This window comes from Lolium perenne, chromosome 5 (genome assembly GCF_019359855.2).
Source record: "Lolium perenne isolate Kyuss_39 chromosome 5, Kyuss_2.0, whole genome shotgun sequence".
Lineage (NCBI taxonomy): Eukaryota > Viridiplantae > Streptophyta > Magnoliopsida > Poales > Poaceae > Lolium > Lolium perenne.
Genome location: NC_067248.2, coordinates 172,368,082 through 172,440,170, shown reverse-complemented (window position 1 = coordinate 172,440,170; position 72,089 = coordinate 172,368,082). Strand labels below are relative to the sequence as shown.

General features: G+C 42.7%; 1 protein-coding gene and 1 long non-coding RNA gene across 2 annotated transcripts in view; one reads left to right on the top strand and one right to left on the bottom strand.

Moving 5' to 3' along the window:
* The first annotated feature begins 62,242 nt into the window (after nt 1-62,242).
* On the top strand, nt 62,243-67,356 carry LOC127300622 (lipid phosphate phosphatase 2). Its single transcript, XM_051330761.2, has 8 exons — nt 62,243-62,470; nt 64,974-65,195; nt 65,295-65,382; nt 65,460-65,569; nt 65,697-65,790; nt 66,457-66,645; nt 66,750-66,809; nt 66,897-67,356. Exons 2-8 carry the CDS (start codon nt 64,980-64,982, stop codon nt 67,091-67,093), a joined length of 954 nt encoding a protein of 317 aa, XP_051186721.1. The 5' UTR covers nt 62,243-62,470; nt 64,974-64,979; the 3' UTR covers nt 67,094-67,356.
* A 4,596-nt stretch (nt 67,357-71,952) lies between these two features.
* LOC127298006 (uncharacterized) overlaps nt 71,953-72,089 on the bottom strand; it is a 630-nt gene continuing 493 nt past the window's right edge. The window contains exon 2 of the long non-coding RNA XR_007849558.2: nt 71,953-72,089. This exon is cut by the window's right edge and continues 81 nt beyond it. This is a non-coding gene — a long non-coding RNA (uncharacterized lncRNA).

Here is a 72,089-nt window from a genome sequence, read left to right as displayed (position 1 = left end):
CAAACCAAGGGGATGCCAATACCGATGATGAATTACTCCTGCGGCGATGGTGGTGATGAACTCCTCCCGAGCTTCTTAATAAGCTCCTTCGTCTTCAGTTTCTCAGCTTGACAATTCTGCACTAAGATTCGAAGAGATTCATTGTTATCTGAAGTTGGCGATGACGACCTTGTGATGCGAATCGAGTGGTATTCAATCATTCTTCGGAGACGGCAATTCTCCTCCTGGAGTATCTCCACTTCTCTTCTTAGAGCCCGATATTGATCACAAAACTCATCGGTAATCCGTAGAACTTCTTCCATCATGGGGAAGGAGTCGAGGCTAAGAGCGGGTGGTAAAGGTCCCTGCAGGTTATGAGAAAAAGAACATCGAGTGTCAACAGATCCCACCAAGATTTGCTTGCTCCCTCCGGCTTGCTGCTCTTGTCTTGATGGCACCTCCTTCACTTCTTCCTCCGAAAGCCCCTTGCCCTTGTTGTTAGAGGCCATGGTGCTTCTAGACCGAAAACAGATCCTGGCAGAAACAGCTCGAAACAAAACACGTCGAGAACACGATATACGGACCTCCAGAGGTCCGGGGGATTATATAGCAAAAATTTTCACGACAAACGGAAAGTACCAGATCGAACCAGAGTCGGAAAGGGGCGACGGGGCGGCCAAACCATAGGGCGGCGCGGCCCCAGGCTTGGCCGCGCCGGCCTATGGTGGCGCCCCCTCGTGCGTCCTTTCCACTCCGTTTCGAACTCGTAATTTCTCATATTTTCTAAAAACAGCGAAAATATTGTTCGGAAAGTAAATTGCGTAATTTTCATTACCAGTACTGTTACCTATTCAAAGTCGAGTTCTGGCGGACTGTCAATTTGCCCTTTGATGAAAGCTTCCGGTGTTTCCACTTGAATAATATCAACATCAACATTATAGGAGTCACCTGAGATATAATGCTTGAGTCTTTGTCCATTCACCACTTGCGTAGCATTGCCTTGGAGAGAGCTAATTTTGATTGCTCCTGAACGATACACCTCCTCGACAACGTACGGTCCTTCCCATTTCGAGAGTAATTTCCCTGCAAAGAATCTGAGACGAGACCGATACAATAGGACTTTATCCCCAATGTTAAATTCTCTTTTGATAATCCTTCTATCATGCCATTTTTTAACTTTCTCTTTAAAGAGTTTAGCATTTTCATAAGCTTCACTTCTCCATTCATCTAGAGAACTTAATTGCAACAACCTCTTATCACCGGCAAGTTTAGGATCTTTATTTAATTCTCTAACAGCCCAATAAGCTTTGTGCTCTAGTTCTAAAGGTAAATGACAAGCTTTCCCATAAACCATTTTATAAGGTGACATTCCCATGGGATTTTTATAAGCAGTTCTATAAGCCCATAGTGCATCCTTCAATTTACTAGCCCAATTCTTTCTAGTTTTATTAACGGTCTTTCCCAAAATAGATTTAATCTCTCTATTTGATAGTTCTACTTGACCACTAGTTTGAGGATGATAAGCGGAAGCAATTCTATGATTAATACCATACTTAGCAAGAGTTTTTCTAAAACCTCCATGAATAAAATGAGAACCTCCATCAGTCATAATATATCTAGGCACTCCAAATCTAGGAAAAATAATATCTAAAAGCATTCTTAAAGAGGTCTCACCATCAAGACTTTTTGTAGGTATAGCTTCCACCCATTTAGTAACATAATCAACAGCAACAAGTATGTGAGTGTTACCTTCCGAAGACGGAAAAGGTCCCATGAAGTCAAATCCCCAACAATCAAATGGTTCAATAACAAGAGTATAATTCATGGGCATTTCATTGCGTCTGGAGATATTACCAACCCTTTGGCATTCATCACAAGATAAAATAAACTTTCTCGCATCCTTGAAGAGAGTTGGCCAATAAAAACCTGATTGTAGAACCTTTTGCGCGGTTCTTTCTCCGGCGTGATGTCCTCCATAAGCACTACCATGACATTTACTCAATATCTCCTGTTGTTCATATTCGGGGACACATCTTCGCATAATACCATCCACTCCTTCTTTATATAAGTGTGGGTCATCCCAGAAATAATGCCTCAAATCATAAAAGAATTTCCTCCTTTGCTGAGCTGAAAAGGTTGGAGGCAAGTACTTGGAAACAATAAAGTTAGCATAATCAAGATACCACGGACTGTCTGGCGAGCGCACCTTTATTTGAGCCAATTGTTCATGTGGAAAACTATCATTAACAGAACAGGATCATAAGCAATATTTTCCAATCTAGACAAATTATCAAGCAACAGGATTATCAGCACCTTTCCTATCTACAATATGTAAATCAAATTCTTGCAAAAGAAGTACCCATCTAATAAGCCTCGGCTTAGCATCTTTCTTTGTCATTAGGTATCTAATTGCAGCATGATCAGTATGAATAGTAACTTTTGAATCAACAATATAAGATCTAAATTTATCACAAGCAAAGACTACAAAATAATTCTTTTTCAGTTGTAGCATAATTTCTTTGAGCAGCATCAAGAGTTTTACTAGCATAATGAATAACATTCAGTTTTTTATCTACTCGTTGTCCAAGAACAAATACTTCTACAAAGAAAATCACTAGCATCACACATAATCTCAAAGGGTAAGTTCCAATCAGAGGTTCAACTATAGGAGCAGCTTGTTAAGGCTTTCTTAAGAGTTTCAAAAGCTTCCTTACAATCATCATCAAAAACAAATGGTACATCTTTTTGAAGAAGATTAGTAAGAGGCTTTGAAATCTTGGAGAAATCTTTAATAAATCTCCTATAAAACCCAGCATGACCAAGAACACTACGAATACCTTTAACGTCCCTGATAGGGCATCTTCTCAATTGCTTCAACTTTAGCTCTATCAACTTCAATACCTCTCTCAGAAATTTTATGTCCCAATACAATTCCTTCATTAACCATAAAGTGGCATTTCTCCCAATTAAGAACAAGATTAGTTTCTTCACATCTCTGCAAAACTTTATCAAGGTTTCGCAAACAACTATCAAAAGAATTCCCATAGACTAAAAATCATCCATGAATACCTCTACAATACTTTCACAAAAACCATGAAAAATAGCAGACATGCATCTTTGAAAAGTAGCAGGAGCATTACATAAACCAAAAAGGCATGCGTCTATAAGCATAAGTTCCATAGGGACAAGTAAAAGTGGTTTTCTCTTGATCTTTAGCTTTAACAAAGCAATTTGTGAAAACCTAATAACCATCAAGAAAGCAAAAATGAGTATTTTTAGACAATCTTTCTAGCATTTGATCAATAAATGGTAAAGGGTAATGATCTTTCTTAGTAACTTTATTAACTTTTCGAAAATCAATGCACATTCTATACCCTACAACTACTCTTTGAGGGATGAGCTCATCATTATCATTAGGCACAACAGTCATTCCTCCTTTCTTGGGAACGCAATGCACAGGACTAACCCATCTACTATCAGCAATAGGATATATAATACCAGCTTCAAGAAGTCGTAATACCTCATTCCTTACCACTTCCTTCATCTTCGGAATTAGACGACGCTGATGTTCAACAACAGGCTTTGCATCATCTTCCATATTAATAGCATGTTGGCAAATAGAAGGAGAAATCCCTTTCAAATCATCAAGAGTGTAGCCAATAGCGCCTCGGTGCTTCTTCAATATTTCCAATAACCTTTCTTCCTCAATCTCTGAAAGCTTAGAGCTAATAATAACAGGATATATTTTCTTATCATCAATATGAGCATATTTAAGATTATCAGGCAAAGGCTTTAAATCAAAAACAGGATCTTCCTTTGGTGGCGGTGTTGTACCCAAATCTTCCACCGGTAAATCATGCTTGAGAATAGGTTGGCGAAGAAAAATTTCCTCAAGCTCATCTCTTTCTTTCCTAAAAACTTCACTCTCGCTATCCTCCAAATGTTGCTGCAAAGGATTGTTAGGAACAAGAACAATAGATGCACACTGCTCCATTTTAAAATCATTACTAGGCAAATCAGCTTTATAAGGAGTTTTAGTAAATTTAGAGAAGTTAAACTCATAAGATTCACCAGCAAATTTAGTCAAAATTTTCTCTTTCTTGCAATCTATAATAGCTCCACAAGTATTTAGAAAAGGTCTACCAAAAATAATAGGACAATAATCACTAGCAAGCAGAACCAAGTACCAAAAAGTCACAGGATATTTAATCTTACCGCATAAAACTTCCACATCTCGAACAATACCAATCGGAGAAATAGTTTCTCTATTAGCCAGCTGAATAACCACATCAATATCTTCAAGTTCACAAGAATCAATTTCGTGCATAATCTCCGTGTAAAGCTCATACGGAATAGCACTAACACTTGCACCAATATCACAAAATCCATAATAGCAATGATCACCAATTCTAACAGATAGCATAGGAACACTAGCTTGTTTGGGTTTATTAGGATGCGAAACAATATTAGAAGCATCTTCACAGAAAATAATATGACCATCCTCTACATTTTCAGTCACAAGATCTTTAACTATTGCAACAGCAGGTTCAACTTTTATTTGTTCTTCGTGTTCTACAGTTTCTTTTCACTTTTATGAACCGCACTATTTATAACAGAGTACTCCTTCATTTTAGCAGGGAAAGGAGTTTTTTCAATGTAAACTTCAGGAATAACATGATCAGCAGTTTCAACTACAACGCATTTATTAATAGATGAATCAATTTTATCTTTATACGGTTCATGATACTTATCAAAATTCTTCTTTGGCAATTCATAATGAGAGGCAAAAGCTTTATAAAGATTTGCAGCAACTTGAGAATCAAGACCATATGTAGCACTCATATTACGAAATTTATCAATATCCATTAATGCTTCAATGCATTTATAATCATAAATTATACCTGATTCTCTATCCTTGTCGTTCTCCCAACCTTCAAAGATTTTCTTGGATTCGATCAAGAAGGTCCCTTTTAAACTCTTCTTTGTTGCGTGTAAATGATCCAGAACAAGAAGTATCCAAAGCAAGGTCTTGTCTTGAAAAGAAAGTCTTGCATAGAAATTATCAATAATAACATTACCAGGAAGCTCATGAATGGGGCATTTGAGCATTAAAGACTTCAATCTCCCCCAAGCTTGGGCAATACTCTCTCCATCATGAGGCCAAAAATTATATATGCGATTCCGATCCTTATGAATTTCACTTGGAGGATAGAACTTAGAATAAAACCGGGGCACAATATCATTCCATTCAAGAGAATCCCCATTATCCAGTAATTTATACCAATGCGCCACCTTACCAGACAGCGATAAAGAGAATAGTTTCTTCCTCACTTCATCCATAGCAATACCTGCACATTTGAATAACCCGCATAATTCATGCAAAAACAGTAAATGATCACCGGGATGGACAGTTCCATCCCCTTCATAGCGGTTATCCATAACACGTTCAATAATTTTCATAGGTATTTTATATGGTATTACTTCCTCACCTGGCGCCTCATCCACTACCGTTGCAGTAGTAGTAGATTTCCCAAATAAAAATTGAAGAGAAGATCTCTCCATAATGACTTATAGCAGAAAGTAAATAAAATCAGCACAACAGTAAAGGTTTTCCTTACCAATTCCACTTACCAATAGCGCTTCACTCCCCGGCAACGGCGCCAGAAAATAGTCTTGATGACCCACAAGTATAGGGGGTGTATCGTAGTATCCTCGATAAGTAAGAATGTCGATCCCAACGAGGAGCAGAAGGTGTTGACAAGCAGTTTCGATGAAGGATAAACTGTAAATGCTCACAGACAAGTATTCAGGGGGTTTTGATGTAACAGTTGAATAAAGTACGAGTAAGTAAAGTGCGAGAGTAACAATTGCAGCGAGTGGCCCAATCCTTTTTAGCACAAAGGACAAGCCGGTTTGTTTACTTATAATTACCAAACGTTCTCGAGGACACACGGGATTTTAGTCTAGTGCTTTCACTACATACGGCTAAATAATCTTCATTGTTATGATAAGTGTTGTGTGGGTGAACCTATGCTAATGTACCGCCCTTCCTAGGACTAATACATACTTGTGATTATACCCCTTGCAAGCATCCGCAACTACAAGAAAGTAATTAAGAATAAATCTAACCACAGCCTTAAACTCTGAGATCCTGCTACCCCTCCTGCATCGATATACCAACGGGGGTTTAGGTTTCTGTCACTCCGGCAACCCCGCAATTAGCAACCGAATACAAGATGCATTCCCCTAGGCCCATAAATGGTGAAGTGTCATGTAGTCGACGTTCACATGACACCACTAGAAGAATAACACCACAACTTAAATATCACACCATTGAATATTACTCAACCATAGTTCACTACTAACATTTAGACTTCACCCATGTCCTCAAGAACTAAACGAACTACTCACGAGACATCATATGGAACATGATCAGAGGTGATATGATGATGAATAACAATCTGAACATAAACTTGGTTCAATGGTTTCACTCAATAGCATCAACAACAAGTAGAGATCGATACCGGGAGAGTTTCCCCTATCAAACAATCAAGATCAAACCCAAATTGCTACGGCGGTGACGGTGTCCAGCGGTGATGACGGCGGTGATGATGGTGGAGATGATGATGATGGTGATGGCGATGATGTCCAGCTCGATGACGGTGACGATGGCGTCGATTTCCCCCTCCCGGGGGGAATTTCCCCGGCGGATTCCTGCCCGCCGGAGAGCTCTTTTCTCTCTGGTGTTCTCCGCCCCGCAGAGGCGGCTGTAACTCTTCGCGAGGTACCCTCTGTGGCTTAGGTTTTCGGGACGAAGGATTTCGCAAAGAAAAGGAGGCGAAAGGGGTTGTGGGCCCCCCAGACCACATGGCGGCGCGGCCAGGGCATGGGCCGCGCCGCCCTAGGGTGTGGGCCCACCCTGGGTCCTCCTGGCCCCTCCTTCTGGCTTCCTTCGTCATCTTGAAAAATAGGATTTTTGGTATAATTTTCTTCCACAATTGATCTTCCGAAATATTGCGTTCTGACGGTGCTTTTTCCAGCAGAATCCTGGCTCCGGTGCTTGATCCTCCAATAATGATGAAACATGCAAAATAGATGAAATAACATAAGTATTGTGTCCCAATATGAAATATATCAATGAATAACAGCAAATTATGATATAAAATAGTGATGCAAATTGGACGTATCACGCATCGTCACTTCATCTTTCAGTAGTCTTCGTTTATTCTTTAGTTCCTGTTTCGAGTTACAAATATGAGCAACCGAACCAGTATCAAATACCCAGGTACTAGAACGAGAACCAGTGAGATAAACATCTATAACATGTATATTAGATATACCTTCTTTCTTCTTCTTGATAAGGCCGCTCTTCAGATCAGCCAGATACTTGGAGCAATTACGCTTCCAGTGTCCCTTCTCCTTGCAGTAATAGCACTCAGCATCAGGCTTAGGGCCGTTCTTAGGTTTCATAGGAGGCGTGGCAGCTTTCTTGCCACCCTTCTTGAATTTTCCCTTAGACTTGCCCTGTTTCTTGAAACTGGTGGTCTTGTTGACCATCAACACTTGGTGCTCTTTCTTGATCTCAATCTCAGCAGCTTTTAGCATGCCAAAGAGTTCAGGTAACTCCTTGTTCATGTTCTGCATATTGTAGTTCATCACAAAGTTCTTGTAACTTGGTGGCAGTGATTGAAGGACACGATTAATCCCCAGTCTGTTAGGAATCACTATTCCCAAGTCACTGAGTTTCTTCGCATGCCCGGTCATGGCGAGCATGTGCTCACTAACGGAGCTGCCTTCTTCCATCATGCAGCTGAAGAATTGTTTCGATGCTTCATAGCATTCCACGGTCGCATGAGTCTCAAAAATAGCTTTCAGCTCTTTCATCAACTCATGAGGATCGTGGTGCTCAAAACGTTTTTGAAGATCGGATTCCAGACTGCATAGGATGGCACACTGAACTTGAGAGTACCGTATTTTCTGAGTCTCGTAAACAGCTTTTACTTCATCGGTTTCGGTTTACTGCAGAGGGTCACCTAGCGGTGCATCAAGCACATATTGCAGATTTCCGCCAGAGGAAGATCCTCACATGACGGAACCAGTCGGTGAAGTTGCTACCGTTGCTCTTAAGTTTTTCTTTCTCTAGGAACTGGTTAAAATTGATTGGGGACGCCATCTCTACAACATATATTTGCAAAAGTTTAGACTAAGTTTATGACAAATTGAGTTCAAATTTTAATTCAACATAATTAAAAATCTAGGTGAACTCCCACTCAAAACAATATCCCTCGCATTGTCTTAGTGATCACACGAACCAAATCCACCGCACCTATGTCCGATCATCACGAGACAAGGTGTGATTTCAATGGCGAACACTCAAAGTGTTCATCATATCAACCATATGATTCATGCTCTACCTTTCGGTATCACGTGTTCCGAGACCATGTCTGTACATGCTAGGCTCGTCAATGCCACCTTAGTATCCGCATGTGCAAAATCTGCCTTGCACCCGTTGTATGCACTTGTTGATTCTATCACACCCGATCATCACGAGATGCTTCGAAACGACAAGTCTTGGCAACGGTGCTACTAAGGATGAACACTTTATTATCTTGAGATTTTAGTGAGGGATCATCTTATAATGCTACCGTCGCGATCTAAGCAAAATAAGATGCATAAAAGGATTAACATCACATGCAGTTCATATGTGATATGATATGGCCCTTTTGTCTTTGCGCCTTTGATCTTCATCTCCAAAGCACGGACATGATCTCCATCATCTTCGGGCATGATCTCCATCATCGTCGGCGTAGCGTCAAGGTCAATGGCGCCGTCTTCATGATTGTCCTCCATGTAGCAACTATTACAACTACTTTGAAATACTACTCAACATGAAATTTAAAGACAACCATAAGGCTCCTGCCGGTTGCCACAATACAATAATGATCATCTCATACATATTCATCATCACATTATGGCCATATCACATCACCAAACCCTGCAAAAACAAGTTAGACGTCTCTAATTTGGTTTGCATATTTTACGTGGTTTAGGGTTTTCGAGAGAGATCTAATCTACCTACGAACATGAACCACAACGTTGATACTAATGTTTTCAATAGAAGAGTAAATTGAATCTTCACTATAGTAGGAGAGACAGACACCCGCAAAGCCTCTTATGCAATACAAGTTGCATGTCGAACGAGGAACAAGTCTCATGAACGCGGTCATGTAAAGTTAGTCCGAGCCGCTTCATCCCACTATGCCACAAAGATGCAAAGTACTCAAAGTAAAGATAACAAGAGCATCAACGCCCACAAAACCATTGTGTTCTACTCGTGCAACCATCTATGCATAGACACGGCTCTGATACCACTGAAGGATAACGTTGCATAGAAAACAAAAAATTTCCTACCGCGAACATGCAATCCAAGCCAAGATGCAATCTAGAAGACGGTAGCAACGAGGGGTTTATCGAGTCTCACCCTTGAAGAGATTCCAAAGCCTACAAGAGGAGGCTCTTGTTGCTGCGGTAGACGTTCACTTGCCGCTTGCAAAAGCGCATAGAAGATCTTGATCACGATCGGTTCCGGCGCCACGAACGGGCAGCACCTCCGTACTCGGTCACACGTTCGGTTGTTGATGAAGACGACGTCCACCTCCCCGTTCCAGCGGGCAGCGGAAGTAGTAGCTCCTCTTGAATCCGACAGCACGACGGTGTGGTATCGGTGGTGGTGGAGAAGTCCGGCGGAGCTTCGCTAAGCGTGCGGGAAGTGGAGGAGCGGGCCGGCTAGGGTTTGGGGAGAGGGGGGGTGCCGGCCACTATGGGGTGCGGCCACCTTGGTGGTGTTTTAGGTGGCCGGCCCCCTCCCCCTTGGCCCTCATTATATAGGTGGAACCCCAAGAGTTGGTCTCCAAGTCTTCGAATAAAACCCGAACCAAAAACCTTCCATATGGAGGGGAAACCTAGCCAAGCTAGGACTCCCACTAGAGGTGGGAGTTCCACCTCCCATATGGGGGGTGGGGCCCCCTAAGGGGGAGTCCACTTGGGACTCCTCCCCCACTAGGGTTGGCCGGCCATGGAGGTGGAGTCCCATGTGGACTCCACCTTCCTTGGTGGTTTCTTCCGGACTTTTCTAGAACCTTCTAGAACCTTCCATAGAACCTTCCGCGTCATTTTAATTCACATAAAATGACATCCTATATATGAATCTTATTCTCCGACCATTCCTAACTCCTCGTGATGTCCGGATCTCATCCGGGACTCCGAACAAATATTCGAACTCCATTCCATATTCAAGTTCTACCATTTCAACATCCAACTTTAAGTGTGTCACCCTACGGTTCGTGAACTATGCGGACATGGTTGAGTACTCACTCCGACCAATAACCAATAGCGGGATCTGGAGATCCATAATGGCTCCCACATATTCAACGATGACTTTAGTGATCGAATGAACCATTCACATACAATACCACTTCCCTTTTTCACGCGATATTTTACTTGTCCGAGGTTTGATCTTCGGTATCACTCTATACCTTGTTCAACCTCGTCTCCTGACAAGTACTCTTTACTCGTACCGTGGTATGTGGTCTCTTATGAACTCATTCATATGCTTGCAAGACATTAGACGACATTCCACCGAGAGGGCCCAGAGTATATCTATCCGTCATCGGGATGGACAAATCCCACTGTTGATCCATATGCCTCAACTCATACTTTCCGGATACTTAATCCCACCTTTATAGCCACCCATTTACGCAGTGGTGTTTGGTGTAATCAAAGTACCTTTCCGGTTGATACGTCTCCGACGTATCGATAATTTCTTATGTTCCATGCGACATTATTGATGATATCTACATGTTTTATGCACACTTTATGTCATATTCGTGCATTTTCTGGAACTAACCTATTAACAAGATGCCGAAGTGCCAGTTCTTTGTTTTACTGCTGTTTTTGGTTTCAGAAATCCTAGTAAGGAAATATTCTCGGAATTGGACGAAATCAACGCCCAGGGTCCTATTTTGCCACGAAGCTTCCGTAAGACCGAAGAGGAGACGAAGTGGGGCCACGAGGTGGCCACACCCTAGGCGGCGCGGCCCAAGCCCCGGCCTCGCCGACCAGAGTGTGGGCCCTCGTGTGGCCCCCCGACCTGCCCTTGCGCCTACAAATAGCCTTCGTCGCGAAACCCCAGCACCGAGAGCCACGATACGGAAAACCTTCCGGAGACGCCGCCGCCGCCAATCCCATCTCGGGGATTCAGAGATCGCCTCCGGCACCCTGCCGGAGAGGGGAATCATCTCCCGGAGGACTCTACGCCGCCATGGTCGCCTCCGGAGTGATGTGTGAGTAGTCTACCCCTGGACTATGGGTCCATAGCAGTAGCTAGATGGTTGTCTTCTCCCCATTGTGCTTAATTGTCGGGTCTTGTGAGCCGCCGAACATGATCAAGATCATCTATCTGTAATTCTATATGTTGCGTTTGTTGGGATCCGATGAATAGAGAATACTTGTTATGTTGATTATCAATTTATATCTATGTGTTGTTTATGATCTTGCATGCTCTCCGTTACTAGTAGATGCTCTGGCCAAGTAGATGCTTGTAACTCCAAGAGGGGGTATTTATGCTCGATAGTGGGTTCATGTCTCCGTGAACTGGGAAGTGGCCAATCTCTAAGATTATGGATGTGCTGTTGCCACTAGGGATAAAACATTGGTGCTATGTTCGAGGATGTAGTTACTGATTACATTACGTGCAATACTTAATGCAATTGTCTGTTGTTAGCAACTTAATACTGGAGGGGGTGCAGATGCTAACCTGAAGGTGGACTTTTTAGGCATAGATGCATGCTGGATAGCGGTCTATGTACTTTGTCGTAATGCCCAATTAAATCTCACTATACTCATCATAATATGTATGTGCATGGTCATGCCCTCTTTATTTGTCAATTGCCCAACTGTAATTTGTTCACCCAACATGCTGTTTATCTTATGGGAGAGACACCTCTAGTGAACTGTGGACCCCGGTCCAATTCTCTATACTGCAATACTGTTCTACTGTTTTCTGCAAACAATCATCATCCACACTATACATCTAATCCTTTGTTACAGCAAGCCGGTGAGATTGACAACCTCACTGTTTCGTTGGGGCAAAGTACTTGGTTTGTGTTGTGCAGGTTCCACGTTGGCGCCGGAATCCCTGGTGTTGCGCCGCACTACATCTCGCCGCCATCAACCTTCAACGTGCTTCTTGGCTCCTACTGGTTCGATAAACCTTGGTTTCATACTGAGGGAAAACTTGCCGCTGTACGCATCACACCTTCCTCTTGGGGTTCCCAACGGACGCGTGCTGTACGCGTATCAAGCACTTTTTCTGGCGCCGTTGCCGGGGAGATCAAGACACGCTGCAAGGGGAGTCTCCACATCCCAATCTCTTTACTTTGTTTTTGTCTTGCTTAGTTTTATTTACTACTTTGTTTGCTGCACTAAATCAAAATACAAAAAATTAGTTGCTAGTTTTACTTTATTTGCTATCTTGTTTGCTATATCAAAAACACAAAAAAATTAGTTACTTGCATTTACTTTATCTAGTTTGCTTTATTTACTGTTGCTAAAATGGGTACTCCTGAAAATACTAAGTTGTGTGACTTCACAACCACAAATAATAATGATTTCTTATGCACACCTATTGCTCCACCTGCTACTACAGCAGAATTCTTTGAAATTAAACCTGCTTTACTGAATCTTGTTATGCGAGAGCAATTTTCTGGTGTTAGTTCTGATGATGCTGCTGCCCATCTTAATAATTTTGTTGAATTGTGTGAAATGCAAAAATATAAAGATGTAGATGGTGACATTATAAAATTAAAATTGTTCCCTTTCTCATTAAGAGGAAGAGCTAAAGATTGGTTGCTATCTCTGCCTAAGAATAGTATTGATTCATGGACTAAATGCAAGGATGCTTTTATTGGTAGATATTATCCCCCTGCTAAAATTATATCTTTGAGGAGTAGCATAATGAATTTTAAACAATTAGATACTAAACATGTTGCACAAGCATGGGAAAGAATGAAATCTCTGGTTAAAAATTGCCCAACCCATGGACTGACTACTTGGATGATCATCCAAACCTTTTATGCAGGACTGAATTTTTCTTTGCGGAACCTATTGGATTCAGCTGCTTGATGTCTACTTCCCCCTCCTTTTCCTGTAGACAGTGTTGGGCCTCCAAGAGCAGAGGTTTGTAGAACAGCAGCAAGTTTTCCCTTAAGTGGATCACCCAAGGTTTATCGAACTCAGGGAGGAAGAGGTCAAAGATATCCCTCTCATGCAACCCTGCAACCACAAAGCAAGAAGTCTCTTGTGTCCCCAACACACCTAATAGGTGCACTAGTTCGGCGAAGAGATAGTGAAATACAGGTGGTATGAATATATATGAGCAGTAGCAATGGTGCCAGAAAAGTGCTTGGCGTGTAGTTGATGGTGGTGGTATTGCAGCGAGTAACGCAAAGAAACAAGAAACAAGCAGTAGTAACTCAGCAGTATTTAGGAACAAGGCCTAGGGATTACACTTTCACTAGTGGACACTCTCAACATTGATCACATAACAGAATAGATAAATGCATACTCTACACTCTTGTTGGATGATGAACACATTGCGTAGGATTACACGAACCCTCAATGCCGGAGTTAACAAGCTCCACAATAATGCTCATGTTTAAGTAACCTTTAGTGTAAGATAGATCAACAGACTAAACCGAGTACTAGCATAGCATGCACACTGTCACCTTCATGCATATGTAGGAGGAATAGATCACATCAATATTATCATAGCAATAGTTAACTCCATAATCTACAAGAGATCATGATCATAGCATAAACCAAGTACTAACACGGTGCACACACTGTCACCATTACACACGTGCAGGAGGAATAGAACTACTTTAATAACACATCACTAGAGTAGCACATAGATAGTAGTGATACAAAACTCAGATGAATCTCAATCATGTAAAGCAGCTCATGAGATCATTGTATTGAAGTACATGGAGAGAGATTAACCACATAGCTACCGGTACAGCCCCGAGCCTCGATGGAGAACTACTCCCTCCTCATGGGAGCAGCAGCGGTGATGAAGATGGCGGTGGAGATGGCAGCGGTGTCGATGGAGAAGCCTTCCGGGGGCACTTCCCCGCTCCGGCAGGTTGCCGGAACAGAGATCCTGTCCCCCAGATCTTGGCTTCGCGATGGCGGCGGCTCTGGAAGGTTTTCGTGGGTTTCGTCAATCGGTGTAGGGTTTTCTGATCCAGGGGCTTCTTATAGGCGAAGAGGCGGCGCAGGAAGGTCGAAGGGGGGCCCACACCCTAGGGGGCGCGCCCCCCCCCTAGGCCGCGCCGGGGTGTGGTGTGGTGGCCCTGCCACCCTTCTCTGGCGGTTCTCGTGTGTTCTGGATGCTTCCGGGTAAAATAGGAACCTGGGCGTTGATTTCGTCCGATTCCGAGAATATTTCGTTACTAGGATTTCTGAAACCAAAAACAGCAGAAAACAGGAACTGGCACTTCGGCATCTTGTTAATAGGTTAGTTCCAAAAAATGCACGAATATGACATAAAGTGTGCATAAAACATGTAGATAACATCAATAATATGGCATGGAACATAAGAAATTATCGATACGTCGGAGACGTATCAGCATCCCCAAGCTTAGTTCTGCTCGTCCCGAGCAGGTAAAACGATAACACAGATAATTTCTGGAGTGACATGCCATCATAATCTTGATCATACTATTTGTAAAGCATATGTAGTGAATGCAGCGATCAAAACAATGTATATGACATGAGTAAACAAGTGAATCATAAAGCAAAGACTTTTCATGAATAGCACTTCAAGACAAGCATCAATAAGTCTTGCATAAGAGTTAACTCATAAAGCAATAATTCAAAGTAAAGGTATTGAAGCAACACAAAAGAAGATTAAGTTTCAGCGGTTGCTTTCAACTTGTAACATGTATATCTCATTGATATTGTCAACATAGAGTAATATAATAAGTGCAATAAGCAAGTATGTAGGAATCAATGCACAGTTCACACAAGTGTTTGCTTCTTGAGGTGGAGAGAAATAGGTGAACTGACTCAACATTGAAAGTAAAAGAATGGTCCTCATTGAGGAAAAGCATCGATTGCTATATTTGTGCTAGAGCTTTGATTTTGAAAACATGAAACAATTTTGTCAACGGTAGTAATAAAGCATATGCATCATGTAAATTATATCTTATAAGTTGCAAGCCTCATGCATAGTGTACCAATAGTGCCCGCACCTTGTCCTAATTAGCTTGGACTACCTGGATTATCACCGCAATACATATGCTTTAACCAAGTATCACAAAGGGGTACCTCTATGCCGCCTGTACAAAGGTCTAAGGAGAAAGCTCGCATTTGGATTTCTCGCTTTTGATTATTCTCAACTTAGACATCCATACCGGGACAACATAGACAACAGATAATGGACTCCTCTTTTAATGCTTTAAGCATTCAACAACAATTAATTCTTTTCTCATTAGAGATTTGAGGATTGTTGTCCAAAACTGAAACTTCCACCATGGAACATGGCTTCGGTTAGCGGCCCAATGTTCTTCTCTCACAATATGCATGCTCAAACCATTCAACTCAGTGTAGATCGCCCTTACTTCAGACAAGACGAACATGCATAGCAACTCACATGAAATTCAACCAATGAACAGTTGATGGCGTCCCCAGTAAACATGGTTATCGCACAACAAGCAACTTAATAATAGATAAAGTGCATAATGACATATTCAATACCACAATAGTTTTTAAGCTATTTGTCCCATGAGCTATAAATTGCAAAGGTGAATGATGGAATTTTAAAGGTAGCACTCAAGCAATTTACTTTGGAATGGCGGAAAATACCATGTAGTATAGGTAGGTATGGTGGACACAAATGGCATAGTGGTTGGCTCAAGTATTTTGGATGCATGAGAAGTATTCCCTCTCGATACAAGGTTTAGGCTAGCAAGGCTTATTTGAAACAAACACAAGGATGAACCAGTGCAGCAAAACTCACATAAAAGACATATTGAAAACATTATAAGACTCTACACCGTCTTCCTTGTTGTTCAAACTCAATACTAGAAATTATCTAGACCTTAGAGAAACCAAATATGCAAACCAAATTTTAGCATGCTCTATGTATTTCTTCATTAATGGGTGCAAAGCATATGATGCAAGAGCTTAATCATGAGCACAACAATTGCCAAGTATCACATTACCCAAGACATTAATAACAATTACTACATGTATCATTTTCCAATTCCAACCATATAACAATTTAACGAAGGAGAAACTTCGCCATGAATACTATGAGTAGAAACCAAGGACATACTTGTCCATATGCTACAGCGGAGCGTGTCTCTCTCCCATAAAGTGAATGCTAGGATCCATTTTATTCAAACAAAACAAAAACAAAAACAAACCGACGCTCCAAGAAAAAGCACATAAGATGTGATGGAATAAAAATATAGTTTCAGGGGAGGAACCTGATAATGTTGTCGATGAAGAAGGGGATGCCTTGGGCATCCCCAAGCTTAGACGCTTGAGTCTTCTTGATATATGCAGGGGTGAACCACCGGGTGCATCCCCAAGCTTAGAGCTTTCACTCTCCTTGATCATGTTGCATCATACTCCTCTCTTGATCCTTGAAAACTTCCTCCACACCAAACTCGAAACAACTCATTAGAGGGTTAGTGCACAATATAAATTGACATATTCAGAGGTGACACAATCATTCTTAACACTTCTGGACATTGCATAATGCTACTGGACATTAGTGGATCAAAGAAATTCATCCAACATAGCGAAAGAGGCAATGCGAAATAAAAGGCAGAATCTGTCAAAACAGAACAGTTCGTATTGACGAATTTTAAAATGGCACCAGACTTGCTCAAATGAAAATGCTCAAATTGAATGAAAGTTGCGTACATATCTGAGGATCATGCACGTAAATTGGCTTAATTTTCTGAGTTACCTACAGGGAGGTGGACCCAGATTCGTGACAGCAAAGAAATCTGGAACTGTGCAGTAATCCAAATCTAGTACTTACTTTTCTATCAACGGCTTAACTTGGCACAACAAAACACAAAACTAAGATAAGGAGAGGTTGCTACAGTAGTAAACAACTTCCAAGACACAAAATAAAAACAAAGTACTGTAGCAAAATAACACATGGGTTATCTCCCAAGAAGTTCTTTCTTTATAGCCATTAAGATGGGCTCAGCAGTTTTAATGATGCACTCGCAAGAAATAATATTTGAAGCAAAAGAGAGCATCAAGAGGCAAATACAAAACACATTTAAGTCTAACATGCTTCCTATGCAAAGGAATCTTGTAATTAAACAAGTTCATGAAGAGCAAAGTAACAAGCATAGGAAGATAAAACAAGTGTAGCTTCAAAAATTTCAGCACATAGAGAGGTGTTTTAGTAACATGAAAATTTCTACAACCATATTTTCCTCTCTCATAATAACTTTCAGTAGCAACATGAGCAAACTCAACAATATAACTATCACATAAAGCATTCTTATCATGAGTCTCATGCATAAAATAGTTACTCTCCACATAAGCATAATCAATTTTATTAGTTGTAGTGGGAGCAAATTCAACAAAGTAGCTATCATTATTATTCTCATCAAGTGTAGGAGGCATAGTATAATCACAACAAAATTTACTCTCCATAGTAGGTGGCACCAAAAGACCACTATCATTATCATCATAAATAGGAGGCAAAGTATCATCAAAGAAAATTTTCTCCTCAATGCTTGGGGGACTAAAAATATCATGCAAACCAGCTTCCCCAAGCTTAGAACTTTCTATATTATTGTCAACAATGGTGTTCAAAGCGTTCATACTAATATTACTACCAGCATGCAAAGAAGATTTCATAGGTTTTTTAATTTTCGCATCAAACAATCCATGTTTTAAATCAGGAAATAGAACAAGAAGCTCACTCTTGTACATTATGCCAAACTAGTGTAAACAAGAAACAAAAAGATGCAATTGCAGGATCTAAAGGAAATAGCTTCGAGCACACACACGGCGGCGCCAGAAAAATACTTTACCTGGGACCGTAGTATGAGTGCCTTTTACCTTTCCTCCCCGGCAACGGCGCCAGAAAAGTGCTTGATGTCTACTTCCCCCTCCTTTTCCTGTAGACAGTGTTGGGCCTCCAAGAGCAGAGGTTTGTAGAACAGCAGCAAGTTTTCCCTTAAGTGGATCACCCAAGGTTTATCGAACTCAGGGAGGAAGAGGTCAAAGATATCCCTCTCATGCAACCCTGCAACCACAAAGCAAGAAGTCTCTTGTGTCCCCAACACACCTAATAGGTGCACTAGTTCGGCGAAGAGATAGTGAAATACAGGTGGTATGAATATATATGAGCAGTAGCAATGGTGCCAGAAAAGTGCTTGGCGTGTAGTTGATGGTGGTGGTATTGCAGCAGTAGTAACGCAAAGAAACAAGAAACAAGCAGTAGTAACTCAGCAGTATTTAGGAACAAGGCCTAGGGATTACACTTTCACTAGTGGACACTCTCAACATTGATCACATAACAGAATAGATAAATGCATACTCTACACTCTTGTTGGATGATGAACACATTGCGTAGGATTACACGAACCCTCAATGCCGGAGTTAACAAGCTCCACAATAATGCTCATGTTTAAGTAACCTTTAGTGTAAGATAGATCAACAGACTAAACCGAGTACTAGCATAGCATGCACACTGTCACCTTCATGCATATGTAGGAGGAATAGATCACATCAATATTATCATAGCAATAGTTAACTCCATAATCTACAAGAGATCATGATCATAGCATAAACCAAGTACTAACACGGTGCACACACTGTCACCATTACACACGTGCAGGAGGAATAGAACTACTTTAATAACACATCACTAGAGTAGCACATAGATAGTAGTGATACAAAACTCAGATGAATCTCAATCATGTAAAGCAGCTCATGAGATCATTGTATTGAAGTACATGGAGAGAGATTAACCACATAGCTACCGGTACAGCCCCGAGCCTCGATGGAGAACTACTCCCTCCTCATGGGAGCAAGCAGCGGTGATGAAGATGGCGGTGGAGATGGCAGCGGTGTCGATGGAGAAGCCTTCCTGGGCACTTCCCCGTCCGGCAGGTTGCCGAACAGAGATCCCTGTCCCCCAGATCTTGGCTTCGCGATGGCGGCGGCTCTGGAAGGTTTTCGTGGGTTTCGTCAATCGGTGTAGGGTTTTCTGATCCAGGGGCTTCTTATAGGCGAAGAGGCGGCGCAGGAAGGTCGAAGGGGGGCCCACACCCTAGGGGGGCGCGCCCCCTAGGCCGCGCCGGGTGTGGTGTGGTGGCCCCGCCACCCTTCTCTCGGCGGTTCTCGTGTGTTCGGATGCTTCCGGGTAAAATAGGAACCTGGGCGTTGATTTCGTCCGATTCCGAGAATATTTCGTTACTAGGATTTCTGAAACCAAAAACAGCAGAAAACAGGAACTGGCACTTCGGCATCTTGTTAATAGGTTAGTTCCAGAAAATGCACGAATATGACATAAAGTGTGCATAAAACATGTAGATAACATCAATAATATGGCATGGAACATAAGAAATTATCGATACGTCGGAGACGTATCACTGCTGGAGGTACCTTTATGTCCATCACTCTTGGTGAAGCAACAAAGCTTCTTGATAATATGATGATCAACTACTCTGAATGGCACACGGAAAGAGCTCCACAAGGTAAGAAGGTAAATTCTGTCGAAGAAACCTCTTCCTTGAGTGATAAGATTGATGCTATTATGTCTATGCTTGTGAATGATAGGACTAATATTGATCCTAATAATGTTCCGTTAGCTTCATTGGTTGCACAAGAAGAACATGTTGATGTAAACTTTATTAAAAATAATAATTTCAACAACAATGCTTACCGGAACAATTCTAGTAACAACTATAGGCCATATCCTTATAATAATGGCAACGGCTATGGTAATTCTTATGGGAATTCTTACAACAATAATAGGAATTCACCCCCTGGACTTGAAGCCATGCTTAAAGAATTTATTAGTACACAAACTGCTTTTAACAAATCTGTTGAAGAAAAGCTTGGGAAAATTGATATACTTGCTTCTAAAGTCGATAGTCTTGCTGCTGATGTTGATCTTTTGAAATCGAAAGTGATGCCTAATGAGAATTATCATAATAAAATTGTTACTACAGAAAATGCCATCCAAGTTAGAATTAATGAGAATATAAGATTGATGGCCGAATTGCGTGCTAGGTGGGAAAGAGAAGAAAATGAAAAAGAAGATAATATAGCTAAAGTTTGGACTATTACCACCACTAGTAATGCTAATGCTACACATGTTGCTGCACCTCCTACTATTAATAACAAAAGAATTGGTGTTAGCAATGTTTCCACTTCAAACGCAAAGAGCGAGAAACTGCTAAATCGCTAAAACCGCTAAACTGCCTGTGATAAAACTGCTGAAATTTTTTCCAACATTGGGGATGATGATCCCATTGCTTTAGATTATAATGGTTTGAATTTTGATGATTGCCACATCTCTGAAGTTATAAAGTTCTTGCAAAAACTTGCTAAAAGTCCTAATGCTAGTGCTATAAATTTGGCTTTCACGCAACATATTACAAATGCTCTCATAAAAGCTAGAGAAGAGAAACTAGAGCGTGAAGCCTCTATTCCTAGAAAGCTAGAGGATGGTTGGGAGCCCATCATTAAGATGAAGGTTAAATATTTTGATTGTAATGCTTTATGTGATCTTGGTGCAAGTATTTCCGTTATGCCTAAGAAAATCTATAATATGCTTGATTTGCCACCGCTGAAAAATTGTTATTTAGATGTTAATCTTGCTGATCATTCTACAAAGAAACCTTTGGGGAAAGTTGATAATGTTCGCATTACCATTAACAATAACCTTGTCCCCGTTGATTTTGTTGTCTTGGATATTGAATGCAATGCATCTTGTCCCATTATATTGGGAAGACCTTTTCTTCGAACTGTTGGTGCTATCATTGATATGAAGGAAGGTAATATTAAATATCAATTTCCTCTCAAGAAAGGTATGGAACACTTCCCTATAAAGAGAATGAAGTTACCTTTTGATTCTATTATTAGAACAAATTATGATGTTGACACTTCGTCTCTTGATAATACTTGATACACACTTTCTGCGCCTAGCTGAAAGGCGTTAAAGAAAAGCGCTTATGGGAGACAACCCATGTGTTTTTACTACAGTACTTTGTTTTTATTTTGTGTCTTGGAAGTTGTTTACTACTGTAGCAACCTCTCCTTATCTTAGTTTAGTATTTTATTGTGCCAAGTAAAGTCGTTGATAGTAAAGTTCATACTAGATTTGGATTACTGCGCAGAAACAGATTTCTTTGCTGTCACGAATCTGGGCAAAATTCTCTGTAGGTAACTCAGAAAATTATGCCAATTTACGTGAGTGATCCTCAGATATGTACGCAACTTTCATTCAATTTGAGCATTTTCATTTGAGCAAGTCTGGTGCCTCGATAAAATTCGTCAATACGAACTGTTCTGTTTTGATAGATTCTGCCTTTTATTTTGCATTGCCAGTTTTGTTATGTTCGATGGATATTTCGATTCCATTGACTTTCAGTAGCTTTGTGCAATGTCCAGAAGTGTTAAGAATGATTATGTCACCTCTGAACATGTATATTTTGATTGTGCACTAACCCTCTATAGAATTGTTCTAAGTTTGGTGTGGAGGAAGTTTTCAAGGATCAAGAGAGGGAGATGATACAACATGATCAAGGAGAGTGAAAGCTCTAAGCTTGGGGATGCCCCGGTGGTTCACCCCTGCATATATCAAGAAGACTCAAGCATCTAAGCTTGGGGATGCCCAAGGCATCCCCTTCTTCATCGACAACATTATCAGGTTCCTCCCCTGAAACTATATTTTTATTCCATCACATCTTATGTGCATTGCTTGGAGCGTCGGTTTGTTTTTGTTTTTGTTTTGTTTGAATAAAATGGATCCTAGCATTCACTTATGGGAGAGAGACACGCTCCTCTGTAGCATATGGACAAGTATGTCCTTAGGCTCTACTCATAATATTCATGGCGAAGTTTCTTCTTCGTTAAATTGCTATATGGTTGGAATTGGAAAATGATACATGTAGTAATTTGCTATAATGTCTTGGATAATGTGATACTTGGCAATTGTTGTGCTCATGTTTAAGCTCTTGCATCATATGCTTTGCACCCTTTAATGAAGAAATACATAGAGCATGCTAAAATTTGGTTTGCATATTTGGTCTCTCTAAGGTCTAGATAATTTCTAGTATTGAGTTTGAACAACAAGGAAGACGGTGTAGAGTCTTATAATGTTTACAATGTGTCTTTTATGTGAGTTTTGCTGCACCGGTTCATCCTTGTGTTTGTTTCAAATAAGCCTTGCTAGCCTAAACCTTGTATCGAGAGGGAATACTTCTCATGCATCCAAAATACTTGAGCCAGCCACTATGCCATTTGTGTCCACCATACCTACCTACTACATGGTATTTCTCCGCCATTCCAAAGTAAATTGCTTGAGTGCTACCTTTAAATTTCTATCCTCCACCTTTACAATATATAGCTCATGGGACAAATAGCTTAAAAACTATTGTGGTATTGAATATGTACTTATGCACTTTATCTCTTATTAAGTTGCTCGTTGTGCGATAACCATGTTCACTGGGGACGCCATCAACTACTCTTTGTTGAATTTCATGTGAGTTGCTATGCATGTTCGTCTTGTCTGAAGTAAGAGCGATCTACCACCTTATGGTTAGAGCGTGCATATTGTTAGAGAAGAACATTGGGCCGCTAACTAAAGCCATGATCCATGGTGGAAGTTTCAGTTTTGGACAATATCCTCAATCTCATATGAGAAAATTAATTGTTGTTACATGCTTATGCATAAAAGAGGAGTCCATTATCTGCTGTCTATGTTGTCCCGGTATGGATGTCTAAGTTGAGAATAATCAATAGCGAGAAATCCGATGCGAGCTTTCTCCTTAGACCTTTGTACAGGCGGCATAGAGGTACCCCTTTGTGACACTTGGTTAAAACATGTGCATTGCGATGATCCCGGTAGTCCAAGCTAATTAGGACAAGGTGCGGGCACTATTAGTATACTATGCATGAGGCTTGCAACTTGTCAGATATAATTTACATGATACATATGCTTTATTACTACTGTTGACAAAATTGTTTCTTGTTTTCAAAATCAAAGCTCTAGCACAAATATAGCAATCGATGCTTTCCTCTTTGAAGGACCATTCTTTTACTTTTATGTTGAGTCAGTTCACCTATCTCTCTCCATCTCAAGAAGCAAACACTTGTGTGAACTGTGCATTGATTCCTACATATTTGCATATTGCACTTATTATATTACTCTATGTTGACAATATCCATGAGATATACATGTTATAAATTGAAAGCAACCGCTGAAATTTAATCTTCCTTTGTGTTGCTTCAATGCTTCTACTTTGAATTATTGCTTTATGAGTTAACTCTTATGCAATACTTAATGCAATTGTCTGTTGTTAGCAACTTAATACTGGAGGGGGTGCGGATGCTAACCTGAAGGTGGACTTTTTAGGCATAGATGCATGCTGGATAGCGGTCCATGTACTTTGTCGTAATGCCCAATTAAATCTCACTATACTCATCATAATATGTATGTGCATGGTCATGCCCTCTTTATTTGTCAATTGCCCAACTGTAATTTGTTCACCCAACATGCTGTTTATCTTATGGGAGAGACACCTCTAGTGAACTGTGGACCCCGGTCCAATTCTCTATACTGAAATACAATCTCCATCGCACATCGTTTCTACTGTTTTCTGCAAACAATCATCATCCACACTATACATCTAATCATTTGTTACAGCAAGCCGGTGAGATTGACAACCTCACTGTTTCGTTGGGGCAAAGTACTTGGTTTGTGTTGTGCAGGTTCCACGTTGGCGCCGGAATCCCTGGTGTTGCGCCGCACTACATCTCGCCGCCATCAACCTTCAACGTGCTTCTTGGCTCCTACTGGTTCGATAAACCTTGGTTTCATACTGAGGGAAAACTTGCCGCTGTACGCATCACACCTTCCTCTTGGGGTTCCCAACGGACGCGTGCTGTACGCGTATCACCGGTATAAGTGATTTACATGATCTCATGGTCATAAGGACTAGGTGACAAGGTATCAACTTGTCAATGCCTATGGATTGTAGGCTAGGGTTTAGTTGGAAGTAGAGGGCAAGTAGATCTCGAAGGTTTCAGCCGAAAAGTACTCAACGATTATGAAAACTAGGGTTTGTAAACAATGATTCGATGATCTCTTCGTCCCTCGACTCCCCCTTTATATTGGAGGCGGAGCCGAGGGTTTCGTTTTGTACAAGTTATAGAGTCCGGGACGGTTTCTAACTCATCCCGCCAGATTACAAATAACACTTCCTATTACAACTCTAACTTTCCTTAATATATCTTGGGCTCCCGAATCTTCTTATTCTTCGGGTAGTGGGCCTTTAGTAAACCCCGGGTACTATCTTCGGCAGGCCCATTTGGGATGCCTATGTCAGTAGCCCCCGAGATTTTGCTTGAATCGTAGAGTCAGGGAAAGTCTCCACCGTTTATTTTTATTTGACAGCTTCAACTTTTTCTATATTTCTTCACATAAAATTCTATATTGTATAGGGATAATGGTAGTTGGGGCTAGTTCATCTGACGGATCAGGTACTAGTTAACTGCTCTCGTGGCAATCCGCAAAAACCTACTTCAAGATCACGTCCCTAGACATGACCTCGGGATACTGGTGTAAACTTCGACAGGCGCCGCTTAAGGTCTTACCATTCTGTCGAGTCCCAAAGAAATTTATCGGTACCTAACGCGTCCGTTAGATTTTTCTTCGTATCTCGTTGATACGGATAAAGGTAGCGTAGCGCAGTCTTCGGCGATGCCACGCCCGAGAACGGATCTGGGGTCTTACCTTCGCAAATTTGCGGCATTCAGAAATTGATCGCAACTTTGGCGTTCTGAGAATATATTGTCGAGTGCTTTTCCGGCTGTTGGAATGGCACATTTTATCGAGTCAAAGATGACTTATATTGCTTTCCCGATGGGAGTGTATGTAGAGTTAGTTATAACTCGAAATATACTCTTTTACTCTTCTATCTTTCTTTTTTCTCTTTCTTTCTTTCTTTTATAATTTCATCGGGCACGCGAACAGCGTTCCCGATGGGAGTAGCCCCCGAGGCTACAGCCAAGGATTTGTTCTTGGTTGTAGGCTCCACGCCTCATGTTGCTATATTCTTTTTCATCTGTCGACGTTTTATAATTCCTCGGGTGCGCGAACAGCGCTCCCGATGGGAGTAGCCCCCGAGGCTATGAACAAATATTTGTATTTGATCATAGGCTCATGCCACTTCTATTTTGTCTTTCAAGATCTTTTTCTTTTTTCCAAAGTAGCCCCCGAGCATTTGATCAAAAACTTGTATTTGATCAAAGGCTCAATCATTATTTTTCCGTGTCGCCTTTTATGAGGCTGTTGAGTCGAATTTTTCCCTCTGTCAAGATGACGTTGTTGCTGACGATAGCCACGATTGCTTGTCAAAAATTTGCGACAAGCCTTTTCTCGCCGCCATGCGGGCCCAATTAATCCACTATCTTGACACGTCGTGCAAGTGGGGGACACACGTCCTCCGCTTTTTCTGGCACACGCACCGTAACTTCCGCGACGTTGAATTACTTATTTACCCTTGATGCCACGTGGCTATCATCTGTCACACATTTTCCTTATCCAACGGTTCGTCGTTTCACCGCACCCCTATATAAATTCATCTTCTTCCTCCTTGGACACTTCCGCCCGCGCCGTCTTCATTCTCTCATCTGCACTTCCCCTTGCAATCCACAATCTCCTGAACTCCTCTCCTCCAAACTGCGAATCCTGCGCCATTGTTGATGCCACCTCGCCGGTTGACCAGGCAAAGCACGCCGGAATCCTCCATGGCCGCCGTGGATCTCGGAACGTCGGAGTGGGAAAGATCCAAAATTTCCACTCAAGACGTCAACATGCTGAAGAAGCTGGGGATTACCAAGAAACCCCAGGCATTACGCTTCCCCAGCGAGGAGAGCTACCCAACCCCTCCAATGGGGTACCGGGTAAGCTTTGTCGACCACCTCATCCGCGGTCTCTCCGCCCCCATCCATCCTTTTCTCCGTGGACTTCTTTTTGTCTATGGTTTGCAACTCCACCACCTTACGCCGAATTCTATCCTCCACATCTCTATTTTCATTACTTTGTGCGAGGCCTTCCTTGGCGTCCAGCCTAACTGGGCGCTATGGAAGCGCATTTTCTTCTGCCGCCGCAATGGCTCGCCCAATGTCGCCTATAATATAGGCGGTGTTGTAATTTCTGTTCGTCCTACTGTCGACTATTTCGACGTCAAGCTTCCTGACTCAGTTCAAGGATGGCGCAAGAAGTGGTTGTACATTCAGGAGGAGAACCACGGATGTGCAGAAGACAACATCCCTCCTTTTGATGGCGCCGAAAAAATCTTTCACCGCCGCTCATGGGACGCGGAGGCCACCGAAGAAGAAAAGGCGTCGACAGAGACCTTGATGGCTCGTATCCACGAGTTGCAAAATACTCGCGGCAAGGAGTTATCTGGTATCCAAATCACTGCATATTTTCTTAGGACCAGGGTGCAGCCGCTTCAGGCTCGCAAGCATCCTCTCTGGAAATATGCCGGCGACAAGGATGTAGATCGGCTGTCGGTGAATTTGGAGGTCAAGGACTTAGAAAGACTTGTCCGAAAAATTTCATCTCTCAACAAAAAAGACGCTATCCCTTCTTCTTGTCGAGTGACGCCATTCAGCGCCGCCAATCCACTTCCCGAGGTACTCTTTGTCTAATTGTCTTGTTGTTGCTTTGCTATCTTTTTTGTAACTTTATTTCTGATATTGCTCCCTGTTTTGTTTTGCACAGAATCATCCAGACCTTGTCTCGCTTCCTCCTCTCCCTGAAGGTGGAGAAGTCGAAGAAAGGGCCATTGTCACTGATGACAATCAGGAAGCTCCATCTTTTGTGAATGAACCCGTGGATTCTCGAAAATCTGCGGGTTCTTCCGAAGGTACTGCGTCGGCACAATCTCCTCCTCCCGCTGTCTCCCCGAAAGGCAAAAGGAAAAGGAATGATGTCGAAGACTCCGGCACTTCTAAAGCCGAAGAAATTGTTCCTTCTCATCCGAAGGCAGCTTATGATCCTTACATTGAATCCCTCATCAGCTCGTAAGTCATTTTTATTTCTCCTTATTTCTGTACTCGAAATGTTTATCTTGTCTTGCTTTTTATGCTGTCGATTTTTAATCACAGTGATGACGAGGAAGAAGTACCAACTGTTGACGTGGCTCCTCGGACGAGCACGTCACATACTTTACTTGCCTCAGACACGCTAGTTGAAGGAGAAGAATCCTCGCCTCCTCAACGAAACATCGTCACCACTACTCCGCCATCAAGCCCCCTTGCTCCTTCACCAAAAAGGACAAGGATTGAAACAATTCTTGAATCTGCCCCTCAATTGGGCAGCTCTTCGACCCTGCTCTTGGATGATGTAAGTTTTTTCATTTTCTTACCGCTGTCTATATTTCCTCTATTTTGCTTTTTTACACCTTCACTCTGTTTTCATACTGATATTTTTCTTTCTTTGTTCTTTTTTGACAGCCCATGATCAAAGAGCTTATCCGCATCGGATCCCAATTCATTGGGTACCGTGAGTATGCCAACAGAGCTGAAGGTAATAACTTTTTTGCTATCGTTGTTTTTGACATCTTGCTCCTGTCATTTGTCGCGACTTTTTTGACCTTTCTTGTTTTTCTTTTTTATTTCGACAGAGAAACTTGCAGAGGCCAACAAGCGTGCCGACGCACTTGCTCAGAAACTAGAGCAAAGTGAAGCGGCCCGCAAGAAAGCCGAACTTGTTGCTAGCGAAGCCAAAGCAGAGGCTGATGAAGTCAAAGCAAAAGCTGCTAGTGTCGAGGAACTGCAGAAAAGACTTGAGGATGCTGAAACTGCTTTAAACGAGCATAAAGCTGCACAGGCTACTCGTGAGCAGGGGATCCTCAAGCGCCTGAAATCACAAAGTCGACGCACTCAAAGTAATATTATCGACCCCTTCTATTTTTTAGTGGACTTGCTGTTTCTTGTTTTTTGATCAACGTTTATTTCCTGTGGCAGGCCAAACAAACCAAGAGTTTGATCTGGAGAATCCCGACAATGATCCTCTCCTCGACGCACTTTCTTATCTGGAGCTTCATGGATCCGAAATTCGTGAAGGCGTGGCAAATGCTAGTGCAGGATTGTCGACGCTGTTCCCCTACTTCTTCCCGAAGAAAGAGGAGCCCCCGACTTTCCTTGCCCTTGCCAAGAGCTTTAATTCATCAGAGGACCTTGGACTGAAGATGCGCCAGGAAAATATGAAGATTGCTGTCGAAAGCACCGTTGCCCTGGTTCGACAGCCAACAAACTGTTGATTGGATGAAAGTTGGCGACACCGATCAGATAGAGCAGTCAAGATGGAGGTCGCTGATTAAGGCAGCCAAGCCCAACACGAAGAAAATCTTGGCCTATCTCGGGATCAAACCAGCTTCAACTCCTAGCTCATCAAGGCCGGAGGTCTAGTTGCATGCCTCTTTGTTTTTCTTTCTCTGTTTCTTTTGCTCTTGTCGCCAAAGTAGTTATTTGGCGATACGTACTTCATTAGCTCCACTGTAAGGCCTTTGTAACTATTTCGAAAGATTAATGAAAACTCTATCTTTGCTTGTTGATTGATGTTGTCTTGTTTTATTAAATTTCAGTTGGTATTTGATAACTATACTCCATCTTCCGCTCCTTCCAATGTTTCGCCTTCTTCTTCTCGCTCAAGGAGAGCTCTTGCCGATACTACACCCGTCGAAGATTCCTTGCCGCAAGAATTGGATGAACTTCGGCAGCAACTTCAGATGCAAAGAAGCAAACACTTGTGATGATGGAAAAGTCTCGTAAGTCATCCGAAGCCGAAAAATTGCACTTCAAAAGCTCGCGAGGCCGTGGCTGCTAAGGAAATCGCTGCTTCCGAGGCTGAAAAGGCGACTACTCGAGAAAATTTCATGCTCGAGTTAATGAATGAAGCCAGTGCGGATATGTCGGGTATGCTTGTTTCATCCTCCGATATCTTCCGTCTTCATGCTGCGTCTCTTAAAGTTTTCTCGCTTCCGTTGTTTTAATAGGTTCCTTTACCGATGTCGTTGCCGAAGAAGAGAGGGTAAATACTAGGACGAACCTCCTTGTTAACCTTGCCCTTGACCATGGTTCTCTGCTTTGGGCTACCCCGCAGAGGACCCGCCGCATTGTCGATTTCAGGATCGCACCTCTCAAACTCGTGACTTCCTTGACTTCTATACCAGGACCCTGTCTATGGTTTATAACTCCATGTTTCCTCGGAACGTTCAACCACAAACTCTTCCCGAGTTAATGGGGAAATTTAAGGATGCCCACAAGATCCATGATTTTGTCGTAGCTCAACCGGTAGTGGCGCCGTATTTGCCCTTATCATGCTTCGTATCTGCCACTCAAAGCTTGACCCGACCCAAGTTGTTGCGAAAGTTCATGAGAAGGTAAGGCGCCGAAGAGTTGGTGTCGATCGAATTAACACGAAGGTTTCGCCTATAGCCGAAGAAATGATTGAAGACCTTCTTCGGATGGATGCCGACTTTTTTGCAGATGGTCATTATGCTGATTTTCTTGGCGCTCGCTCCTGAAGAAAACAGAATTACCCTTGATGACATATTGAATCATGACTAATTATTTTCCTTTGGTAGATAACTCTTCTTTGTAACCCATGATTGTGATTATATTGTGAAGCAATCATCATATTTCTATATTTGTCTAGCCCCCGAGTCTTTCGGTGGCTATTTACTGTATTTGTGTATTGCGAGGTTTTGAACCAAGGCATTTATTCAATATGTAGTTTTGGCGAATATCAGCCCCCGAGCTTCTTTGTTGAGTACTATTTTGTATTTTTATTGACTCACGAGGTATTTTAATACCAAGGCGAGGCTTTTCTTTTTTCGAGGAATTATATTGAAATTCGTCGGGTCGGAGACTTTGAGTGTGTCGATGAAGAAAAGTTATATTGACACTATCTTTATTATATTGCAGCACCGCGAGCCCGCCTCATTAAAAACCTTTTCCGGCCCCACTCGGTGCCCCGAAAAAGGAAAAGAGTGCGTCTGAAAACTCGCGGGCGTTTCAGTACATTGAAGTTTTACAAGGACTATATTTCAACTCTAGGCGTAGAACCGCCTGAGTTGCGCCACGTTCCAGGGGTTTTGCTCCTCCACCCCTGTCTTCTTGACCTTTATCCTGTATGCTCCTCCTCCGATTACTTCCGTGACAATGTAAGGGCCTAGCCATGGTGACTCGAGTTTTTCATGACTTTTTTGCGTGAGCCGAAGAACTAGGTCTCCCACCTGAAAGGATCTTTGCCGCAAGCGTCGACTGTGGTAATTTTTCAAGTCCTGTTGGTATTTGGTTACCCGAGACAGTACTTCATCTCTAGCTTCGTCAAGTGCATCGACGTCATCTTCTAGCGCTTTTCTCGACACCTCGTCATCATATTCCACGACTCGTGGAGAGTTATGCTCTATCTCGATTGGTAGTACTGTTTCTGCTCCATGAACCAAGAAGAACGGAGTTTCTTGTGTTGCTGTGTTTGGTGTTGTTCGTATGCTCCATAATACACTGGGCAGCTCCTCTGGCCAGGTGTGTCGAGCTTTCTCCAGTGGTGCTAATAAGCGTTTCTTAATGCCATTGCAGATGATTCCATTAGCTTTCTCGACTTGGCCGTTGGTCTGCGGGTGCGCAACTGACGCAAAGTGTAACTTGATACCCACTTCTTCGCAATAATCTTTGAACTCGTGGGATGTGAAGTTACTGCCATTGTCTGTGATGATGCTGTGGGGCACTCCAAATCTGAAGACGAGGCCTTTTATGAATTTTACTGCGGATGCTCCGTCTGGTGAATTTATCGGCTTCGCTTCTATCCACTTTGTAAATTTGTCGACAGCTACTAGCATGTACTCCTTTCCTCCTGGCCAGGATTTGTGTAACTTGCCCACCATATCAAGTCCCCATTGGGCAAAGGGCCATGACAATGGTATTGGTGTTAGTTCTGCTGCTGGAGAGTGAGGTTTTGCGGCAAACCTTTGACACGCGTCACAAGTTCTTACTATTTCTTTGGCGTCCTCTATTGCTGTCAACCAGTAGAATCCTGCCCGAAAAACCTTGGCTGCAATAGCTCGACTACTTGCGTGGTGGCCACATATTCCTTCGTGTACATCCTTCAGAATTATTCTTCCTTCTTCGGGTGTGACACACCTTTGCAGGACGCCTGAAATACTTCGCTTGTACAATTCTCCTTTGATCACCGTGAAAGCTTTGGAGCGTCGAATTACTCGCCTTGCCTCAACTGGATCATCGGGTATTTCTTTCCTGAGGATGTATGATATGTACGTCTCGCATCCATGGTATCTGTATCACCATGACCAGGTCCCTGATCTTGTTCTTCTTCCTCTTGCTCTTCCTTGGTAGCCCCCGAGGGTTTCTTCTCCTTCTTTTTGATTTTGTCGATTTTGTAGATCTCTCTCGTTATCTCTTCCCAAAATACACCGCGTGAGTCAGCAAGGCATTGCGACCCGATGTTTGCAAGAACGTCGGCTTCGTCGTTGCTCAATCTGCTAATATGATTTACTTCGCATCCATCAAACAACTTTTCGAGCTCGTTGTACACCTCCTTGTATGCCATCATGCTATCATTGACTGCATCACATTGGTTCATAACTTGCTGAGCCACCAATTGTGAGTCGCCAAAGATTTTTAGTCGAGTTGCGCCGCAAGCTTTCACCATCTTCATCCCGTGTATGAGAGCTTCATATTCTGCTTCGTTATTGGATGCGTTAGGGAACGTCATCCGAAGGACATATTTCAACTTGTCGCCTTCAGGTGATATGAGTACTACTCTCGCGCCTCCTTCTAGTCTTTTGGACCCATCAAAGTTCATGGTCCAGGTTCTCGACAAGTCCTGGGGTCCCGTGTTTTGCAGCTCCATCCACTCGCGATGAAGTCCGCGTAACTTGCGACTTGATTGCTTTTCTTTTTCATACGTGATGTCCCGAGGGAAAGTTCTATTCCCCAAAGGGAGACACGACCCGTAGCTTCTGGATTGTTTAGTATATTTGACAAGGGAGCTTCATTGACCACTATGATCGGGTGTGCCGAAAAATAGTGGCGCAATTTTCGTGCTGTTGTGAACACTCCATATGCTAGCTTTTGGTACTGAGGGTACCTTTGTTTTGATGGCGATAAAACTTCACTGACGAAGTATACTGGCCTCTGCACTCCGTGGAGTTTTCCTTCTTCCTCCCTTTCAACGACAAGGACTGTGCTTACTACCTGGGGTGTGGCCGCAATATACGAACAAAGGCTCGTTCTCTTGTGGGGCCACCGAGATGGGGGGTGTCGAGATTTTGCGTTTGAGGTCCTCAAAAGCTCTGTCCGCTTCTTCGTTCCACCGGAATTTATCTCCTTGCTTTATGAGGGCGTAAAATGGTAGCGCTTTTTCCCTAGCTCGCGACGAATCTGCTCAAGGTTGCGACTCGCCCGCTTAATCGCTGTATTTCTTTCAACTTTGTTGGCTTCCTCATTGTTACGATAGCTTGTATTTTATTGGGATTTGCTTCAATCCCTCTTGCTGAAACTAGAAACCCCGTAAGTTCTCTCGCCGGGACGCCGAAAGAACACTTCGTCGGGTTCAGTTTGAGGCAGAACTTGTCAAGGTTGTCGAAGGTTTCCTTGAGATCCTCGATCAGCGTTGCCCCCTTTTTTGATGTTATGACGACATCATCGATGTATACTTGCACGTTCTTCCCAATCTGTGTCGCCAAACACTTCTGCATCATCCTCTGATATGTTGCTCCCGCATTTTTTAGACCAAAGGGCATTGTTCTGTAGCAAAACACACCGTATGGTGTAATAAACGCGGTCTTTACTTCATCTTCTTCTTTCAATCTGATCTGGTTATAACCAGAATATGCGTCCAGGAAGGAAAGACGTTCACATCCAGCCGTGGAGTCGATAATTTGATCGATCCTCGGGAGGGGAAAGTGATCCTTTGGACAATGTTTATTGAGACACGTAAAGTCGACGCACATGCGAAGGACCTTAGTGTTTTTCTTCGGCACCAACACAGGATTTGCTACCCATGTGGCTTCTGTGAATATCTCTTTGATAAAACCAGCTTCTCGTAGTCGATTGATTTCGACAAGATAGCTTTGCGGTTTGGTTCCGAAAAACGCCGCAAAGGTTGTTTGATTGGTCTCGCTAATGGATCCAAGTTTAGGTGGTGCTCGGCAAGTTCCCTGGGTACTCCTGGCATGTCAGCTGGACACCATGCGAAGATTTTCCAGTTCTCACGGAGGAACTCGACGGGCGCGCTTTCCTATGCGATATCCATGTCGTTTGTGATAGATGTCGTCTTTTTCGGGTCTGTCGGGTGAATCTGCACCTCCTTAGAATTTTTCTCGGTGTTGAAAGTTGATTCTTTGTTTGGCCTTCCAACGTCTGGCAGCACGTCATAGTCGGTCATACTTCTTGACGCCGTGTACTCAGCTTTCATCCCGAAAGTTTCTGATAGCCGGTGAAAATCCTTATCGCACTTATCGGCTAAGGCAAAGCTTCCTTTGACTGTGATTGGTCCCTTTGGTCCAGGCAACCTCCACAACAGGTATGTATAATGTGGCACTGCCATAAATCTAGCATATGCTGGTCGTCCCAACAGAGCGTGGTATTGCGATGGAAAATTCACGACTTCAAATTCCAGCCTCTCGATTCTATAACTTTCTCGGGTTCCAAACTGAACGTCGAGATTGATCTTCCCCAATGGGTAACTTGGTTTCTCCGGTGTGATGCCGTGGAACCTTGTGTCTGTTGGCTTCAAGTTTGCTAAGGATATGTTCATCTTCATCAATGTATCTGCATACATAAGGTTTAGGCTGCTGCCACCGTCTATGAACACTCGAGAGACATCAAATCCCGCAATAATCGCCGCGTAATAAGTGCCGACTGTCCTGGTCGAGGAACTTGCTGCGGATGATCTCGCTATGGTGAAGCCAATATCTTGTCCCGACCAATTAAGATACTCGATCGTTGGTGGAGGCATTTTTCTGCCATAAACACCGTCGTGAGATTACTTTCTCGAGCTCTATCGGATGGCCTGCCCTTCAGAATCATCGCCACCGCTCCGTTGGAGTTAGGATCAACAAAGGGTGGGGGTGGAGGTGCTGCCGCTATTCTGAGCTGATGCCGATTGTCGTCTGTAATCGCGGGAGGAGGCGGCAAGTGAATCTCGCTCCCGGGTTCTCGAGGATATCTCTCGTGTTGCCCGCGCGTTAGCGTGCTCGCATACCTTAGCATTGCTCGAAAATTTCGACAGTCTTTCTGCAGGTGCCCTGACTGTCTTTTACCATTACTGTCGAGGAAAAAGTGCATCTGACACGGCCCATTCATCATCTCTTCAGGGGACACGAAAGGCCTTGGGAACCTAGGCCCGTTATTTTGCCTGTTGTTGCGAGAATCATCCCTGTTATCACCTCGCTGTTCACTGCTTCTCTGATAATCATCTCTGTTGTTTCCTCCTGTGTTTGCCCGAAAACCTGCCGAAATTTGCCCTGGAGCGTCATAGTTCGGGTACTGCCGAGGAAATCGTCGCCTCGGTTGATAATTCCGACCACGGTCCTCCTCTGGCGACCTGTGCCGTTTGTTGTGGACAGCGTCTTCTCCATCTGCCCATCTGTTTGCTATCTCCATTAACGCGGATACTATTTTTGGATTGGTCCTTCCCAAGTCCTCGACAAAATCTCCACGCCTGATTCTTGCGACAAACGCATCTATTGCTCTCTCGTCAGATATATTTTCTGCCGAGTTTTTGATGATGTTCCACCTTTGGATATACTTTCTTATTGGCTCATCTGGCTTTTGTCGACATGCTCTCAACTCTTCTAACGATGCAGGTTTTTTGCACGTGGATCTGAAGTTCTTGACGAACACGTCCTCGAAACTTTCCCAACTGTCGATAGATCCTGGAGTAAGTTTCTTTATCCAAGATCGTGCGGCTCCACTCAAATGCACCTGGATGCTTTGCATAGCTATTGCCCTGGTTCCTCCTGTGAGCTTCACTGTCTCGAGATAATCAACTAGCCAATCCTCTGGATCTTGAAGGCCGTCGAACTTCTTGAAGTTGTCGGGTAACTTGAATCCTGAAGGGACTCGAGTTTTTCGGACTCTCCTCGTGAAACACGGCAAGCCACACATATCTTCGTCGTTAAGCTCTGGGGATTGCCGCTGTTCCCTTCTGCTTTGCCGCGCTCTGTCGACCCTTGCCTGTGTTGCCATGTCTCTTGCTCCACTTGGTCCTTCAGGTGGTGCCGCTGTTGCTGCTGCAGGTCGTGGACTATTTTGCCTTGCTGCTCCTTCGGGAGGCGGTGATACAAACGCTGTCCCCATAGCTCCAACTCCTGCTACCGCCATATTGTATAGTATTTCCCTTGGATCACCTGGAGGTGGTTTAGATGCCAGGATAAAAGCATGTGTCGCCATATACCCAGCCTCTGGTGTCTTAGGGATGATGTTTCCTCTTGTATCTATCGACATAAAGGACATGTCGAGGTTTTGGACCAAGTGCTCTCTTTCTGCCTCGGGTATATGTTGCAACCTTGATCTTGCTCTGTTCCGCGCCTCCCTGTGGCTATCACCCGAAGTTCTAGATTGTCGACTTAGATCTGCCCTTCTCCTGCTAGATGCAGAAGCTGCCTCCTTTCTTCTGTTTAACTCAGCTGTCTGTTTTTCCAATTCTCTTGCAGCTCGTGCGAGCCTATATTGTTATGCTTGCAATTCCTCTGGTGTGGCTGTGGTGGCCATTGGTTCTGAACCGTTCATAGCTCTCGCGGCTCTATCCCATGCTGCTTGCGAAAGTTGAACTCTGTCTCGCGGCTGCGGCCCGACGTATTTATTGCCCAGGCCTTGTCGCAGATTGGAGGGATCGACGTATGGATTTCCCAGATCGTCGAAAGCCTCCGACGTTTCCTCTTGATCTTCAATGGCATAAATCTGATGATATTTTGTATTCAGATCTATGTTGGGTTTGGTGACATCATCGTTGAGATTGATGAAGACCTTGCCCACTGTGATAGATTTGTCGATGAAGTCGTAACTGTCGACATCGCTTGAGCCATCGCTTATATATGAGTCCGCAGATGACTCAAACGACATGTCGCTGAAGATCTTGGCGAGTTTCTCTCTTGCTCTGGTGCTGACGTAGCGTGTCGATGAAGTTTCTTCTTCTCCTGACTCGGTTGACGATGTATAGCTTGAAAAATCGGAATCGACCGCCGACGATCCCGACGAAATCGGAATTTCGACACGATACGATCCTTCCTTCTCGACGCGAAAGTGAAACCTTCCGAACGTCATCTCCATGGGCTCCGCCAGATACGCATATGCATCCAAACGGGAGGGTGGGTGAGGAACAAAATCGACAGGACCAGCAGCGATCTGTTTACCTCGATCCATTGCGTTGCTTGCGGTTGACGATGTCGAAGATCTTGAACGTGCCATCGAGATCAGATCCTTACGCCTCTAATCCCCACAGACGGCGCCAATTGACAAGGTATCAACTTGTCAATGCCTATGGATTGTAGGCTAGGGTAACTATGTATCGAAAGCTTATAGCAAATAACTTAATGACGAGATCTTATGCTACGCTTAATTGGGTGTATCCATTACATCATTCATATAATGATATAACCTTGTTATTAATAACATCCAATGTTCAAGATTATGAAACTAATCATCCATTAATCAACAAGCTAGTTTAAGAGGCATACTAGGGACTTCTTGTTGTCTACATATCACACATGTACTAATGTTTCGGTTAATACAATTATAGCATGATATATAAACATTTATCATAAACATAAAGATATAAATAATAACCACTTTATTATTGCCTCTAGGGCATATCTCCTTCAATTATGGATCTCCAGATCCCGCTATTGGTTATTGGTCGGAGTGAGTACTCAACCATGTCCACATAGTTCACGAACCGTAGGGTGACACACTTAAAGTTGGATGTTGAAATGGTAGAACTTGAATATGGAATGGAGTTCGAATATTTGTTCGGAGTCCCGGATGAGATCCCGGACATCACGAGGAGTTCCGGAATGGTCCGGAGAATAAGATTCATATATAGGATGTCATTTTATGTGAATTAAAATGACGCGGAAGGTTCTATGGAAGGTTCTAGAAGGTTCTAGAAAAGTCCGGAAGAAACCACCAAGGAAGGTGGAGTCCACGTGAGACTCCACCTCCATGGCCGGCCAACCCTAGTGGGGGTGGAGTCCCAAGTGGACTCCCCCTTAGGGGGCCGGCCACCCCCCCATATGGGAGGTGGAACTCCCACCTCTAGTGGGAGTCCTAGCTTGGGTAGGTTTCCCCACCATATGGAAGGTTTTTGGTTCGGGTCTTATTCGAAGACTTGGAGACCAACACTTGGGGTTCCACCTATATAATGAGGGGCCAAGGGGAGGGGGCCGGCCACCCAAGAACCACAAGGTGGCCGCACCCCTATAGTGGCCGGCGCCCCCTCTCCCCAAACCCTAGCGGCCTCTCTCCTCCACCACATCCCGCACGCTTAGCGAAGCTCCGCCGGACTTCTCCACCACCACCGACACCACGCCGTCGTGCTGTCGGATTCAAGAGGAGCTACTACTTCCGCTGCCCGCTGGAACGGGGAGGTGGACGTCGTCTTCATCAACAACCGAACGTGTGACCGAGTACGGAGGTGCTGCCCGTTCGTGGCGCCGGAAGCGATCGTGATCAAGATCTTCTACGCGCTTTTGCAAGCGGCAAGTGAACGTCTACCGCAGCAACAAGAGCCTACTCTTGTAGGCTTTGGAATCTCTTCAAGGGTGAGACTCGATAAACCCCTCGTTGCTACCGTCTTCTAGATTGCATCTTGGCTTGGATTGCGTGTTCGCGGTAGGAATTTTTTTGTTTTCTATGCAACGTTATCCTACAGTGGTATCAGAGCCGTGTCTATGCATAGATGGTTGCACGAATAGAACACAATGGTTTTGTGGGCGTTGATGCTCTTGTTATCTTTAGTTTGAGTACTTTGCATCTTCGTGGCATAGTGGGATGAAGCGGCTCGGACTAACTTTACATGACCGCGTTCATGAGACTTGTTCCTCGTTCGACATGCAACTTGTATTGCATAAGAGGCTTTGCGGGTGTCTGTCTCTCCTACTATAGTGAAGATTCAATTTACTCTTCTATTGAAAACATTAGTATCAACGTTGTGGTTCATGTTCGTAGGTAGATTAGATCTCTCTCGAAAACCCTAAACCACGTAAAATATGCAAACCAAATTAGAGACGTCTAACTTGTTTTTGCAGGGTTTGGTGATGTGATATGGCCATAATGTGATGATGAATATGTATGAGATGATCATTATTGTATTGTGGCAACCGGCAGGAGCCTTATGGTTGTCTTTAAATTTCATGTTGAGTAGTATTTCAAAGTAGTTGTAATAGTTGCTACATGGAGGACAATCATGAAGACGGCGCCATTGACCTTGACGCTACGCCGACGATGATGGAGATCATGCCCGAAGATGATGGAGATCATGTCCGTGCTTTGGAGATGAAGATCAAAGGCGCAAAGACAAAAGGGCCATATCATATCACATATGAACTGCATGTGATGTTAATCCTTTTATGCATCTTATTTTGCTTAGATCGCGACGGTAGCATTATAAGATGATCCCTCACTAAAATCTCAAGATAATAAAGTGTTCATCCTTAGTAGCACCGTTGCCAAGACTTGTCGTTTCGAAGCATCTCGTGATGATTGGGTGTGATAGAATCAACAAGTGCATACAACGGTGCAAGACAGTTTTGCACATGCGGATACTAAGGTGGCCTTGACGAGCCTAGCATGTACAGACATGGTCTCGGAACACGTGATACCGAAAGGTAGAGCATGAATCATATGGTTGATATGATGAACACTTTGAGTGTTCGCCATTGAAATCACACCTTGTCTCGTGATGATCGGACATAGGTGCGGTGGATTTGGTTCATGTGATCACTAAGACAATGCGAGGGATATTGTTTTGAGTGGGAGTTCACCTAGATTTTTAATTATGTTGAATTAAAATTTGAACTCAATTTATCATAAACTTAGTCTAAACTTTTGCAAATATATGTTGTAGAGATGGCGTCCCCAATCAATTTTAACCAGTTCCTAGAGAAAGAAAAACTTAAGAGCAACGGTAGCAACTTCACCGACTGGTTCCGTCATGTGAGGATCTTCCTCTCTGGCGGAAATCTGCAATATGTGCTTGATGCACCGCTAGGTGACCCTCCTGCAGAAACTGAAACCGATGAAGTAAAAGCTGTTTACGAGACTCGGAAAATACGGTACTCTCAAGTTCAGTGTGCCATCCTATGCAGTCTGGAATCCGATCTTCAAAAATGTTTTGAGCACCACGATCCTCATGAGTTGATGAAAGAGCTGAAAGCTATTTTTGAGACTCATGCGGCCGTGGAATGCTATGAAGCATCGAAACAATTCTTCAGCTGCATGATGGAAGAAGGCAGCTCCGTTAGTGAGCACATGCTCGCCATGATCGGGCATGCGAAGAAACTCAGTGACTTGGGAATAGTGATTCCTAACAAACTGGGGATTAATCGTGTCCTTCAATCACTGCCACCAAGTTACAAGAACTTTGTGATGAACTACAATATGCAGAACATGAAGAAGGAGTTACCTGAACTCTTTGGCATGCTAAAAGCTGATGAGATTGAGATCAAGAAAGAGCACCAAGTCTAAGGGAAAATTCAAGAAGGGTGGCAAGAAAGCTGCCACGCCTCCTATGAAACCTAAGAACGGCCCTAAGCCTGATGCTGAGTGCTATTACTGCAAGGAGAAGGGACACTGGAAGCGTAATTGCTCCAAGTATCTGGCTGATCTGAAGAGCGGCCTTGTCAAGAAGAAGAAAGAAGGTATATCTGATATACATGTTATAGATGTTTATCTCACTGGTTCTCGTTCTAGTACCTGGGTATTTGATACTGGTTCGGTTGCTCATATTTGTAACTCGAAACAGGAACTAAAGAATAAACGAAGACTACTGAAAGATGAAGTGACGATGCGCGTTGGAAATGGATCCAAAGTCGATGTGATCGCTGTCGGCACACTTCCTCTACATCTACCTTCGGGATTAGTTTTAAGCCTAAATAATTGTTATTTTGTACCCGCGTTGAGCATGAACATTATATCTGGATCTTGTTTAATGCAAGACGGTTATTCATTCAAGTCTGAGAATAATGGTTGTTCTATTTTTATGAATAATATCTTTTATGGTCGAGCACCACAAAAGAATGGCTTATTTCTGTTAGATCTCGATAGTAGTGATACACATATACATAACATTGATGCTAAGCGAATTAAATTGAATGATAATTCTACTTATATGTGGCACTGTCGACTTGGTCATATTGGAGTGAAACGCATGAAGAAACTCCATACTGATGAATTACTTGAATCACTTGACTTTGAGTCACTTGATAGATGCGAAGCATGTCTAATGGGAAAAATGACAAAGACTCCATTTTCTGGTATGATGGAGCGAGCTACTGACTTATTGGAAATCATACATACCGATGTGTGTGGACCAATGAGCATAGCATCGCGCGGTGGTTATCGTTATGTTCTAACCTTCACGGATGATCTGAGTAGATATGGGTATATCTATTTCATGAAACATAAATCCGAAACTTTCGAGAAGTTTAAGGAATTCCAAAGTGAAGTAGAAAATCAACGTAACAAGAAGATCAAATTTCCGCGATCTGATCGTGGAGGTGAATATCTGAGTTATGAGTTTGGCATGCATTTAAAGAAATGCGGAATACTTTCAAAATTGACACCGCCGGGAACACATCAACGTAACGGTGTGTCCGAACGTCGTAATCGAACTCTCTTAGATATGGTTCGTTCTATGATGTCTCTTATTGATTTGCCGTTATCATTTTGGAGTTATGCATTAGAGACAGCCGCATTCACTTTAAATAGAGCACCATCAAAATCCGTAGAAACGACACCGTATGAATTATGGTTTAATAAGAAACCTAAGTTGTCGTTCCTGAAAGTTTGGGGTTGCGAAGCCTATGTAAAGAAGTTACAACCGGACAAGCTAGAACCCAAAGCGGAGAAATGCATCTTCATAGGATACCCTAAGGAAACTATAGGGTATACTTTCTATCACAAATCCGAAGGCAAAATCTTTGTTGCTAAGAACGGAACCTTTCTTGAGAAAGAATTTCTCACTAAAGAAGTGACTGGAAGAAAAGTAGAACTCGATGAGATTGATGAATCTATACTCGTTGATCAGAGTAGCGCGATCGAAATTGTACTGTACCGCCTACACCGGCAATGAGGAAGCTAATGATAATGATCATGAAACTTCGAACGAGGAAACCATCGAACCTCGCAGATCGACAAGGGAGCGTACCACTCCCGATTGGTATGATCCTTGTCTAAATGTCATGATTGTGGATAACAATGATGAGGACCCCTGCGACGTATGAAGAAGCGATGATGAGCCCGTATTCCAACAAATGGCAAGAAGCCATGAAATCCGAAATGGGATCCATGTATGATAACAAAGTATGGACTTTGGTAGACTTACCTGATAGCCGAAAGGCTGTCGAGAATAAATGGATCTTCAAGAGAAAAACAGATGCTGATGGTAATATTACTGTCTATAAAGCTCGACTTGTCGCAAAGGGTTTCTGACAAATTCAAGGAGTTGACTACGATGAGACTTTCTCACCTGTAGCGAAGCTAAAATCTGTGAGGATTTTGTTAGCAATAGCTGCATTTTTTCGATTATGAGATTTGGCAGATGGATGTCAAAACGGCGTTCCTTAATGGAGACATTGAGGAAGAGTTGTATATGGTACAACCCAAAGGTTTTGTCGATCCTAAAAATGCTGACAAAGTATGCAAACTTCAGCGTTCAATCTATGGACTGAAGCAAGCATCGAGAAGTTGGAACCGACGCTTTGATAAGGTGATCAAAGACTTCGGGTTTATACAGTGTCATGGAGAGGCCTGTATTTAGAAGAAAGTGAGTGGGAGCTCTGTAGCATTCCTGATATTATATGTAGATGACATATTATTAATCGGGAATGATATAGAACTATTAAGCAGTGTTAAAGGTTATTTGAATAATAGTTTTTCAATGAAAGACCTTGGTGAAGCATCGTATATATTAGGCATCAAGATTTACAGAGATAGATCAAGACGCCTAATAGGGCTATCACAGAGTACATATCTGTACAAGATTCTAAAGAAGTTTAGAATGGACGAAAGTAAGAAAGGGTTCTTACCTATGTTACCAGGCAAGGTCTTGAGTAAGACTCAAGGACCAGCTACGGCAGAAGAAAGAGAAAGGATGAGTAATATCCCCTATGCCTCGGCAGTAGGATCTATCATGTATGCCATGCTATGTACTAGACCGGATATAGCACATGCTGTTAGTTTGACTAGCAGATATCAAAGTGATCCAGGAATGGAATACTGGACAGCGGTCAAGAATATCCTGAAGTACTTGAAAAGAACTAAGGATATGTTTCTTTGTTATGGAGGTGACCAAGAGCTCGTTGTAAACGGTTACACCGATGCGAGTTGGAACACTGATCCTGATGACTCTAAGTCACAGTCTGGGTACGTGTTTATATTGAATGGTGCTGCAGTAAGCTGGGCAAGCTCAAAGCAGTGCACGGTGGCGAAGTCTTCAACAGAATCAGAGTACATAGCGGCTTCAGAGGCTTCATCAGAAGTGGTATGGATGAAGAGGTTCATTGTAGAGCTCGGTGTGGTTCCTAGTGCATTGGACCCATTAATCATTTACTGTGATAACATGGGTGCCATCGCCAATGCACAAGAGCCAAGGTCACACAAGAGGCTGAAGCATATCAAGCTGCGTTACCACTCGATTCGCGAGTACATCGAAGATGGAGAAGTAAATATTTGCAAAGTACACACTGATCTGAATGTAGCAGATCCGTTGACTAAAGCTCTCCCTAGGGCAAAGCATGACCAACACCAAAATGCCATGGGTGTTAGGTATATTACAATGTAATCTAGATTATTGACTCTAGTGCAAGTGGGAGACTGAAGGAGATATGCCCTAGAGGCAATAATAAAGTGGTTATTATTTATATCTTTATGTTTATGATAAATGTTTATATATCATGTGATACGTCTCCGACGTATCGATAATTTCTTATGTTCCATGCCACATTATTGATGTTATCTACATGTTTTATGCACACTTTATGTCATATTCGTGCATTTTCTGGAACTAACCTATTAACAAGATGCCGAAGTGCCAGTTGCTGTTTTCTGCTGTTTTTGGTTTCAGAAATCCTAGTAAGGAAATATTCTCGGAATTGGACGAAATCAAAGCCCAGGGGCCTATTTTTCCATGAAGCTTCCAGAAGTCCGAAGGAGAGACGAAGAGGGGCCACAGGGGGGCCACACTATAGGGCGGCGCGGCCCCCCCCCTTGGCCGCGCCGGCCTGTGGTGTGGGGCCCCCGTGCCGCCTCTTGACCTGCCCTTCCGCCTATAAAAAGTCTCCGTGATGAAACCCCAAAGCACGAGAGCCACGATACGGAAAACCTTCCAGAGACGCCGCCGCCGCCGATCCCATCTCGGGGATCCAGAGATCGCTCCGGCACCCTGCCGGAGAGGGGAATCATCTCCCGGAGGACTCTACGCCGCCATGGTCGCCTCCGGTGTGATGTGTGAGTAGTCTACCCCTGGACTATGGGTCCATAGCAGTAGCTAGATGGTTGTCTTCTCCCCATTGTGCTATCATTGTCGGATCTTGTGAGCTGCCTAACATGATCAAGATCATCTATCTGTAATTCTATATGTTGCGTTTGTTGGGATCCGATGAATAGAGAATACTTGTTATGTTGATTATCAAAGTTATGCTTATGTGTTGTTTATGATCTTGCATGCTTTCCGTTACTAGTAGATGCTCTGGCCAAGTAGATGCTTGTAACTCCAAGAGGGAGTACTTATGCTCGATAGTGGGTTCATGCCTGCATTGACACCGGGACAAAGGATGAAAGTTCTAAGGTTGTGTTGTGCTGTTGCCACTAGGGATAAAACATTAGTGCTATGTTCAAGGATGTAGTCACTAGTTACATTACGCACCATACTTAATGCAATTGTCTGTTGTTAGCAACTTAATACCGGAGGGGGTTCGGATGATAACTCGAAGGTGGACTTTTAGGCATAGATGCGGTTGGATGACGGTCTATGTACTTTGTCGTAATGCCCAATTAAATCTCACTATACTCATCATGATATGTATGTGCATGGTCATGCTCTCTTTATTTGTCAATTGCCCAATGTAATTTGTTCACCCAACATGTCGTTCGTCTTATGGGAGAGATACCTCTAGTGAACCGTGGACCCCGGTCCAATTCTCTTTACTGAAATACAATCTACTGCAATATCGTTTCTACTGTTTTCTGCAAACAATCATCTTCCACACAATACGGTTAACTCTTTGTTACAGCAAGCCGGTGAGATTGACAACCTCACTGTTTCGTTGGGGCAAAGTACTTTGGTTGTGTTGTGCAGGTTCCACGTTGGCGCCGGAATCACTGGTGTTGCGCCGCACTACATCTCGCCGCCATCAACCTTCAACGTGCTTCTTGACTCCTACTGGTCCGATTAAACCTTGGTTTCTTACTGAGGGAAACTTGTCGCCGTGCGCATCACACCTTCCTCTTGGGGTTCCCAACGGACGTGCCAACCACACGCATCAAGCAAATTTCTCGGCGCCGTTGTCGGGGAGATCAAGACACGCCGTAAGGGGAGTCTCCACTTCTCAATCTCTTTACTTTGTTTTTGTCTTGCTTAGTTTTATTTACTACTTTGTTTGCTGCACTAAATCAAAATACAAAAAAATTAGTTGCTAGTTTTACTTTATTTGCTATCTTGTTTGCTATATCAAAAACACAAAAAAATTTAGTTTACTCGCATTTACTTTACTTTATTCGTCATGTTTCCTTTTAATTTTACTACAAAAAACATACCGGTAGGACGTGGGTCTATAGTTGGGAGAAATAATATAGAAGAATTTTTCAATCATGTTAGTGCTATTGAAAATTTTGAAGATAGACACTTGGTAGACCTTGCGCCTACTTATGAAATTGCTGCTGCGCATTTAGTTCGCCTGTTGGAAACTAAATTTGTCAATCTTAATCCTATAATCCAACACATGTTTTTCACACTTGGAGATATGGAAGAGGGGGAAAAGAAAGATTTTGTATTAGAAACCCTTCTTAGAGAATTTGGTGGTCTAGCAAGAGAAGCTAGAAAGGTGTTTGCTAAATTTAATATGCTTGGTTCTCCTACTAATTTTGTTAGTCTCCTTGAAAAGATGGATATGGATAGAATAAGATACACTAATAATATTGATGATGGAGGGGAGATCAAAGCACCAATACCATGTAAGCTCCTAGCTATGAATGATGCACTAGAAAATAACTATGCTTGGCTTGTTCCTGAAAATTTGTTTGATGAGAGTAGCACGCCTAAGACTAATGAAAAGGGAGATGCTGAAACTTATGTATCTAATATACTATGCCTGGTTGAGAAAAGCCCACACCCCACTGTAGAAGTACCACCCTTCGATAATACTTGATACACACTTTCTGCGCCTAGCTGAAAGGCGTTAAAGAAAAGCGCTTATGGGAGACAACCCATGTTTTTACCTACAGTACTTTGTTTTTATTTTGTGTCTTGGAAGTTGTTTACTACTGTAGCAACCTCTCCTTATCTTAGTTTTGTGTTTTGTTGTGCCAAGTTAAGCCGTTGATAGAAAAGTAAGTACTAGATTTGGATTACTGCACAGTTCCAGATTTCTTTGCTGTTACGAATCTGGGTCCACCTCCCTGTAGGTAGCTCAGAAAATTATGCCAATTTACGTGCATGATCCTCAGATATGTACGCAACTTTCATTCAATTTGAGCATTTTCATCTGAGCAAGTCTGGTGCCATTTTTAAATTCGTCAATACGAACTGTTCTGTTTTGACAGATTCTGCCTTTTATTTCGCATTGCCTCTTTCGCTATGTTGGATGAATTTCTTTGATCCATTAATGTCCAGTAGCATTATGCAATGTCCAGAAGTGTTAAGAATGATTGTGTCACCTCTGAATATGTCAATTTATAATGTGCACTAACCCTCTAATGAGTTGTTTCGAGTTTGGTGTGGAGGAAGTTTTCAAGGATCAAGAGAGGAGTATGATGCAACATGATCAAGGAGAGTGAAAGCTCTAAGCTTGGGGATGCCCCGGTGGTTCACCCCTGCATATATCAAGAAGACTCAAGCGTCTAAGCTTGGGGATGCCCAAGGCATCCCCTTCTTCATCGACAACATTATCAGGTTCCTCCCCTGAAACTATATTTTTATTCCATCACATCTTATGTGCTTTTTCTTGGAGCGTCGGTTTGTTTTTGTTTTTGTTTTGTTTGAATAAAATGGATCCTAGCATTCACTTTATGGGAGAGAGACACGCTCCGCTGTAGCATATGGACAAGTATGTCCTTGGTTTCTACTCATAGTATTCATGGCGAAGTTTCTCCTTCGTTAAATTGTTATATGGTTGGAATTGGAAAATGATACATGTAGTAATTGCTATAAATGTCTTGGGTAATGTGATACTTGGCAATTGTTGTGCTCATGATTAAGCTCTTGCATCATATGCTTTGCACCCATTAATGAAGAAATACATAGAGCATGCTAAAATTTGGTTTGCATATTTGGTTTCTCTAAGGTCTAGATAATTTCTAGTATTGAGTTTGAACAACAAGGAAGACGGTGTAGAGTCTTATAATGTTTTCAATATGTCTTTTATGTGAGTTTTGCTGCACCGGTTCATCCTTGTGTTTGTTTCAAATAAGCCTTGCTAGCCTAAACCTTGTATCGAGAGGGAATACTTCTCATGCATCCAAAATACTTGAGCCAACCACTATGCCATTTGTGTCCACCATACCTACCTATACTACATGGTATTTTCCGCCATTCCAAAGTAAATTGCTTGAGTGCTACCTTTAAAATTCCATCATTCACCTTTGCAATATATAGCTCATGGGACAAATAGCTTAAAAACTATTGTGGTATTGAATATGTCGTTATGCACTTTATCTCTTATTAAGTTGCTTGTTGTGCGATAACCATGTTCACTGGGGACGCCATCAACTTTTCATTGGTTGAATTTCATGTGAGTTGCTATGCATGTTCGTCTTGTCTGAAGTAAGAGAGATCTACCACCATAGGGTTAAGCATGCATATGTTAGAGAAGAACATTGGGCCGCTAACTAAAGCCATGCTCCATGGTGGAAGTTTCAGTTTTGGACAATAATCCTCAAATCTCAAATGAGAAAATTATTAATTGTTGTTATATGCTTATGCATAAAAGAGGAGTCCATTATCTGTTGTCTATGTTGTCCCGGTATGGATGTCTAAGTTGAAGAATAATCAATAGCGAGAAATCCAATGCGAGCTTTCTCCTTAGACCTTTGTACAGGTGGCATAGAGGTACCCCTTTGTGACACTTGGTAAAAACAATGCATTGTGATGATCCGGTAGTCCAAGCTAATTAGGACAAGGTGCGGGCACTATTAGTACGCTATGCATGAGGCTTGCAACTTATTAGATATAATTTACATGATGCATATGCTTTATTACTACCGTTGACAAAATTGTTTCATGTTTTCAAAATCAAAGCTCTAGCACAAATATAGCAATCGATGCTTTTCCTCTATGGAGGACCATTCTTTTACTTTCAATGTTGAGTCAGTTCACCTATCTCTCTCCACCTCAAGAAGCAAACACTTGTGTGAACTGTGCATTGATTCCTACATACTTGCTTATTGCACTTATTATATTACTCTATGTTGACAATATCCATGAGATATACATGTTACAAGTTGAAAGCAACCGCTTGATACGTCTCCGACGTATCGATAATTTCTTATGTTCCATGCCACATTATTGATGTTATCTACATGTTTTATGCACACTTTATGTCATATTCGTGCATTTTCTGGAACTAACCTATTAACAAGATGCCGAAGTGCCAGTTGCTGTTTTCTACTGTTTTTGGTTTCAGAAATCCTAGTAAGGAAATATTCTCGGAATTGGACGAAATCAAAGCCCAGGGGCCTATTTTTCCACGGAGCTTCCAGAAGACCGAAGAACACACGAAGTGGGGCCACGAGGTGGCGACACCACGTGGCGGCGCGGCCCAGGGGGGGCCCGCGCCGCCCTATGGTGTGGCCCCCTCGTCTGGCTCCCGACTCTGCCCTTCCGCCTACAAATAGCCTCCGTGATTTAAAACCCCAAGATCTGAGAACCACGATACGGAAAACCTTCCAGAGACGCCGCCGCCGCCGATCCCATCTCGGGGGATCCAGGAGATCGCCTCCGGCACCCTGCCGGAGAGGGGAATCATCTCCCGGAGGACTCTACGCCGCCATGGTCGCCTCCGGTGTGATGTGTGAGTAGTCTACCCCTGGACTATGGGTCCATAGCAGTAGCTAGATGGTTGTCTTCTCCCCATTGTGCTATCATTGTCGGATCTTGTGAGCTGCCTAACATGATCAAGATCATCTATCTGTAATCCTATATGTTGCGTTTGTTGGGATCCGATGAATAGAGAATACTTGTTATGTTGATTATCAAAGTTATGCTTATGTGTTGTTTATGATCTTGCATGCTCTCCGTTACTAGTAGATGCTCCGGCCAAGTAGATGCTTGTAACTTCAAGCGGGAGAACTAACGCTCGATCGTGGGTTCATGCCTCGCATTGACACCGGGACAAAGGATGACAGAAAGTTCTAAGGTTGTGTTGTGCTGTTGCCACTAGGGATAAAACATTGATGCTATGTCTAAGGATGTAGTTGTTGATTACATTACGCACCATACTTAATGCAATTGTCTGTTGCTTGCAACTTAATACTGGAGGGGGTTCGGATGATAACTCGAAGGTGGACTTTTTAGGCATAGATGCAGCTTGGATGGCGGTCTATGTACTTTGTCGTAATGCCCAATTAAATCTCACTATACTCATCATGATATGTATGTGCATTGTCATGCTCTCTTTATTTGTCAATTGCCCAACTGTAATTTGTTCACCCAACATGCTGTTCGTCTTATGGGAGAGACACCTCTAGTGAACCGTGGGACCCCGGTCCAATTCTCTTTACTGAAATACAATCTACCGCAATACTTGTTCTACTGTTTTCGCAAACAATCATCTTCCACACAATACGGTTAACTCTTTGTTACAGCAAGCCGGTGAGATTGACAACCTCACTGTTTCGTTGGGGCAAAGTACTTTGGTTGTGTTGTGCAGGTTCCACGTTGGCGCCGGAATCCCTGGTGTTGCGCCGCACTACATCTCGCCGCCATCAACCTTCAACGTGCTTCTTGGCTCCTCCTGGTTCGATAAACCTTGGTTTCTTTCGAGGGAAAACTTGCTGCTGTGCGCATCATACCTTCCTCTTGGGGTTGCCCAACGAACGTGTGAAATACACGCCATCAAGCTCTTTTTCTCAAGCGCCGTTGCTGGGAGATCAAGACACGCTGCAAGGGGAGTCTCCACTTCTCAATCTCTTTACTTTGTTTTTGTCTTGCTTAGTTTTATTTACTACTTTGTTTGCTGCACTAAATCAAAATACAAAAAAATTAGTTGCTAGTTTTACTTTATTTGCTATCTTGTTTGCTATATCAAAAACACAAAAAAATTAGTTACTTGTTTTACTTTACTTAATATCATGCATGTTTTTATTTCACTAGTTAAGCATAATGGAAAACCACAAAAATATGAGAGATCTTTATGAACTTTATCTTGAATTAGGACATGATGTGTTTGAAGAGAGAATTAAAAAACCCATGGAACTTTATATGCATGCTAATGGGAATGTTATTACTATGGATGCTTTGAACACCATTGTTGCTAATGCTATGGAAAATTCTAAGCTTGGGGAAGCTGGCTCTGATGAGCATGATCTTTTTAGTCCCCCAAGCATTGAGGAGAAAATTTTCTTTTATGATTACAATATGCCTCCTATATATGATGATAGCCACTTTGTTGAATTTGCTTCCACTACAACTAATAAAATTGATTATGCTTACGTGGAGAGTAATAATTTTATGCATGAGACTCATGATAAGAATGCTTTATGTGATAGTTACATTGTTGAGTTTGCTCATGATGCTACTGAAAATTATTATGAGAGAGGAAAATATGGTTGTAGAAATTTTCATGTTACTAAAACACCTCTCTATGTGCTAAATTTTTTGAAGCTACACTTGTTTTATCTTCCTATGCTTGTTACTTTGCTCTTCATGAACTTGTTTATTTACAAGATTCCTATGCATAGGAATCATTTTAGACTTAAATGTGTTTTGAATTTGCCTCTTGATGCTCTCTTTTGCTCCAAATACTATTTCTTGCGAGTGCATCATTAAAACTGCTGAGCCCATCTTAATGGCTATAAAGAAAGAACTTCTTGGGAGATAACCCATGTATTATTTTGCTACAGTACTTTGTTTTTATTTTGTGTCTTGGAAGTTGTTTACTACTGTAGCAACCTCTCCTTATCTTAGTTTTGTGTTTTGTTGTGCCAAGTTAAGCCGTTGATAGAAAAGTAAGTACTAGATTTGGATTACTGCACAGTTCCAGATTTCTTTGCTGTCACGAATCTGGGTCCACCTCCCTGTAGGTAACTCAGAAAATTAAGCCAATTTACGTGCATGATCCTCAGATATGTATGCAACTTTCATTCAATTTGAGCATTTTCATTTGAGCAAGTCTGGTGCCATTTTAAAATTCGTCAATACGAACTGTTCTGTTTTGACAGATTCTGCCTTTTATTTCGCATTGCCTCTTTCGCTATGTTGGATGAATTTCTTTGATCCACTAATGTCCAGTAGCATTATGCAATGTCCAGAAGTGTTAAGAATGATTGTGTCATCTCTGAATATGTCAATTTATAATGTGCACTAACCCTCTAATGAGTTGTTTCGAGTTTGGTGTGGAGGAAGTTTTCAAGGATCAAGAGAGGAGTATGATGCAACATGATCAAGGAGAGTGAAAGCTCTAAGCTTGGGGATGCACCCGGTGGTTCACCCCTGCATATATCAAGAAGACTCAAGCGTCTAAGCTTGGGGATGCCCAAGGCATCCCCTTCTTCATCGACAACATTATCAGGTTCCTCCCCTGAAACTATATTTTTATTCCATCACATCTTATGTGCTTTTTCTTGGAGCGTCGGTTTGTTTTTGTTTTTTTTGTTTTGTTTGAATAAAATGGATCCTAGCATTCACTTTATGGGAGAGAGACACGCTCCGCTGTAGCATATGGACAAGTATGTCCTTGGTTTCTACTCATAGTATTCATGGCGAAGTTTCTCCTTCGTTAAATTGTTATATGGTTGGAATTGGAAAATGATACATGTAGTAATTGCTATAAATGTCTTGGGTAATGTGATACTTGGCAATTGTTGTGCTCATGATTAAGCTCTTGCATCATATGCTTTGCACCCATTAATGAAGAAATACATAGAGCATGCTAAAATTTGGTTTGCATATTTGGTTTCTCTAAGGTCTAGATAATTTCTAGTATTGAGTTTGAACAACAAGGAAGACGGTGTAGAGTCTTATAATGTTTTCAATATGTCTTTTATGTGAGTTTTGCTGCACCGGTTCATCCTTGTGTTTGTTTCAAATAAGCCTTGCTAGCCTAAACCTTGTATCGAGAGGGAATACTTCTCATGCATCCAAAATACTTGAGCCAACCACTATGCCATTTGTGTCCACCATACCTACCTACTACATGGTATTTTCCAGCCATTCCAAAGTAAATTGCTTGAGTGCTACCTTTAAAATTTCATCATTCACCTATGCAATATATAGCTCATGGGACAAATAGCTTAAAAACTATTGTGGTATTGAATATGTAATTATGCACTTTATCTCTTATTAAGTTGCTTGTTGTGCGATAACCATGTTTATCGGGGAACGCCATCAAATCATGTTTGAATTTCATGTGAGTTGCTATGCAAGTTCGTCATCTCTCAAGTAAGGGCGATCTACTCTGAGTTGAATGGTTTGAGCATGCATATTGTGAGAGAAGAACATTGGGCCGCTAACTAAAGCCATGTTCCATGGTGGAAGTTTCAGTTTTGGACAAACATCCTCAAATCTCTAATGAGAAAAGAATTAATTGTTGTTGAATGCTTAAAGCATTAAAAGAGGAGTCCATTATCTCGTTGTCTATGTTGTCCCGGTATGGATGTCTAAGTTGAGAATAATCAAAAGCGAGAAATCCAAATGCGAGCTTTCTCCTTAGACCTTTGTACAAAGTGACATAGAGGTACCCCTTTGTGATACTTGGTTAAAGCATATGTATTGCGGTGATAATCCAGGTAGTCCAAGCTAATTAGGACAAGGTGCGGGCACTATTAGTACACTATGCATGAGGCTTGCAACTTATAAGATATAATTTACATGATGCATATGCTTTATTACTACCGTTGACAAAATTGTTTCATGTTTTTAAAATCAAAGCTCTAGCACAAATATAGCAATCGATGCTTTTCCTCTATGAGGACCATTCTTTTACTTTCAATGTTGAGTCAGTTCACCTATTTCTCTCCACCTCAAGAAGCAAACACTTGTGTGAACTGTGCATTGATTCCTACATACTTGCTTATTGCACTTATTATATTACTCTATGTTGACAATATCCATGAGATATACATGTTACAAGTTGAAAGCAACCGCTGAAACTTAATCTTCTTTTGTGTTGCTTCAATGCCTTTACTTTGAATTATTGCTTTATGAGTTAACTCTTATGCAAGACTTATTGATGCTTGTCTTGAAGTGCTATTCATGAAAAGTCTTTGCTATATGATTCACTTGTTTACTCATGTCATACACATTGTTTTGATCGCTGCATTCACTACATAAGCTTTACAAATAGTATGATCAAGATTATGATGGCATGTCACTCCAGAAATTATCTGTGTTATCGTTTTACCTGCTCGGGACGAGCAGAACTAAGCTTGGGGATGCTGATACGTCTCCGACGTATCGATAATTTCTTATGTTCCATGCCACATTATTGATGTTATCTACATGTTTTATGCACACTTTATGTCATATTCGTGCATTTTCTGGAACTAACCTATTAACAAGATGCCGAAGTGCCATTCTTTGTTTTCTGCTGTTTTTGGTTTCAGAAATCCTAGTAAGGAAATATTCTCGGAATTGGACGAAATCAAAGCCCAGGGGCCTATTTTTCCACGGAGCTTCCAGAAGACCGAAGAACACACGAAGTGGGGCCACGAGGTGGCGACACCACGTGGCGGCGCGGCCCAGGGGGGGCCCGCGCCGCCCTATGGTGTGGCCCCCTCGTCTGGCTCCCGACTCTGCCCTTCCGCCTACAAATAGCCTCCGTGACGAAAACCCCAGGACCGAGAACCACGATACGGAAAACCTTCCAGAGACGCCGCCGCCGCCGATCCCATCTCGGGGGATCCAGGAGATCGCCTCCGGCACCCTGCCGGAGAGGGGAATCATCTCCCGGAGGACTCTACGCCGCCATGGTCGCCTCCGGTGTGATGTGTGAGTAGTCTACCCCTGGACTATGGGTCCATAGCAGTAGCTAGATGGTTGTCTTCTCCCCATTGTGCTATCATTGTCGGATCTTGTGAGCTGCCTAACATGATCAAGATCATCTATCTGTAATCCTATATGTTGCGTTTGTTGGGATCCGATGAATAGAGAATACTTGTTATGTTGATTATCAAAGTTATGCTTATGTGTTGTTTATGATCTTGCATGCTCTCCGTTACTAGTAGATGCTCTGGCCAAGTAGATGCTTGTAACTCCAAGAGGGAGTACTTATGCTCGATAGTGGGTTCATGCCTGCATTGACACCTGGGACAAGGATGAGAAAGTTCTAAGGTTGTGTTGTCTTTGTTGCCACTAGGGATAAAACATTGATGCTATGTCTAAGGATGTAGTTGTTGATTACATTACGCACCATACTTAATGCAATTGTCTGTTGCTTGCAACTTAATACTGGAGGGGGTTCGGATGATAACCTGAAGGTGGACTTTTTAGGCATAGATGCAGTTGGATGGCGGTCTATGTACTTTGTCGTAATGCCCAATTAAATCTCACTATACTCATCATGATATGTATGTGCATTGTCATGCTCTCTTTATTTGTCAATTGCCCAACTGTAATTTGTTCACCCAACATGCTGTTCGTCTTATGGGAGAGACACCTCTAGTGAACTGTGGACCCCGGTCCAATTCTCTTTACTGAAATACAATCTCATCGCAATACTTGTTCTACTGTTTTCTGCAAACAATCATCTTCCACACAATACGGTTAACTCTTTGTTACAGCAAGCCGGTGAGATTGACAACCTCACTGTTTCGTTGGGGCAAAGTACTTTGGTTGTGTTGTGCAGGTTCCACGTTGGCGCCGGAATCCCTGGTGTTGCGCCGCACTACATCTCGCCGCCATCAACCTTCAACGTGCTTCTTGGCTCCTCCTGGTTCGATAAACCTTGGTTTCTTTCTGAGGGAAAACTTGCTGCTGTGCGCATCATACCTTCCTCTTGGGGTTGCCCAACGAACGTGTGAAATACACGCCATCACCGCTGAAACTTAATCTTCTTTTGTGTTGCTTCAATATCTTTACTTTGAATTATTGCTTTATGAGTTAACTCTTATGCAAGACTTATTGATGCTTGTCTTGAAGTGCTATTCATGAAAAGTCTTTGCTATATGATTCACTTGTTTACTCATGTCATATACATTGTTTCGATCGCTGCATTCACTACATATGCTTTACAAATAGTATGATCAAGATTATGATGGCATGTCACTCCAGAAATTATCTGTGTTATCGTTTTACCTCGCTCGACGAGCAGTAACTAAGCTTGGGGATGCTGATACGTCTCCGACGTATCGATAATTTCTTATGTTCCATGCCACATTATTGATGTTATCTACATGTTTTATGCACACTTTATGTCATATTCGTGCATTTTCTCGGAACTAACCTATTAACAAGATGCCGAAGTGCCAGCTTGTCAAGTCATTGTTTTTGGTTTCAGAAATCCTAGTAAGGAAATATTCTCGGAATTGGACGAAATCAAAGCCCAGGGGCCTATTTTTCCACGAAGCTTCCAGAAGTCCGAAGGAGAGACGAAGAGGGGCCACAGGGGGGCCACACTATAGGGCGGCGCGGCCCCCCCCTTGGCCGCGCCGGCCTGTGGTGTGGGGCCCCCGTGCCGCCTCTTGACCTGCCCTTCCGCCTATAAAAAGTCTCCGTGACGAAACCCCCGGCATCGAGAGCCACGATACGGAAAACCTTCCGTAGACGCCGCCGCCGCCGATCCCATCTCGGGGATCCAGAGATCGCCTCCCGCACCCCGCCGGAGAGGGGAATCATCTCCTGAGGACTCTACGCCGCCATGGTCGCCTCCGGTGTGATGTGTGAGTAGTCTACCCCTGGACTATGGGTCCATAGCAGTAGCTAGATGGTTGTCTTCTCCCCATTGTGCTATCATTGTCGGATCTTGTGAGCTGCCTAACATGATCAAGATCATCTATCTGTAATTCTATATGTTGCGTTTGTTGGGATCCGATGAATAGAGAATACTTGTTATGTTGATTATCAAAGTTATGCTTATGTGTTGTTTATGATCTTGCATGCTTTCCGTTACTAGTAGATGCTCTGGCCAAGTAGATGCTTGTAACTCCAAGAGGGAGTACTTATGCTCGATAGTGGGTTCATGCCTCGCATTGACACCGGGACAAGGATGTAAAAGTTCTAAGGTTGTGTTGTGCTGTTGCCACTAGGGATAAAACATTAGTGCTATGTTCAAGGATGTAGTCACTAGTTACATTACGCACCATACTTAATGCAATTGTCTGTTGTTAGCAACTTAATACTGGAGGGGGTTCGGATGATAACCTGAAGGTGGACTTTTTAGGCATAGATGCAGTTGGATGACGGTCTATGTACTTTGTCGTAATGCCCAATTAAATCTCACTATACTCATCATGATATGTATGTGCATGGTCATGCTCTCTTTATTTGTCAATTGCCCAACTGTAATTTGTTCACCCAACATGTCGTTTCGTCTTATGGGAGAGATACCTCTAGTGAACCTGTGGACCCCGGTCCAATTCTCTTTATCAAATACAATCTCTTGCACATCGTTTCTACTGTTTTCTGCAAACAATCATCTTCCACACAATACGGTTAACTCTTTGTTACAGCAAGCCGGTGAGATTGACAACCTCACTGTTTCGTTGGGGCAAAGTACTTTGGTTGTGTTGTGCAGGTTCCACGTTGGCGCCGGAATCACTGGTGTAGCGCCGCACTACATCTCGCCGCCATCAACCTTCAACGTGCTTCTTGACTCCTACTGGTCCGATTAAACCTTGGTTTCTTACTGAGGGAAACTTGCCGCTGTGCGCATCACACCTTCCTCTTGGGGTTCCCAACGGACGTGCCAACCACACGCATCATCATGCTATAATTGTATTAACCGAAACATTAATACATGTGTGATATGTAGACAACAAGAAGTCCCTAGTATGCCTCTTAAACTAGCTTGTTGATTAATGGATGATTAGTTTCATAATCATGAACATTGGATGTTATTAATAACAAGGTTATATCATTATATGAATGATGTAATGGACACACCCAATTAAGCGTAGCATAAGATCTCGTCATTAAGTTATTTGCTATAAGCTTTCGATACATAGTTACCTAGTCCTTATGACCATGAGATCATGTAAATCACTTATACCGGAAAGGTACTTTGATTACATCAAACGCCACTGCGTAAATGGGTGGTTATAAAGGTGGGATTAAGTATCCGGAAAGTATGAGTTGAGGCATATGGATCAACAGTGGGATTTGTCCATCCCGATGACGGATAGATATACTCTGGGCCCTCTCGGTGGAATGTCGTCTAATGTCTTGCAAGCATATGAATAAGTTCATAAGAGACCACATACCACGGTACGAGTAAAGAGTACTTGTCAGGAGACGAGGTTGAACAAGGTATAGAGTGATACCGAAGATCAAACCTCGGACAAGTAAAATATCGCGTGACAAAGGGAATTGCTATCGTATGTGAATGGTTCATTCGATCACTAAAGTCATCGTTGAATATGTGGGAGCCATTATGGATCTCCAGATCCCGCTATTGGTTATTGGTCGGAGTGAGTACTCAACCATGTCCGCATAGTTCACGAACCGTGGGGTGACACACTTAAAGTTGGATGTTGAAATGGTAGAACTTGAATATGGAATGGAGTTCGAATATTTGTTCGGAGTCCCGGATGAGATCCCGGACATCACGAGGAGTTCCGGAATGGTCCGGAGAATAAGATTCATATATAGGATGTCATTTTATGTGAATTAAAATGACGTGGAAGGTTCTATGGAAGGTTCTAGAAGGTTCTAGAAAAGTCCGAAAGAAACCACCAAGGAAGGTGGAGTCCACGTGAGACTCCACCTCCATGGCCGGCCAACCCTAGTGGGGGTGGAGTCCCAAGTGGACTCCCCCTTAGGGGGCCGGCCACCCCCCATATGGGAGGTGGAACTCCCACCTCTAGTGGGAGTCCTAGCTTGGGTAGGTTTCCCACCATATGGAAGGTTTTTGGTTCGGGTCTTATTCGAAGACTTGGAGACCAACACTTGGGGTTCCACCTATATAATGAGGGGCCAAGGGGAGGGGGCCGGCCACCCAAGAACCACAAGGTGGCCGCACCCCTATAGTGGCCGGCGCCCCTCTCCCCAAACCCTAGCGGCCTCTCTCCTCCACCACATCCCGCACGCTTAGCGAAGCTCCGCCGGACTTCTCCACCACCACCGACACCACGCCGTCGTGCTGTCGGATTCAAGAGGAGCTACTACTTCCGCTGCCCGCTGGAACGGGGAGGTGGACGTCGTCTTCATCAACAACCGAACGTGTGACCGAGTACGGAGGTGCTGCCCGTTCGTGGCGCCGGAAGCGATCGTGATCAAGATCTTCTACGCGCTTTTGCAAGCGGCAAGTGAACGTCTACCGCAGCAACAAGAGCCTACTCTTGTAGGCTTTGGAATCTCTTCAAGGGTGAGACTCGATAAACCCCTCGTTGCTACCGTCTTCTAGATTGCATCTTGGCTTGGATTGCGTGTTCGCGGTAGGAAATTTTTTGTTTTCTATGCAACGTTATCCTACAGGCAGCGCCCGTCCCGCCAAATGGTGAGGGGCAGAGGCGGCGCGTCCAGCGGTGCGTCCGAGCGGGGAGGCGCGACGGCGGGCGGGCCTAGTGGTTTTGCGGAGGAGACAGCGAGGCGGCGGGGCGCTGGACACCGGCGGTTGGATAAAGGTGGGGGTCCTAGGTTTTCTCTTCTGCGAAGATGGTGAACATCCTGAAGTCGGTCCCTCATCTGGCCGGAGTGGTGAGTTTCGGAAAGCACCGCCAGCGAATGTAACCGTGCGCCTTATGCCTGGAGTTTGCTGGATCGGCCGGTATTCGATCGTGCACATCCATGCTTTTATTCCACCGTTTGGTTCTGGAAGGAGCGGTGTGAATCTTTGTTCTGTGTTGCCATCAGATGGCATTCTAGTCCATGGTGAACCTCAGAGATGGAGAATATCACGAAAACCTACTTGGAGGACTAACAATGGAGGTTTGAGTCTCTGTGATGTTGATGGATTTGCTTGGTGTTCTGGTTTTCGCAACAACAATATGCAAGCAGGGGCGGCAGTACAAGTGAAGTCCAGAGTCTTACATTTCAGTGTGAAAATCCAATGTCTGGCCTTAATTGGTTGTGGCTGGCAATGACCTTGTTGAAGACATTGTTTTGAGAGCGAGGACTATCTTGAGGGTGAAAACCTAAGATCTTCGGATCAGGCGACGACGACGCTTGTGTGATATTCTTTTGTTGGAGGTGTCTCTTTTGGAGAACCTGTAGTTGAGGTGTTGTCTTGGTAGTGGTTGTATTGTTGCTGCTATAGCTGGAATACCGTAGTAGGATCTTTATTTTCTTAGTTTTTCTTTTCTTTTTTGGCTATGTGCATCCATATTAGAGTATTACGTTGTTGTAGAGGCTGGATGGAATTGATATCTCCAGATATTAATATATTTCCTTTATCGAAAAATATGTTTTATACGAATGGGAAAGTATTCATATTTTCCTGATTGCATGTTCTCATCTTGTTCCAGTAGCCACACACGAGTGACCACTTGGAACCTCCTCAAAATAGTACTATGAAACTCTAAAACGCAAACCACCACCGAAACAGAGGCGGAGGCAGCAATCTACGTCGCTACTTTAATTGGCCATGCCTAAAAAATCTTGCTGCCTCCGCTACTGCACCTAAACCTAGTCTATGTGGTTTAGTTGTAACTTGAAAGTACGGATCATACTTTTTTCTGACAGTTTTGGCAATGTATTCCGTGACTTACCATCAACATGGTGATTATAGTAATGTTTACAAAATAAGAATTTTTTGATACGAAATAATGAGACACCTAGAGTAGTGACGAAGCTCATAATGAATAAATTAAGAGAGGCATAATTAGCAAAAGAAACCCCACACGCCAGCCCAGGATCACTAAAAGAAGTGAAGATCTTCAAAGCCAAAACGTACCAAAGCAAAATTCTTGGAAAAACCCTAAAAAAAGCCTGCGGCAACAACTGGATGTACCCCGGCCCACAAGAGAAGGAGTTAACGTCTTTCCAAAAGAAGAAATATTAGAAGGAACATCTAAAGTTGCAAACAACTCCTCTTTTATATTTCTCTTTTGTCCTATAAGCCAGCAAACCAAAATTTTCTTTATTTCACCTCGTCCACCAGCCCGAGGAAATGCCGCCAACTTTGGATTCGTGTAGAAAATGGAAACACAAAAAAATTCAAAAAAATATCAATTTAAAGGCATTGTAGATAATGAGCCAAGCTGAGCTTCCTTCGAGCGTGTTAAAATTACAATTTAGCTTGACTCGTCAAAATAATGAGCTCAGATTTATGATCGGCCTGACTCAGCAGGCTTGCGAGTTGGCTCGGTTAACTTACTAAAAGTGCGAACATGAGCATACGTGAGAAGGACTAATAATTCTCATACAAATATAGAACTAGAACAATAATAGTCCTTGCGCACTTGCACGACTAATAATTCTCATACACCGGTGAACACTTGGAACCTCCTCAAAATAGCATGAAGAAATTAATGAGACATCTGTAGTAGTGACGAAGCTCATAATGAAGAAATTAAGGGATGCATTCTTAGCAAAAGAAACCCCACACGCCAGCCAGGATCACTAAAAGAAGGAAAGATATTCAAAGCTAAAACCTACTAAAGCGAAATTTTTGAAAAAAAAACCTATAACAACAACTGAATGTACCCCACAAGGGAAGGATTTAACGTCTTTCCAAAAGAAGAAATATGAAAAGGAACCGCTAAAGTAGCAAACAACTCCTCTTTTATATTTCTCTTTTGTCCTACAAGCCAGCAAACCACAATTTCCTAGTATATTTCAGCCCCTCCACCCGCCCAGGAAATACCACCAACTTTGGATTCATGTACAGTAGAAAATGAACTTTGGATTCATGTAGAAAATGGAAACAGAAAAAATTTCAAAAAATATCGGTTTAATGGCATTGTAGTAGATAACGAGCCAAGCCGAGCTTCCTTCGATCTTGCTAAAACTACGATTTAGCCTAACTCATTAAAATAACGAGCTTAGATTTGAAATTGGCCCGACTCGGTGGGCTTGCGAGTTTGCTCGTTACCTTGACGAAAATGAGCATACATGAGAATAATTGATAATTCTCATACAAATATAGAACTAGAACAACAATAGTCCTTGCGCACTTCCACCACGCAACCTACTCAAAGGGTAGATGGATGAAAGAAGATAGCAGCTCTATATCATTAGACCATGTACTATGTATGGGCGGTTCCTAACCTTCTCTCTCCTCTCTTTGAACCCGTTCAATACATAGTAGGGCATCGATTCCTTGTTTATGACACAAGAAGCGGTTCAACATATTGGTTCGCTTCTTTCATGCAAAAGTGGGACCTAGTAGTAAATATGTGAGGGAGAAAGGAGATGCATGCGAGAACCAACCTCGGGTTGGGTGGTTAGGAGGGTGGTTGTACTCCCAGCCCACCAGAGTTCAAACCCCAGGTTTGACATCTGTGTGTCTCATAAAGGCGGAATATTCATTCAGTGGGAGGCGACGTTCCCGTCGACAGCGAGGCGCCTGTGGTGACTTCGTCAATTTCAAGATCCAATCTACCGGCTCAGTCTTTCGGAGGTGCTCATAGGGGTAGGGTGTGCGTGTGTGCGTTCATAGGGGTGAGTGTATGCGCGTGTATGTGAGCGTCTGCGTTGTACTGTGTTTCTCAAAAAAAGAAAGGAGATGCATGCATGCAGTGATTGAGCAGAGAGGGCCCTACAGGCGGTTCAATACATAACAGCACAATCTAAGTGGTTCCAAATTCTGACAACAATTTCTTTGAACCGAAGCTACATAGTATATGGCCTTAGAGATGCAAGAAATATCGGCACCCATCTATGGGAAATTTCAGGCTCTGTATTTGGACTAGTACAACAACCCAGACGAACAGCTCATAAATTTAACTTGTTTGGTTTGGTGCAAGGACGAGTCAGATTTGCTACTCCTTCGTGCTCCACCCGTAATCTTGTTCGAAATCGTTGAAAATTTCAAAACAGCTGTTCGCTGAGAAATCTGGTCCGTTTTTTTTCCAAAATAGAAAACCGGGTTTGGTCTGGTCCGGCGTGGCGGGCCGCCGCACACGAGCAGTCAACAAAGGCGCCATCCAGAGCAGAGTGGGTCCAGTTCCAGTCCAACGCGTGACGGTTCATCGGTATCCATCCAACGATTCGAAACCACATTTCAAAAACACAGTTCGCCATTCATTCCCTTCTTCCTCTCCCTCACTTTCCCCAAGCGCAATAATAATCCCCTCCCGCAGCACTCATCTGCTCCGCTCCTCCGCTCCCGCCCCACCCGCCGGCGCCGCCGCGGGAGACACGACCTCCGCTCCGGCAGCCGCGGGGCCGGGGAGCTGGAGATCCGACTCGGGCCCATCTCTTCCTCTGTTGGTAAGGAACCCTAGCTTTTGATTTTTTTGTTTTGGGAGGTATCTGTGCTTTGCCGCGGCTATGGGCAATCGAATCCAGATATTTTTCTCCTTATTTCTCCTTGCTCACTCAGTTGCCGCGGGTTTCGAATCCTGTTTGTTACTCCCGCAGCCCGCAAATCCGCGGGTTTAGGTTAGCTTCTTCTCACTCTCAAAACGCAGAACCGATCTCTGCGAACCGCGCACGCGGGACTGATTCGGTGCTGCGTACTACTGGTACGTCCCAGTCCCGCCGTGGTGCCTAGTGGGCGGCCAACACTGCTCGTACCGACGGTTTGTTAAAGTGGCGCTGCCGATAGGTTGCTGGCCTTGTCGGTCTTACCTACCCCCAGTTGGCTTGGAAGTCTCGACATAGGGCCGATTAACCATGGCGCTGTTTCAATTGTTACCGATTTTTGTATAGTGCCACTAGTTTAAGTGGTTGACTTACCGGGTCACATGGCAAATATTGGTAGAGCAGTTTCCGAGGATCAGTGGCTGAACCAGCCAGCCGCCGCAAGTTTTGGGTACGTGGGTTTAGGTTAGTTTGAGTCTGGTGTGGCCAGGACCCAGGGTGAGCGTTATTTGGTCCGTTGCTCGCGAGATTTGGTCGTGCTCAAGTTCGCAGAGGTCTGTTCACCAGAGTCGCCCTGTGTTTTATAAGTTACCTTATTATTCAATATTTCTTGTTATGTTTGTTGGCTTCAGATAGTACTTCTTTTTGACTTTTTCACTGTATATTTGTTAGTTGTTGGGTATCTCCTGCTCCGAGTAGGATTTTCTAGTTATTTCTGGCTTGTTTGACCCTTTACTCCTTCAGCCTTGACAGCCTTTCATGTATGTTTATGCTCATAGTCAGATTACTTAAAATTCTGTTTACAGTATTCTTTCATTGTTTTATGACTGCTCCGTAGTAAACTTGCACCCTGAAATCTTTTGCTGAACCTACAAAATAAAGTCAAGCTAAATCTTACATTCATAACAGCACAGTGATACTGATTGTACTATTTGTTAATGCGCTCAAAGCTTTGTGATTGAATATGAACACTCCAGCTCTTCAGTCTTTTCATATGATGAGTGTTTTAATAGTTAGAGGTGTCATTGGAGTTCCTTCTAACTTCTGGCACCTAAAAACAAAACAGTTGTAGAACTGCAAATTTAGCCCTACCAAGCACTGCTTGGTTCTGCAGTCAATTCCTTACTATGGTCAGATTAGCTGCTCTGTACAAGCTTCTCAATCTAGTTTATGTATATCCCTGTTTCTATGTTGCCGGTATATGTTCAATTGTTCATCCTGCCTGTCATGTTTTTTCTAGATCTTCCAGGTCCGTTAGATTGACTTCTAAATCTTTGTGATCCAATCAGATTGTTCCATACAATTATAGTCATTATCTGACCCTATAATCTGACTTGAGATTTCATTTCAAAGTATTATGGTATCAGGAGTTCCTTACGAATACTGATTAGAAGTATCATGTGCCAAATTTACATGTTGAACACTATCATTGCATGCAACCTGATGATTTAGCACAGTTGAGTTAAAGTGCAGCAGGTCAAACGTTCCTGCCATTTAAGCTGATGGTTTTGTGGACATTCTGTAAATTCGATCTTTAATTGTTTTGTTGGTGATCACCAATATTATGAGAATAACGGACCACATACAGACTATTTTTGAGCATACTACTTATGATTTTTTTTTTATCCCTGCACATGCTGTGTGGTGATTTGTAAGTTGTTACCTAGAAACTTAACCCAACCGATAAAACTGATATTACGAAGTCCTAGTTAAATCATGTTGAGTTGTTTATAATGGCCTTCTCAAGTGGTTTTATGTTAGGAATTTGATTTGGTTCCAGTTTTATTTTCTCCCTAGTATATAATATTTGCACTGTGAAATTATAGTTTATTGTTCAGCATGAAAATTAATATTTATTACTGTGATTTGTGGTTTTAATATGCACATTTTGCCCAGGTAATAAAATTTGTAATCCAAATTCCTAGATAAACCAAGTTGACAATGGCTTTCTAATAGTTTGCTTGGCCCAGAATATTCATGATCCCTATGGTGGGCTCTTTCGGTTTTCATGTTTTGGTTTGACAATTGACCCTCAGTCACTAGGTTCATGCGTATGCTGTATATAAGTTTGATAATTGAAAACTAAGCCTGCGAATATGTTTCCAACTAAGTTCGCAAGTATGATTATACTACATTAATGTACTAATTATTCTGACAAAACAACTGGTGTGTGATGGTATGTATTGAAGGATCTAGAGGATTGCTTACAAACTCCATCCAAGAAGAATTAACATTGTTTTCATTTCAAAAAGCTACAATTGCAAGTATTTGTGTTCCTTGTTTTTTCTTAATTTCACTTGAAATTTGTTCTCTTCTGTTTGGTTAATTTTAGCTGCATTACATACCACCTATCTTGTAGTTATTGCAACTTTAATCATCAGTTTGTTGTGTTGGTCCATTTTGTTTGTAGGACATAATGGCGGATATCCAGTTAGGGTGTTACACTATAAAGTCCCATGGAGCCAAAGTGGCAAGAATCCACATGTATGACTGGATAATACTCCTCCTCCTTGCTGTCATAGATGGACTGTTGAATATAATTGAGCCTTTTCACCGTTTCGTGGGGAAGGACATGATGACTGACTTGAGATACCCATTGAAGGGCAACACAGTGCCCTTTTGGGCTGTTCCGGTGTGTTGCTGTGCCCCTAATTTTGGTTCTTGCATCACTTACATTAGTTTTGTGCCATTGTAAAAGTGTGTTTCAATCTGGAACTCTTCTGATCTGCAGATCATTGGAATTGTATTACCATGTTTCATCTTTGGTGGGATTTACTTCAAAAAGAAGAATTTCTATGATTTGCACCATGGCATACTGGGTATTTGCATATTCTTTAGCATTAGAGTATGTTGATATAGTATGGGCAAGTTAATTCTAAACAGAGTTATTTTGCAGGTATTCTTTATTCAGTGCTCATAACTGCGGTGATTACTGATGCAATTAAGGATGGAGTTGGGCGACCACGTCCAGATTTCTTCTGGCGTTGTTTCCCAGATGGAAAGGATGTAAGAACAAGATTAGCCAAGAACAGTTTTTCATGTCATGAGCTCATCTGTGTTGACCTGTCCATTGTTCAATTGTTCTTATCATTTATGGAAATCCATATTGACCATACCTCATCACTTATTTCAGGTTTATGATAATGTCACTACTGGTGTTCTGTGCCATGGGGAGAAGAGTGTCATCAAAGAAGGTCACAAGAGCTTCCCAAGTGGACACTCATCATGTAAGTGATTACATAAATTCTAAATAGACCCAGTGTAGCCTAGCGTCTTTGGCTGATATAAGATGGTCGAAAGCCAAAAGTTGAAGCCTAGGAAATTTGGTGCAAAGGAGGTCATGAGCTCACTTACCAAATCAGAAAAGAGTAGCTTCACTCAGTGGTGACATAACTCGTAATCTTTAGAAGTTTGAAATGCAGTCAGATCTAACAACTCAAGTAATTAATTGAAATATCAGGGAATTATGTTTATTTAATATCTTAATAACATACTACTAATCTCCTTACAACCCTCTTTTCAAATTATGAAGAATTACACTATATGGTTCTCATTTGTTAGTTATGACACTATGGTTGATGACTTTATTTGTCTCTCCATACAATGTATTTGTTGTAAAACAATACTATGGTTGCCAGTCATTCTTAATATTATTAAAATTGTGCTGAGCTCACGCAACTTTCATTCAAAAACCTGGAGGAGAGCAGTCTGGAGGCATTTGCTAGTCTTAATTGAATCGACAAGTTTTGAGGGCAATGCATATGAAAACAACATGCCTTTATCTTCCATTAGCCACATGTACCGTCTATGGTAGTTTCATTACGATTCCCGGAAATGGGGTGTGGCCAGGTCATCTAACAATTGCCTTTTCACTTCTTGTTAAACTACTTCAGGGTCTTTCGCTGGCCTAGGCTTCCTTGCGTGGTACTTAACTGGGAAGATAGCAGTTTTTGACCGTAAAGGTCATATTGCAAAACTGTGCATCATGGTTCTGCCTCTACTTACTGCTGCACTAGTTGCTGTTTCTCGAGTGGATGACTACTGGCATCACTGGCAGGATGTATTTGCAGGATCTATTATAGGTTAGTCATTTTCTGTAGTTCTGTAAATATGTAAAAGATGATCTTCTATGGTCCTGAGTACACATAATAAATTTCTCTGTTGTTGTGACCTATTCCCTTTGCAGGTTTCACAGTGGCGTCATTTTGTTACCTGCAATTTTTCCCATATCCTTATGATACAGATGGTATTGTACCTCATTTTACTTGTTTTGCCTCTTGAGTTTTGTGTTTTATCAGTTTTTTTTTATGATACAGTAACAATTTCCTTGCAGCATTGTGGCCTCATGCGTACACCCTCCAGTTGGCTGAGACACGCGCCAGTGGCATTGCAGCAAACTCCTTTAGTGTGCGGCCCTCAGAGATCGAGGCCACCAATATTCCGGAAGGGGACGGGCATGGTGGGATCGGCCTAAGAGACACTAGTCCCATTCTAGAAGACATGGAGGCTGGCAGGAGATATGAAAACTAGGAGTGGGCCAAGTGACTCCCTTGAATGCCATGACGGTCTTGAGTTTCAGGAGTTTGGACTATTTTTGGGTGCATGTTGCAGGCTACCTGGGAGATGTTTTAGTGCACACAGTTCGGTGTATTATACAGCTGTTGTTTGGGGCCACCTCTATGGGTTTTCAGTGCTTATTTTCTGTCAGCTGGATAGTTAGCCTTGTTAAGGACCGGCTGTAAATTACCTAGTGGATGTTGCTGCTTCCTTGTGGATGATGACATTGTGCATAACTTGTCGCTCTTTCTGCCTCGATTTGATTGGTTGATCTGCAGGGTTTTCAGAGGTGGTATGATGATTCTCTTATTTAGTCTGCTATTCTATACAGCGAAGCCAGAAGCGAAAAGCTTGTTGGTTGCTCATCAGGCCAAATTTGCTGAATTGCTCTAACCAACATCTCATTGAACTGACAAGGCTGAACGTATCCCAACCTAAGGTAAGGTTCTGGCATTCTAATTATTCTTGAAGTTTCTTCGGAAGATGGCATGAAAGGTTCTGATACTATTAGCATGTTCCAAGCCCCTAGCCTTTATAGCAGTGGCTGTTGTTTAGCATTTCACCGTTGGAACTCACAAACCAATATCAGTCTTTGGTTTCAAAGAGAAAATTAGGCTAGTTCCAAGACCAAGGTTCACATTGAAGGTATTATCCAACTCGAATGCGCATTAGTTGAAAGACAAGGAAGATATGGGTCTCTCTTGTTGGTGGTGCGGCAAGCTGCCCTCACCTTTGTCTTCAGCGCAACTTGCATTCTTAGGTCTTCGTGGTCTTCGTGATGGAGGATCTGATGCTATCGGTTTAGTTAATTAGGCAAATCTCACCTTTTGGACTATTGGCTCCATATTCTCTTCCACTAATACTGAATTTTCGGTGCTAGCATCGATATATATATAGTTGGCAGAGCAACTAGATCACATAGGGGGAGGCGTGAGAGAGATATATTTGGGTTGTGATGTGATGGGGAACACCGCTTGCAGCCTGTCCTCCTGCCTGGGCGTATCCTGCGATTTCAGCCTCAGCTGTTGCTGCAAGAGGCGTTGTCCCCCGTTGCCTGCGCTGACGCTGGCAGACAACTATCTGTCAGCACCGCCTGCTCCTCTTCGTCGTCACCATGCTCCGGGGTATGGGTATGGCAGCGTATACGACGGCCAGGGTAAGTAGATGTACGAATAACGAATGCGCATCCCGTGGAAGACACTCTCTGGTGCTTGTGCGGTACTCTCAAGTAAACATAGAGGATGCACTCTTCTGGTCCAGTGTTTGCTTCTCTAGATTGTTTGCAGTACGATACCGTTGTCTTTCTGAGCCTGCCTGCATATATCCAGTGTTATGTTGACGTGCGTGCGTGTTTTTATGATCTTGATTATAAGCTGGACTGACTTGGGTTTGGAATTTGAAATTATTCTTGCGAGAGGAAACTTGACGTTCCAAGGTGTCGGCTGTTCTTGCTTTATTTAAGTTTGTGAAAACTAGAAATACGTGGTCGATGTGATCACAACTTCACAAGGCATTGTCGCTCCACGGTTGCCCATTTCCGACGAAGTTCCGCCTGGGCAACGGGCGCACTAGCCCATAGTTTGCTCTGAGGGACCACACTGGAAAAGACTCCGCCGTGGATGTGTTCTCCACATCAATGACATGATTCGAGCGATGGGCCACATCATCATTGCCGGTGAGTTTCCACCCACATGACCTACTTATGAGAGAGAGAGCCGACATTAACCACATGAATTAAGGAATTATAGTGACTAGTACTAGTTGAATGTCCGTGCGTTGCTACGGCCTCTCGAAATTTTAAATTTATTTTCTCGTTACACATGTAAATATGATGCAAATTCATTATTGTTGAAAAAATGTGAATGAAGACACAACTTTAATTAACAATTCAAACATGATGCAGGGAAAAAAACAACTTTAATTAACAATTCAATGACAACCCCAACCAGATGTTGAGGAGTATATAGTTTCGGTCACTCAAGAGCATGACATGATGTTTGACTAACTATTTTACATTACCTTTGTTCTTTAATTTTTTCCTTAGCGAGGTAGCAATTTGTATGAGTAACTATAAGCAAAATACTTTAGTTGTTCCTCTACTGTGTAAACCTACAAATTTCAAAGATTGAGGAAAATTGAACAAACAACAAATTTGATTTAGATAAATCCCTATTTTGGTTTCTCACATATTTCTGTATTTTATGTCATCTTGTTTTTGGGGGATTTTTAGTAAATGAGACAACTTATTTGTGGGAACTTTAATATCCACTTTTTTGGTTGTTTTCTATTTTTTCATGATTATTTTCACTTGTTCTTGTATCCCCTTCTTTGTACATAAATAATTGAAGGCCCAACAAATTTATACCTAGATATATTGATCAAGACATTTATAATTCACGGTATGTGCATTTCATAGCCCTACTGTGACAATTATCTCCTTTGTTTACTTCCTCTAAGTGGCTACCATCCCACGATTTGAACTTTATTTCCTCTCAGCACATGTAAAATCTTTACTATGGTGCATACACATTGTGATAAAATACATAATATCAAGATATCCAAAAGGATAAAAAGCCGCACATATTAAGAAATTTTAAATACAAATGAACTATGGCGAACATAATGACATGGCAATTTAATTTTTTTCCTAATTGTTATGTACTAATGTGATAGTTAATCGAATAAGTATTTGCACAATTAAATTGGCTATCTATTCTTACATTTCTCAACCAACGTTTGGGCTTCTCTTGCTATCTGTACCATGAGCCTGGGATCCTTGATCGAAGGACTTTCGCACATGCTGCTTTTATCTATTCGCTTTTCCCATACAAACTTCCTAGAAGAAACCGGAAAGTGATAATGGACCAATTACAGACTATCACAATCATCATTGGTATTTAATTACCAATAGTCCTATTCCTATAGTTTAAGTGTGCAGATTATTTTAGTGTGTAGATTATTTTAGTGTGCAAAATAATTGTTTTATGATTGCCCAGAAAGGATGTATCTGACATATTTTAGTGTGCGGATTATTTTTATGGTAAAAGATTACTCCTATTTCCATAGTAAAATATATTCCTCTTATTCAAAGATCACGAAAGAAGAGAATGAAGTGTTAGCTTGGTGGCAAGAGCTCTGGATGTCGAGCTACCCCACCTGGGTTCGAGTCGCAGAAGCGCACGGGGTGCTATCCCGTGCGAAAACGCACGCTAGAGAGGTATCACCTGTCTAACAAGGTATAGCCAAGGGAGGGATCATTCCCCCATTGGTCAACGTTTAAAGATCACGAAACAAAGATAACTTTGGGAGAACTAAATTTACTGGAAGAAAGATATGAAGAAAGAAAACTAAGATTTATACCTTGTTATTCCGGCTCCTCCTCGTAGTTCTTGGTGTCCTTATAGACCTCGACCACGTCGCTGATCCCAAGACATTGTTTCTCATGTGCACGACACCATGGCCTCCGCTCGTATAGGTACTTGTCGTAGTTCTCCTCCATGCCTACGCTGCCTTCGTTGCCGCCGATGCCCCAACGTCGTCAAAACAACGACATGTAATTACATGGGTTCGAGAGTAGTCTGTGAATTCAGATATTAAGTCGAGAAGCATTTACAAATGCATCTATAAATTCTGGTAATGTTTGTTAACATTGAAGAGAGAGAACATATTTTGCAATATGTAGCCGACACACCAGTGTGTAAACTTCAAGGTTAATTTAAAGCTGAGAAAAAGATGCATACCAAATAGCTTAAGAGCCATCTCTTCTTCTTCAATATTTTGTTGAGTCTTCGTCATGTCTGAACCTACAGAAAAAATGTACATAGTAAACCATGGTAAAAGCTGCCCACTAACGTTTGATATATCAGCAAAACAAAACCTAGTGCTATGCAAACGACAATTCAATACAGAGTATGAGAAAAATATTTGAAAGGGCCATCAATATTCATGTACTTTTTATATGAGCAGAGCTTGACTGCTAGGATTTTTAAGACTGGCAGCACCATAGGATTTTGGAAGCTCATACACGATCAAGCTGAAATAAAGAATAGTACACCACAAATGTACTCATGTCTGCGAGGGCCAATTGCGAGATAGCAGCGAGACAGGTACCTCAAACACTCAAACGGGGATTTGGAGGTGGCGAGGAACATGTCGTTGGCGGTCTCCATATGGGTCGGACAGTCATCGAGCGGCATGTACAAGTTTATACCAATTAACACACACACGCTCGAACTCGACTGCGTTGCAGGCTGGATAATGGCGCCTATCGGCATCTTCCACAACACAAGGTCTTGAGGCAGTGAGTATATAGTTGTATTGCACGTGGTAGAAGTGAAAGCGACGGCTACCGGCAAGGCAGATGAGAACCAGAAAAACAGAACCTGTGACAACCGTGTGGGATCATACCTTTTTTTTGCACCGGTTGAGGAGGCAGCCATCCCGATGAGCTCCACGGTCGCTGCTGAACCGGTTACCGTTTGATTGATTGACGGCTTGTTCTGGCAGCGCTGCTAGTGCCGGCACTATTGCGCGGTGGAATTGGAAATGGCGGGGCAGATTCATGGGGTTAGGTGCACGGGCTAGGGTGCTGAGCGCATGGTTGGCGCATGGTTCGCGAATCGTAGGTGTAGGAGGACAATGGTTTTCTGGCGGGGCATGATTTTCTGGCGGTGTGAGTGGGCAAAGCTGGTCCGGGCCAACAGCGCATTGGCCAAGTGGTGAGCGCGAGCGAGCGATCGGAGGAATGAGTGAAGCGATGAAACCGACGGAGTGGCAGAAAACATAACACTCTTCTCCTTGTTTGGTAGTAGAGATAGAGATAGAGATTATAGTTGCGTAATTTTAATGAATCAATTATCGACTTAGAAATTCAGAAAATAAACTGCGTCATCTGAAAGCGCATCAAAGAAAATCAATCACAGGTAGATAACAAACTTGTAACCCAGAGGGCGAAGCAGAGGATCAATTG

Bases quoted from the DNA above. Each gene is read 5' to 3' on its own strand.
- LOC127300622 (XM_051330761.2), top strand. From the start codon at position 64,980: ATGGCGGATATCCAGTTAGGGTGTTACACTATAAAGTCCCATGGAGCC. The intron at 65,570-65,696 runs GTAAGAACAAGA...CACTTATTTCAG, and splicing joins GTTTCCCAGATGGAAAGGAT to GTTTATGATAATGTCACTAC. The intron at 66,646-66,749 runs GTTAGTCATTTT...TTCCCTTTGCAG, and splicing joins ATTTGCAGGATCTATTATAG to GTTTCACAGTGGCGTCATTT.